Source organism: Phyllobates terribilis, unplaced genomic scaffold (assembly GCF_046119375.1).
Source record: "Phyllobates terribilis strain yellow unplaced genomic scaffold, ASM4611937v1 Scaffold_322__1_contigs__length_2175068, whole genome shotgun sequence".
Lineage (NCBI taxonomy): Eukaryota > Metazoa > Chordata > Amphibia > Anura > Dendrobatidae > Phyllobates > Phyllobates terribilis.
The window spans coordinates 196198-268286 of record NW_027363082.1 but is presented as its reverse complement, the minus strand read 5'-3'; positions in this window follow the sequence as shown (position 1 = coordinate 268286).

Here is a 72089-nt window from a genome sequence, read left to right as displayed (position 1 = left end):
GGTATCGAGGGTCATCGATTCACGCTTTAATCGCCGGTCCCTTCAGTACCTGGTTCATTGGAAGGGGTATGGTCCTGAGGAGAGGATGTGGGTTCCTGCGTCGGATATTAACGCAGACCGATTAGTTCGGGCCTTCCACACGACTCACCCGGATAAACCTGGCCCTGAGGGTCCGGAGGCCCCTAGTAGAAGGAGGGGTACTGTCACGGGTGTGTCGCCACGAAGATCCTCACGATTACACAGCCTGACTTCTCGCAGCTGAGTTTTTGGTGCTTTGTGTTTTTCGGCAGTGAGGGAGTTAACTCTCTCTCTGTGCTAGACAAGGTCCAGCCTCGCCCAGCTGCAATCAATGCTGCTGTAGTGGGACTCCTTCAAATGCCTGCCGGTCTGTTAGGGAAGTGTCGGTGAAAGCATTTCATGCAGACTAACAGAGCGGATCGTGGTATTTGGAGTTTCAGAGCTAAGTGTATTTGGAGTGTTTTTTTCCCTTCCTCACTTTAACATTTATCTCCTTTCCCGTTGGTGTTCCCTCTGTTGTAGTTGTGTAGTTTTTGTATGCAAGGTGGTTTTGGTTTTACCGTTGTACTGTCTCGTTCGTCTAAGTACTGAGTGTGGGCATATTATTACCTGTCCCCTTTTGTTGTGATCAGGGGTCCTTCTCAGGACTAGATTACTTAGGTGCAGGGATCCTCAGGAGGTAGGGGTTACGCTGGCGGCCTGGACCTCTGTACCTTTAACAGTACTTCCAGGTAGAGGGATTAGTCAGGGCCCCAGCTTAGGGTCAGCTTAGGCCCCCTACCTCCAGTACACAGAGACAGTGTGACAAAGAAAGGTGAAGGTCGCAGTGGAATAAAAAGACAATATCAATGTCCCTTGGAAGAGTGGTGGAGTTCGCAGTGGAATAAAAAGACAATATCAATGCCCCTTGGTAGAGTGGTGGAGGTCGCAGTGGAATAAAAAGACAATATTAATGCCCCGTGGAAGGGACGTGGAGGTCACAGTAGCTTATCAAGACGCTTTTAATGCCCCTTGGGAGAGTGGTGGAGGTCGCAGTGGAATAAAAAGACAATATCAATGCCCCGTAAAAGAGACGTGGAGGTTACAGTAGGTTAACAAGACGGTTTTAATGCCCCTTGGAAGGGCTGTGGAGTTCAGAGTGGTTTAACAAGATGGTTTTAATGCCCCTTGATAGAGATGTGAAGGTCTCAGTAGCTTAACAAGATGGTTTTAATGCCCCTTGGAACAGTGGAGGAGGTTACAGTGGAATAAAAAGACAATATCAATGCCCCTTGGAAGAGTGGTGGAGGTCGCAGTGGAATAAAAAGACAATGTCAATGCCCCGTGAAAGAGACGTGGAGGACACAGTAGCTTAACAAGATGGTTTTAATGCCCCTTGGAAGAGTGGTGGAGGTCTAAGTGGAATAAAAAGACAATAACAATGCCCTGTAAGAGACATGGAGGTCACAGTAGCTTAACAAGACGGTTTAAATGCCCATTGGAAGAGCTGTGGAGTTCAGAGTGGTTTAACAAGACAGTTTTAATGCCCCTTGATAGAGATGTGGAGGTCTCAGTAGCTTAACAAGATGGTTTTAATGCTCCTTGGAACAGTGGAGGAGGTTACAGTGGAATAAAAAGACAATATCAATGCCCTTTGGAAGAGTGGTGGAGGTCGTAGTGGAATAAAAAGACAATATCAGTTCCCCCTGTGGAATAGACGTGGAGGTCACAATAGCAAAACAAGACAGTTTTAATGCTACTAGGAAGAGTGGTGGAGGTCGCTGTGGAATAAAAAGACAACATCAATGCCCCGTGGAAGAGACATGGAGGTCACATTAGCTTTACAAGACTGTTTTAATGCCCCTTGGAAGAGTGCTGGAGGTTACAGAGGAATAAAAAGACAAAATCACTGCCCCGTGGAAGAGACGTTGAGGTCACAGTAGCTTATCAAGACGGTTTTAATGCTACATGGAAGAGTGGTGGAGATCACTGTGGAATAAAAAGACAATATCAATGCCCCGTGGAAGAGACGTGGAGGTGACAGTAGCTTAACAATACGGTATTAATGCCCCTTGGAAGAGCTGTGGAGTTCAGAGTGGTTTTTCAAGATGGTTTTAATGCCCCTTGGAAGAGACACGGTGGTCACATTAGCTTTACAAGACGGTTTTAATGCCCCTTGGAAGAGTGGAGGAGGTCGCATTGGAATAAAAAGACAGTATCAATGCCCCATTGAATAGACGTGGAGGTCACAGTAGCTTAACAAGACGGTTCTAATGCCCCTTGGAAGAGCTGTGGAGATCACAGTGGTTTAACAAGACGGATTTAATGCCCCTTGGATGAGACTTGGAGGCCACAGTAGCTTAACAATTTAGTTCTAATGCCCTTTGGAAAGGTGGTGAAGGTTACATTGGAATAAAAAGACAATATCAATGCCCCGTGGAAGAGACGTGGAGGTCACAGTAGCTTAGCAAGACAGTTTAATGCCCCTTGGAAGAGTGTTGGAGGTTAAAGTGGAATAAAAAGACAATATCAATGCCTTTTGGAAGAGTGGTGGATGTCGCAGTGGAATAAAAAGACAATATCATTGCCATGTGGAAGAAACGTGGAAGTCACATTAGCTTAAAAAGATGGTTTTATTGCCCCTTGGAAGAGTGCTGGAGGTCGCAGGCAATAAAAAGACAATATCAATGCCCCTTGGATGAACCGTGGAGGTCAAAGTAGCTTAACAATACGGTTTTATTTCCCCTTGGAAGAGTGGTGGAGGTTACAGTGGAAATTAAAGACAATATCAATGCCCCGTGGTAGAGATGTGGAGATCACAGTAGCTTAACAAGATGGTTTTAATGCCGCTTGCTAGAGTGGTGGAGTTTGGAGTGGAATAAAAATACAACATCAATGCCCCTTGGAAGAGTCGTGGAGGTCGCAGTGGAATAAAAAGACAATATCAATGCCCCTTGGAGGAGTGGTGGAGGTCGCAGTGGAATAAAAAGACGATATCAATGCCACTTGGAAGAGACGTGGAGGTCACATTAGCTTAACAAGATGGTTTAAATGCCCCTTGTAAGAGTGGTGGATTTTGCAGTGGAATAAAAAGACAATGTTAATGCCCTGTAGAAGAGACGTGGAAGTCACAGTAGCTTAACAAGAAAGTTTTAATGCCCCTTCGAAGAGCTGTGGAGTTCAGAGTGGTTTAACAAGAAGGTTTGAATGCCCCTTTGAAGAGACATGGAGGTCACAGTAGCTGAAAAACACGGTATTAATGCCACTTGGAGGAGTGGGCGAGATTACAGTGAAATAAAAAGACAATATCATTGCCCCGTGGAAGAGACGTGGAGGTCACAGTAGCTTAACAAAATGGTTTTAAAGCCTCTTGGAAGAGTGGTGAAGGTTGCAGTGGAATAAAAAGACAATATCAATAGCCCTTGGAAGAGTGTTGGGGGTCGCAGGGAAGAAATAGACAAAATCAATGCCCCATGGAAGAGACGTGGAGGTCAAATTAGCTTAACAATACGGTTCTATTGCCCCTTGGAAGAGTGGTGGAGGTTACAGTGGAAAAAATAGACACTATCAATGATCCGTGGAGAGACGTGGAGGTCACAGTAGCTTAACAAGACAGTTTTAATGCCCCTTGGAAGAGTGGTGGAGGTCGCAGTGGAATAAAAAGATGATATCAATGGTTCTTGGAAGAGACGTGGAGGACACAGTAGCTTAACAAGATAGTTTTAATGCCCCTTGAAAGAGTGGTGGAGATCGCAGTGGAATAAAAAGACAATATCAATCCCCCTTGGAAGAGTGGTGGAGGTCGCAGTGGAATAAAAATACAATATCAATGCTCCGTGGAATAGACGTGGATGTCACAGTAGCTTAACAAGACGGTTTTAATGCCCCTTGGAAGAACTGTGGAGTTGAGAGTGGTTTAACAAGATGGTTTTAATGCCCCTTGGATGAGACGTGGAGACCACAGTAGCTTAACAACGAGGTTCTCATGCCCCTTGGAAAGGTGATGAAGGTTAAAGTGGAATAAAAAGACAATATCAATGCCCTGTGGAAGAGACGTGGAGGTCACTGTAGCTTAACAAGACGGTTTTAATGCCCCTTGGAAGAGTGTTGGAGGTCGCAGTGGAATAAAAAGACGATATCAATGGCTCTTGGAAGAGACGTGGAGGACACAGTAGCTTAATTAGACAGTTTTAATGCCCCTTGGAAGAGTGGTAGATATCGCACTTGAATAAAAAGACAATATCAATGCCCCTTGGAAGAGTGGTGGAGGTCGCAGTGGAATAAAAAGACAATATCAATGCCCCATGGAATAGACGTGGAGGTCACAGTACCTTAACAAGACGTTTTTAATGCCCCTTGGATGAGCTGTGGAGTTCAGAGTGGTTTAACAAGATGGTTTTTATGCCCCTTGGATGAGACATGGAGGCCACAGTAGCTTAACAAGGTGGTTCTAATGCCCCTTGCAAAGGTGGTGAAGGTTAAAGTGGAATAGAAAGACAATATCAATGCCCCGTGGAAGAGACGTGGAGGTCACAGTAGCTTAACAAGACAGTTTTAATGCCCCTTGGAAGAGTGGTGGATGTCGCAGTGGAATATAAAGACAATATCAATGCCCCGAGGAACAAACGTGGAGGTCACAATACCTTAAAAAGACGGTTTTATTGCCCCTTGGAAGAGTGGTGGAGGTCGCAGGGAATAAAACGACAATATCAATGCCCCTTGGAAGAGACGTGGAGCTCAAAGTAGCTTAACAATATGGTTATATTGCCCTTTGGAAGAGTGGTAAAGGTTACAATGGAATTTAAAGACAATATTAATGCCGCGTGGAAGAGACATGGAGGTCACAGTAGCATAACAAGATGGTTTTAATGCCTTTTGGAAGAGTTGTGGAGTTTGCAGTGGAATAAAAACACATTATCAAGGCCCTTTGGAAGAGTGGTGGAGGTCGCAGTGGAAAAAAAAGACAATATAAATGCCCCTTGGTAGAGTGGTGGAGCTCACAGTGGAATAAAATGACGATATCAATGCCCCTTGCAAGAGACGTGGAGGTCACAGTAGCTTAACAAGACAGTTTAAATTCCCCTTGGAAGAGTGGTGGAGTTCACAGTGGTTTACCAAGACGGTTTGAATGCCCCTTGGAAGAGACGTGGAGGTCACAGTATCTTAAAATGACGGTTTTAATGCCCCTTGGAAGAGTGGTAGAGGTCGCAGTGGAATAAAAAGACAATATCAATGCCGCTTGGAAGAATGGTGGAGGTCGCAGTGGAATAAAAGACAATATCAATGCCTCGGGGAAGAGACGTGGAGGTCAAAGAAGCATAACAAGATGGTTTTAATGCCCCTTGTAAGAGTAGTGGAAGTCGCAGTGGATTAAAAAGACATCAATTCCCCGTGGAAGAGACGTGGAGGTCATTTTAGCTTTACAAGATGGTTTTAATGCCCCTTGGAAGAATGGTGGAGTTCGCAGTGTAATAAAAAGACAATATCACGGCCCCTTGGAAGAGTGGTGGAGGTCGCAATGGAATAAAAAAAAATAAATGAATGCCCCTTGGATGAGACGTGGAGGTCACAGTAGCTTAACAAGACAGTTTAAATACCCCTTGGAAGAGTGTTGGAGTTTGAAACAAGACGGTTTAAATGCCCCTTGGAAGAGTGTTGGAGTTCGAAGTGGAATAAAAAGACAATATTAATGCCCCGTAGAAGAAACGTGGAGGTGACAGTAGCTTAATAAGTCAGTTTTACTCCCCCTTGGAAGAGCTGAGGAGTTCAGAGTGGTTTAACAAGACGGTTTGAAAGCCCCTTGGAAGAGACGTGGAGGTCACAGTAGCTTAAAAAAACGGTATTAATGCCCCTTGGAAGAGTGGTGGAGGTTACAGTGAAATAAAAAGACAATATCAATGCCCCGTCGAAGAGAAGTGGAGGTCACAGTAGCTTAACAAAATGTTTTTTTTGCCCCTTGGAAGAGTGCTGGAGGTTGCAGTGGAATAAAAAGAAAATATCAATGCCCTTTGGAGAGTGGTGGAGGTTGCAGTGGAATAAAAAGACGATATCAATGCCCCGTGGAAGAGACGTGGAGGTCACAGTAACTTAACAAGACGGTTTTAATGCCCTTTGAAGGAGTGGTGGAGTTCGCAGTTTAATAAAACGACAATATCAAGGCCCCTTGGAGGAGTGGTGGAGGTTGCAGTGGAATAAAAAGACAATATCAATACCCCGTGGAAGATTGCTGGAGGTCGCAGTGGAATAAAAAGACAATATCAATGCCCCTTGGAAGAGACGTGGAGGTCACAGTAGCTTAACAAGACGGTTTTAATGCCCCTTGGAAGAGTGTTGGAGGTCGCAGTGGAATAAAAAGACGATATCAATGGCTCTTGGAAGAGACGTGGAGGACACAGTAGCTTAATTAGACAGTTTTAATGCCCCTTGGAAGAGTGGTAGATATCGCACTTGAATAAAAAGACAATATCAATGCCCCTTGGAAGAGTGGTGGAGGTCGCAGTGGAATAAAAAGACAATATCAATGCCCCATGGAATAGACGTGGAGGTCACAGTACCTTAACAAGACGTTTTTAATGCCCCTTGGATGAGCTGTGGAGTTCAGAGAGGTTTAACAAGATGGTTTTTATGCCCCTTGGATGAGACATGGAGGCCACAGTAGCTTAACAAGGTGGTTCTAATGCCCCTTGGAAAGGTGGTGAAGGTTAAAGTGGAATAGAAAGACAATATCAATGCCCCGTGGAAGAGACGTGGAGGTCACAGTAGCTAAACAAGACGGTTTAAATGCCCTTTGGAAGAGTGTTGGAGTTTGAAGTGGAATAAAAAGACAATATTAATGCCCCGTAGAAGAAACGTGGAGGTCACAGTAGCTTAACAAGTCAGATTTACTCCCCCTTGGAAGAGCTGTGGAGTTCAGAGTGGTTTAACAAGACGGTTTGAAAGCCCCTTGGAAGAGACGTGGAGGTTACAGTAGCTTAAAAAAACGGTATTAATGCCCCTTGGAAGAGTGGTGGAGGTTACAGTGAAATAAAAAGACAATATCAATGCCCCGTGGAAGAGACGTTGAGGTCACAGTAACTTAACAAGACGGTTTTAATGCCCGTTGGAGGAGTGGTGGAGTTCGCAGTTTAATAAAACAACAATATCAAGGCCCCTTGGAAGAGTGCTAGAGGTTGCAGTGGAATAAAAAGACAATATCAATACCCCTTGGAAGATTGCTGGAGGTCGCAGTGGAATAAAAAGACAATATCAATGCCCCTTCGAAGAGACGTGGAGGTCACAGTAGCTTAACAAGACGGTTTAAATGTCTCTTGGAAAAGTGGTGGAGTTCAGAGTGGTTTTACAAGATGGTTTTATTGACCCTTGGAAGAGACGTGGAGGCCACATTAGCTTTACAAGATGGTTTTAATGCCCCTTGGAAAAGTGATGGAGGTTACAGTGGAATAAAAAGACAAAATCAATGCCCCGTGGAAGAGACGTGGATTTCACAGCAGCTTAACAGGACGATTTTAATACTACTTGGAAGAGTGGTGGAGGTCGCTGTGGAATAAAAAGACAATTTCAATGCCCCTTGGAAGAGACGTGGAGGTCACACTACCTTAACAGTACAGTTTTAATGCCCCTTGGAAGAGCTGTGGAGTTCAGATTGATTTTACAAGATGGTTTTAATGCCTTTTGGAAGAGACGTGGTGGTCACATTAGCATTACAAGATGGTTTTACTGCACCTTAGAAGAGTGGTGGAGGTTACAGTGGAATAAAAAGACAATATCAATGCCCCGGGGAAGAGACGTGGAGATCTAAATAGCTTAAAAAGACAGTTGTAATGCCCCTTAAAAGAGTGGTGGAGTTTGCAGTGGAATAAAAATACAATATCAATGCCCGGTGCAAGAGACGTGGAGGTCACAGTAGCTTAACAAGTTGGTTTTAATGGCCCTTAGAAAAGGGGTGGAGGTCGCAGTGGAATAAAAAGACAATATCAATGTTCCTTGGAAGAGTGGTGGAGGTCGCATTCGAATAAAAAGACAAAATCAATGCCCCTTGGAAAAGACGTGGAGGTCACAGTAGCTTAACAAGACGGTTTTAATGCCCCTTGGAAGAGTAGTGGAGGTCGCTGTGGAATAAAAATACAATATCAATGCCCCGTGGAAAAGACGTGTAGGTCACAGTAGTTTAACAAAGCGGTTTTAATGCCCCTTGGAAGAGTGGTGGAGGTCACAGTGGAATAAAAAAACAATATCAATGTCCCGTGTAAGAGACGTGGAGGTCACAGTAGCTTAACAAGATGGTTTTAATGGCCCTTAGAAAAGTTGTGGCGGTTGCAGTGGAATAAAAAGACAATAATAATGCCCCTTGGATGAGTGGTGGAGGTCGTATTGGACTAAAAAGACAATATCAATTCCCCGTAGAAGAGACATGGAGGTCACAGAAACTTAACAAAATGGTTTTCATGCCCCGTGGAAGAGTGGTGGAGGTAGCAGTGGAATAAAAAGACAAAATCAATGCCCCGTGGAAGAGACGTGGAGGTTACAGTAGCTTAACAAGATGGTTTTAATGCACCTTGGAAGAGCTGTGGAGTACAGAGCGGTTTAACAAGATGGTTTTAAAGCCCTTTGGAAGAGACGTGGAGGTAGCAGTAGCTTAACAAGACAGTTTTCATGCCTCTTGTAAGAGTGGTGGAGGTTACAGTGAAAAAAAAAGACAATATCAATGCCCTGTGGAAAAGACGTGGAGGCCACAGTAGCTTAACAAGACACTTTTTAATGCCCCTTGGCAGAGCTGTGGCATTCAGAGTGGTTTAACAAGAAGGATTTAATGCCCCTTTGAAGAGACGTGAAGATGACAGTAGCTTAACAAGACAGTTTTAATGCCCCTTGGAAGAGTGGTGGAGGTTACAGTGGAATGAAAAGACAATATGAATGCCCCGTGGAAGAGACTTGGAGGTCACAGTAGCTTAAAAAGATGGCTTTATTGCCCCTTGGTGGAGGTCGCAGAGTAATAAAAAGACAATATCAAAGTCCCTTGGAAGAGTAGTGGAGGTCGCAGTGGAATAAAAAAACAATAACAATGCCCCTTGGAAGAGTGGTGGAGGTTGCAGTGGAATAAAAAGACAATATCAATGCCCCGTAGAAGGGACGTGGAGGTCACAGTAGCGTAACAAGACTATTTTAATGCCCCTTGGAAGAGTGGTGGAGGTAGCAGTGGTATAAGAAGACAATATCAATACCCAGTGGAACAGCCATGAAGGTCTCAGTAGCATAACAAGACTGTTTTAATGCCCCTTGGAAGAACTGTGGAGTTCAGAGAGGTTTAACAAGACAGTTTTAATGCCACTTGGAAGAGACGTGGAGGTCACAGTAGCTTAACAAGACGGTTTTAGTGCCAATTGGAATCGTGGTGTAGGTTACATTGGAATAAAAAGACAATATCAATGCCCATTGGAAGAAATGTGGAGGTCACAGTAGCATAACAAGACAGTTTTAATGCCCCTTGGAAGAGCTGTGGAGTTCAGAGAGGTTTAACAAGGCGGTTTTAATGCCCCTTGGAAGAGACGTGGAAGTCACAGTAGCTTAACAAGATGGTTTTAATGCCCGTTGGAAGAGTTGTGGGGGTCGCAGTGGAATAAAAAGACAATATCAATGTTACTTGGAAGAGTGATGTTGGTTGCAGTGGAATAAAAAGACAATATCAATGCCCCGTGGAAGAGACGTGGGGGTAATAGTAGCTTAACAAGACAGTTTTAATGCCGCTTGGAAGATGGGTGGAGGTCGCAGTGGAATAAGAAGACAATATCAATGCCCCTTGGAAAAGACGTGGAGGTCACAGTAGCTTAACAAGACGGTTTTAATGCCCCTTGGAAGAGTCGTGGAGGTCGCTGTGGAATAAAAATACAATATCAATGCCCCGTGGAAGAGACGTGGAGGTCACAGTAGTTTAACAAAGCGGTTTTAATGCCCCTTGGAAGAGTGGTGGATGTCGCAGTGGAATAAAAAAACAATATCAATGCCCCGTGTAAGAGACGTGGAGGTCACAGTAGCTTAACAAGATGGTTTTAATGGCCCTTAGAAAAGTTGTGGCGGTTGCAGTGGAATAAAAAGACAATATCAATGCCCCTTGGAAGAGTGGTGGAGATCGTATTGGACTAAAAAGACAATATCAATTCCCCGTAGAAGAGACATGGAGGTCACAGAAATTTAACAAAATGGTTTTCATGCCCCGTGGAAGAGTGGTGGAGGTAGCAGTGGAATAAAAAGACAAAATCAATGCCCCGTGGAAGAGACGTGGAGGTCAGAGTCGCTTAACAAGACGGTTTTAATGCCCATTGGAAGAGTAGTGGGGGTCGCTGTGGAATAAAAAGACAATATCAATGCCCCGTGGAAGAGACGTGGAGGTCACAGTAGCTTAACAAGATGGTTTTAATGCCCCTTGGAAAAGCTGTGGAGCACAGAGTGGTTTAACAAGATGGTTTTAATGCCCCTTGGAAGAGACGTGGAGGTAGCAGTAGCTTAACAAGACAGTTTTAATGCCTCTTGGAAGAGTGGTGGAGGTTACAGTGAAAAAAAAAGACAATATCAATGCCCTGTGGAAAAGACATGGAGGCCACAGTAGCTTAACAAGACACTTTTTAATGCCCCTTGGCAGAGCTGTGGCATTCAGAGTGGTTTAACAAGAAGGATTTAATGCCCCTTGGAAGAGACGTGAAGATGACAGTAGCTTAACAAGACAGTTTTAATGCCCTTTGGAAGAGTGGTGGAGGATACAGTGGAATAAAAAGACAATATCAATGCCCCGTAGAAGGGACGTGGAGGTCACAGTATCTTAACAAGGCTATTTTAAAGCCCCTTGGAAGAGTGGTGGACGTCGCAGTGGTATAAGAAGACAATATCAATACCCAGTGGAACAGACATGAAGGTCACAGTAGCATAACAAGACTGTTTTAATGCCCCTTGGAAGAACTGTGTAGTTCAGAGAGGTTTAACAAGACAGTTTTAATGCCCCTTGGAAGAGGCATGGAGGTCACAGTAGCTTAACAAGACGGTTTTAGTGCCAATTGGAATCGTGGTGTAGGTTACATTGGAATAAAAAGACAATATCAATGCCCAGTGGAAGAAACGTGGAGGTCACAGTAGCTTTATAAGACTGTTTTAATGCCCCTTGGAAGAGCTGTGGAGTTGAGAGAGGTTTAACAAGACGGTTTTAATGCCCCTTGGAAGAGACGTGGAAGTCACAGTAGCTTAACAAGACGGTTTTAATGCCCGTTGGAAGAGCTGTGGGGGTCGCAGTGGAATAAAAAGACAATATCAATGTTCCTTGGAAGAGTGATGTTGGTCGCAGTGGAATAAAAAGACAATATCAATGCCCCGTGGAAGAGACGTGGAGGTAATAGTAGCTTAACAAGACTGTTTTAATGCCACTTGGAAGATTGGTGGAGGTCGCAGTGGAATAAAAAGACAATATCAATGCCCTGTGGAAGAGACATTGTGGTCACAGTAGCTTAACAATACAGGTTTAGTGCCCCTTAGAAGAGTGGTGGAGGTTGCAGTGGAGTAAAAAGAGAATATCAATGCCCCGTGCAAGAGACGTGAACGTAGAAGTAGCTTAACAAGATGGTTTTAATGCCCCTTGGAAGAGTGGTGGAGGTCGCAGTGGAATAAAAAGCCAATATTAATGCCCCGTGGAAGAGACGTGGAGGTCAAAGTAGCTTAACAAGATGGTTTTAATATACCTTGGAAGAGCTGTGAAGTTCAGAGTGGTTTATAAAGACGGTATTAATGATCCTTGGATGAGACGTGGCGGTCACAGTAGCTTAAAAAGAGAGTTTTAATGCCCATTGGAAAAGTGGTGGAGGTTACAGTGGAAGAAAAAGACAATTTCAATGCCCCGTGGAAGAGATGTCGAGGTCACAGTAGCTTAACAACACAGTTTTAATGCCCCTTGGAAGAGTGGTGGAGATCGCATTGGATTAAAAAGTCAATATAAATGCCCCGTGGAATATACGTGGAGGTCACAGTAGCTTAACAAGACGGTTTTAATGCCCCTTGGAAGAGCTGTGGAGTTCAGATTGGTTTAACAAGACGGTTTTAATTCCCCTTGGATGAGACGGGGAGGCCACAGTAGCTTAACAAGGCAGTTCTAATGCACGTTGGAAAGGTGGTGAAGGTTACATTGGAATAAAAAGATAATATCAACGCCCCGTGGAAGAGATGTGGCGGTCACAGTAGCTTATCAAGACAGTTTTAATGCCCCTTGGAAGAGTGTTGGAGGTTGCAGTGGAATAAAAAGACAATATCAATGCACCTTGGAAGAGTGGTGGATGTCGCATTGGAATAAAAAGAAAATATCTCTGCCCCGTGGAAGAAACGTGGAGGTCACAGTTGCTTAAAAAGAAAATTTTATTGCCCCTTGGAAGAGTGGTGTAGGTCGCAGGGAATAAAAAGACAATATCAGTGCCCCGTAGAAGAGACGTGGAGGTCACAGTAGCTTAACAAGACGGTTTTAATGCCCCTTGGAAGAGTGGTGGAGGTCGCAGTGGAATAAAAAGACAATATCAATGCCCCGTGGAAGAGACGTGGAGGTCACAGTAGCTTAACAAGTCGGTTTTAATGCACCTTCGAAGAGTGGTGGTGGTCGCAGTGGAATAAAAAGACAATATCAATGCCCCTTGGAAGAGTGGTGGAGGTCGCAGTGGAATAAAAAGACAATATCAACGCCCCGTGGAAGAGACGTGGAGGTCACAGTAGCTTATCAAAATGGTTTTAATGTCCCTTCGAAGAGTAGTGGTGGTCGCAGTGGAATAAAAAGACAATATCAATGCCCCTTGGAAGAGACGTGGAGGTCACAGTAGCTTTACAAGATGGTTTTTATGCCCCTTGGAAGAGTGGTGGAGGTTACAGTGTAATAAAAAGACAATATCAATGCCCCGTGGAAGAGACGTGGAGATCACAGTAGCTTAACAAAACGGTTTCAATGCCCCTTGGAAGAGTGGTGGAGATCGCAGTGGAATATAAAGATAATATCAATGCCCCTTGGAAGAGTGGTGGAGATCACAGTGGAAAAAAGACAATATCAATGCCCCGTGGAAGAGACGTGGAGATCACAGTAGCTTAACAAAACGGTTTCAATGCCCCTTGGAAGAGTGGTGGAGATCGCAGTGGAATATAAAGATAATATCAATGCCCCTTGGAAGAGTGGTGGAGATCACAGTGGAAAAAAGACAATATCAATGCCCCGTGGAAGAGATGTCGTCGTCACAGCAGCTTAACAATACAGTTTTAATACCCTTTTGAAGAGTGATGGAGGTCGCAGTGGAATAAAAAGACAATATCAATGCCCCGTGGAAGAGACCTGGATGTCACAGTAGCTTAACAAGACGGTTTTAATGCCCCTTCGAAGAGTTATGGTGGTCGCAGTGGAATAAAAAGACAATATCAATGCCCCTTGGAAGAGTGGTGGAGGTCGCAGTGGAATAAAATGACAATATCAATGCCCCGTGGAAGAGACGTAGAGGTCACAGTAGCTTAAGAAGATGGTTTTAATGCCCATTGGAAAAGTGGTGGAGGTAGCAGTGGAATAAAAAGACAAAATCAATGCCCCTTGGATGAGACGTGGGGGCCACAGTAGCTTAACAAGGCGGTTCTAATGCCCCTTGGAAGAGTGGTGGAGGTCGCAGTGGAATAAAAATACAATATCAATGCCCCGTGGAAGAGACGTGGAGGTCACAGTAGCTTAACAAGACGGTTTTAATGCCCCTTCGAAGAGTGGTGGTGATCGCAGTGTAATAAAAAGACAATATCAATGCCCCTTGGAAGAGTGGTGGAGGTAGCAGTGGAATAAAAAGACAATATCTATGCCCCGTGGAAGAGACATGGAGGTCACAGTAGCTTTACAAAACAGTTTTAATGCCCCTTGGAAGAGTGGTGGAGGTTACAGTGGAATAAAAAGACAATATCAATTCCCTGTGGAAGAGAAGTGTAGATCACAGTAGCTTAACAAAATGGTTTTAATGCCCCTTCGAAGAGTAGTGGTGGTCGCAGTGGAATAAAAAGACAATATCATTGCCCCTTGGAAGAGACGTGGAGGTCACAGTAGCTTTACAAGATGGTTTTAATGCCCCTTGGAAGAGTGGTGGAGGTTACAGTGTAATAAAAAGACAATATCAATGCCCCGTGGAAGAGACGTGGAGATCACAGTAGCTTAACAAGACGGTTTCAATGCCCCTTGGAAGAGTGGTGGAGATCGCAGTGGAATATAAAGATAATATGAATGCCCCTTGGAAGAGTGGTGGAGATCACAGTGGAAAAAAGACAATATCAATGCCCCGTGGAAGAGATGTCGTGGTCACAGCAGCTTAACAATACAGTTTTAATACCCCTTTGAAGAGTGATGGAGGTCGCAGTGGAATAAAAAGACAATATCAATGCCCCGTGGAAGAGACCTGGATGTCACAGTAGCTTAACAAGACGGTTTTAATGCCCCTTCGAAGAGTTATGGTGGTCGCAGTGGAATAAAAAGACAATATCAATGCACCTTGGAAGAGTGGTGGAGGTCGCAGTGGAATAAAATGACAATATCAATGCCCCGTGGAAGAGACGTAGAGGTCACAGTAGCTTAAGAAGATGGTTTTAATGCCCATTGGAAAAGTGGTGGAGGTAGCAGTGGAATAAAAAGACAAAATCAATGCCCCTTGGATGAGACGTGGGGGCCACAGTAGCTTAACAAGGCGGTTCTAATGCCCCTTGGAAGAGTGGTGGAGGTCGCAGTGGAATAAAAATACAATATCAATGCCCCGTGGAAGAGACGTGGAGGTCACAGTAGCTTAACAAGACGGTTTTAATGCCCCTTCGAAGAGTGGTGGTGGTAGCAGTGGAATAAAAAGACAATATCAATACCCCTTGGAAGAGTGGTGGAGGTAGCAGTGGAATAAAAAGACAATATCTATGCCCCGTGGAAGAGACATGGAGGTCACAGTAGCTTTACAAAACAGTTTTAATGCCCCTTGGAAGAGTGGTGGAGGTTACAGTGGAATAAAAAGACAATATCAAGTCCCCGTGGAAGAGAAGTGTAGATCACAGTAGCTTAACAAAATGATTTCAATGTCCCTTGGAAGAGTGGTGGAGATCGCAGTGGAATATAAAGATAATATCAATGCCCCTTGGAAGACTGGTGGAGATCACAGTGGAAAAAAGACAATATCAATGCCCCGTGGAAGAGACGTGGTGGTCACAGCAACTTAACAATACTGTTTTAATGCCCCTTTGAAGAGTGATGGAGGTCGAAGTGGTATAAAAAGACATTATCATTGCCCCGTGGAAGAGACGTCGAGGTCAAAGTATCTTAATAACATGGCTTTACTGCCCATTGGAAGAGGTGTGGAATTCAGAGTGGTTTAACAAGATGGTGGTAATGCCCCTTGGAAGAGACATGGAGGTCACAGTAGCTTAACAAGACGGTTTTAATGTCCCTTGGATGAGTGGTGTAAGTCGCAGTGGAAAAAAAAGACAATATCAATGCCCAGTTGAAGAGACGTGGAGGTCACAGTAGCTTAACAAAACAGTTTTAATGCCCTTTGAAAGAGTGGTGGAGGTCGCAGTGGAATAAAAAGACAATATCAATGCCCCGTGGAAAAGACTTGGAGGGTCACAGCAGCTTAACAAGACGGTTTTAATGCCCCTTGGAAGAGTGGTGGAGGTTGCAGTGGAATAAAAAGACAATATTAATGCCCCGTGGAAGAGACATGGAGGTCACAGTAGCTTAACAAGACGGTTTTAATGCCCCTTGGAAATGTGGTGGAGTACAGAGTGGTTTAAAAAGAAAGTTTTAATGCCCCTTGGCAGAGAAGTGGAGGTCGCAGCAGCTAAACAAGATGGTTTTAATGCCCCTTGGAAGAGTGGTGGAGGTCGCAGTGGAATAAAAAGACAATATCAATGCCCCGTGGAAGAGACGTGGAGGTCACAGTAGCTTAACCAGACAAATTTAATGCCCCTTGGAAGAGTGGTGGAGGACGCAGTGGAATGAAAAGACAATATCAATATCCCGTTTAAGAGACATGGAGGTAACAGTAGCATAAAAAGACGGTTTTAATGCCCCTTGGAAGAGCTGTGGAGTTCAGAGAGGTTTAAAAAGATGGCTTTAATGTCCCTTGGAAGAGACATGGAGGTCACAGTAGCTTAACAAGACAGTTTTCGTGCCCCTTGGAAAAGTGGTGGAGGTTACATTGGAATAAAAAGACATTACCAGTGCCCCATGGAAGAGACATGGAGGTCACAGTAGCTTAACAAGACGGTTTTATTTCCAACTTGTAAGAGTGGTGGACGTCGCAGTGGAATAAAAATACAATATCATTGCCGCGTGGAAGAGACGTGGAGGTCACAGTAGATTATCAAGACGGATTTAATGCCCCTTGGCAGAACTGTGGAGTTCAGAGTGGTTTAACAAGACGGTTTTAATGCCCCTTGGAAAAGAGGTGAAGGTCACAGTAGCTTAACAAGACGGTTTTAATGCCCCTTGGAAGAGTGGTGGAGGTCTTAGTGGAATAAAAAGACATTATCAATGCCCCTTGGAAGATTGGTGGAGGTCACAGTGGAATAAAAAGACAATATCAATACCCCGTGGAAGAGACGTGGAGATCACAGTAGCTTAACAAGAAGGTTTAATGCCCCTTGGGAGAGTGGTGGAGGTTACAGTGGAATATAAAGACAATATCAATTCCCCGTAAAAGAGACGTGGAAGTCAAAGTAGCTTAATAAGACGGATTTAATGCCCCTTGGAAGAGCTGTGGAGTTCAGAGTGGTTTAACAAGACGGTTTTAATTCCCCTTGGAAGAGACGTGGAGGTCACAGTAGCTTAAGAGGAAAGGTTTAATGCCCCTTGGAAGAGTGGTGGAGGTTACAGTGGAATATAAAGACAATATTAATGCCCAGTGGAAGAGAAGAGGAGGTCACAGTAGCGTAACAAGACGATTTTAATGCCTCTTGGAAGAGTGGTGGTGGTTCGCAGTATAATAAAATGACAATATCAATGCCCCTTGGAAGAGTGGTGGAGGTCGTAGTGGAATAAAAAGACAATATCAATGCCCAGTGGAAGAGACGTGAAGGTCACAGTAGCTTAACAAGACGATTTTAATGCCCCTTGGAAGAGTGGTGGAGGTTACAGCGGAATAAAAAGACAATATCAATGCCCCGTGGAAGAGACGAGGAGGTCACAGTGGCTTAACAAGACAGTTTTATTGCCCCTTGGAAGAGTGGTTGTGATTGCAGTGGAATATAAAGACAATATCATTGCCGCGTGGAAGACACATGGAGGTCACAGTAGATTATCAAGACGGTTTTAATGCACCTTGGCAGAGCTGTGGAGTTCAGAGTGGTTTAACAAGACGATTTTAATGTCCCTTGGAAGAGATGTTAAGGTCACAGTAGCTTTACAAGACGATTTTAATGCCCCTTGGAAGAGTGGTGGAGGTTACAGTGGAATAAAAACACTACATCAATGCCCAGTAGAAGAGACGTGGAGGTCACAATAGGTTAACCAGATAATTTTAATGCCCCTTGGCAGAGGGCAGAGCTGTGGAGTTCAGAGTGGCTTAACAAGACGATTTTAATGCCCCTTGGAAGAGACATGAAGGTAACTGTAGCTTAACAAGACGGTTTTAATGCCCCTTGGAAGAGTGGTGGAGGTTACAATGGAATAAAAAGACAATATCAATGCCCCGTGGAATAGACGTGGAGGTCACAGTAGCTTAGCAAGATGTTTTTTTTGCCGCTTGGAAGAGTAGTGGAGGTCGCAATGGAAAAAAAAGAAAATATCAATCACCCTTTGAGGAGTGGTGGAGGTCGCAGTGGAATAAAAACACAATATCAATGTCCCGTTGAAGAGACGTGAAGGTCATAGTAGCGTAGCAAGACGGTTTTAAAGCCCTTTGGAAGAGTCGTGGAGGTTACAGTGGAATAAAAAGACAATATCAATGCCCCATGGAAGAGACGTGGAGGTCACAGTAGCTTAACAAGACTGTTTTAATGTACCTTGGAAGAGTGGTGGAGATCGCAGTGGAATATAAAGATAATATGAATGCCCCTTGGAAGAGTGGTGGAGATCACAATGGAAAAAAGACAATATCAATGCCCCGTGGAAGAAATGTGGTGGTCACAGCAGCTTAACAATACGGTTTTAATACCCCTTTGAAGAGTGATGGAGGTCGCAGTGGAATAAAAAGACAATGTCAATGCCCCGTGGAAGAGACGTGGATGTCACAGTAGCTTAACAAGACGGTTTTAATGCCCCTTCGATGAGTGGTGGTGGTCACAGTGGAATAAAAAGACAATATCAATGCCCCTTGGAAAAGTGGTGAAGGTCGCAGTGGAATAAAAAGACAATATCAATGCCCAGTGGAAGAGACGTGAAGGTCACATTAACTTAACAAGACGGTTTTAATGCCCCTTGGAAGAGTGGTGGAGGTTACAGCGGAATAAAAAGACAATATCAATGCCCCGAGGAAGAGACGCGGAGGTCACAGTGGCTTAACAAGACAGTTTTATTGCCCCTTTGAAGAGTGGTTGTGATCTCAGTGGAATAAAAAGAAAATATCATTGCCACGTAGAAGAGACATGGAGGTCACAGTAGATTATCAAGACGGTTTTAATGCACCTTGGCAGAGCTGTGGAGTTCAGAGTGGTTTAACAAGACGATTTTAATGTCCCTTGGAAGAGATGTGAAGGTCACAGTAGCTTTACAAGATGATTTTAATGCCCCTTGGAAGAGTGGTGGAGGTTACAGTGGAATAAAAACACTACATGAATGCGTAGTGGAAGAGACGTGGAGGTCACATTAGGTTAACCAGATAATTTTAATGCCCCTTGGCAGAGGACAGAGCTGTGGAGTTCAGAGTGGCTTAACAAGACGGTTTTAATGCCCCCTGGAAGAGACGTGAAGGTAACTGTAGCTTAACAAGACGGTTTTAATGCCCCTTGGAAAAGTGGTGGAGGTTACAATGGAATAAAAAGACAATATCAATGCCCCGTGGAATAGACGTGGAGGTCACAGAAGCTTAGCAAGATGTTTTTTTTGCCCCTTGGAAGAGTAGTGGAGGTCGCAATGGAAAAAAAGAAAATATCAATCACCCTTGGAGGAGTGGTGGAGGTCGCAGTGGAATTAAAAGACAATATCAATGCCAAGTGGAAGAGACGTGGAGGTCACAGTAGCTTTACAAGACGGTTTTAATGCCCCTTGGAAGAGTGGTGGAGGTTACAGTGGAATAAAAAGACAATATCAATGCCCCGTGGAAGAGACGTGGAGATCACAGTAGCTTAACAAGACGGTTTCAATGTCCCTTGGAAGAGTGGTGGAGATCGCAGTGGAATATAAAGATAATATCAATGCCCCTTGGAAGAGTGGTGGAGATCACAGTGGAAAAAAGACAATATCAATGCCCCGTGGAAGAGATGTGGTGGTCACAGCAGCTTAACAATACGGTTTTAATACCCCTTTGAAGAGTGATGGAGGTCGCAGTGGAATAAAAAGACAATATCAATGCCCCGTGGAAGAGACGTGGATGTCACAGTAGCTTAACAAGACCGTTTTAATGCCCCTTCGAAGAGTGGTGGTGGTCGCAGTGGAATAAAAAGACAATATCAATGCCCCTTGGAAGAGTGGTTGAGGTCGCAGTGGAATAAAATGTCAATATCAATGGCCCATGAAAGAGACGTAGAGGTCACAGTAGCTTAACAAGGCGGTTTTAATGCCCCTTGGAAGAGTGGTGGATGTAGCAGTGGAATAAAAAGACAATGTCAATGCCCATTGGAAAAGTGGTGGAGGTAGCAGTGGAATAAAAAGACAAAATCAATGCCCCTTGGATGAGACGTGGAGGCCACAGTAGCTTAACAAGGCGGTTTTAATGCCCCTTGGAAGAGTGGTGGAGGTCGCAGTGGAATAAAAAGACAATATCAATGCCCCGTGGAAGAGACGTGGAGGTCACAGTAGCTTAACAAGACGGTTTTAATGCCCCTTCGAAGAGTGGTGGTGGTCGCAGTGGAATAAAAATAAAATATCACTGCCACTTGGAAGAGTGGTGGATGTAGCAGTGGAATAAAAAGACAATATCAATGCCCCGTGGAAGAGACATGGAGGTCACAGTAGCTTTACAAAATGGTTTTAATGCCCCTTGGAAGAGTGGTGGAGGTTACAGTGGAATAAAAAGACAATATCAATGCCCCGTGGAAGAGACGTGGAGATCACAGTAGCTTAACAAGACGGTTTCAATGTCCCTTGGAAGAGTGGTGGAGATCGCAATGGAATATAAAGATAATATCAATGCCCCTTGGAAGAGTGGTGGAGATCACAGTGGAAAAAAGACAATATCAATGCCCCGTGGAAGAGACGTGGTGGTCACAGCACCTTAACAATATGGTTTTCATGCCCCTTTGAAGAGTGATGGAGGTCGAAGAGGAATAAAAAGACATTATCATTGCCCCGTGGAAGAGACGTCGAGGTCAAAGTAGCTTAATACCATGGTTTTACAGCCCCTTGGAAGAGCTGTGGAATTCAGAGTGGTTTAACAAGACGGTGTTAATGCCCCTTGGAGGAGACATGGATGTCACAGTAGGTTAACAAGACGGTTTTAATGCCCCTTGGAAGAGTGGTGGAGGTCGCAGTGGAAAAAAAAGACAATATCAATGCCCAGTTGAAGAGACGTGGAGGTCACAGTAGCTTAACAAAACAGTTTTAATGCCCTTTGAAAGAGTGGTGGAGGTCGCAGTGGAATAAAAAGACAATATCAATGCCCCGTGGAAAAGACTTGGAGGTCACAATAGCTTAACAAGACGGTTTTAATGCACCTTGGAAGAGAGGTGGAGGTTGCAGTGGAATAAAAAGACAATATTAATGCCCCGTGGAAAAGACGTGGAGGTCACAGTAGCTTAACAAGACGGTTGTAATACCCCTTGGAAATGTGGTGGAGTACAGAGTGGTTTAACAAGAAAGTTTTAATGCCCCTTCGCAGAGAAGTGGAGGTCACAGTAGCTTAACATGATGGTTTTAATGCCCCTTGGAAGAGTTGTGGAGGTCGCAGTGGAATAAAAAGACAATATCCATGCCCCGTGGAAGAGACGTGGAGGTCACAGTAACTTAACAAGACAAATTTAATGCCGCTTGGAAGAGTGGTGGAGGACGCAGTGGAATGAAAAGACAATATTAATTTCCCGTGGAAGAGACATGAAGGTAACAGTAGCATAATAAGACGGTTTTAATGCCCCTTGGAAGAGCTGTTGTGTTCAGAGAGGTTTAAAAAGATGGTTTTAATGTCCCTTGGAAGAGACATGGAGGTCACAGTAGCTTAACAAGATGGTTTTTCTGCCCCTTGGAAAAGTGGTGGAGGTTACATTGGAATAAAAAGACATTATCAGTGCCCCATGGAAGAGACATGGAGGTCACAGGAGCTTAAAAAGACGGTTTTATTTCCAACTTGTAAGAGTGGTGGACGTAGCAGTGGAATAAAAATACAATATCATTGCCGCGTGGAAGAGACGTGGAGGTCACAGAAGATTATCAAGACGGATTTAATGCCCCTTGGCAGAACTGTGGAGTTCAGAGTGGTTTAACAAGACGGTTTTAATGCCCCTTGGAAAAGAGGTGAAGGTCACAGTAGCTTAACAAGATGGTTTTAATGCCCCTTGGAAGAGTGGTGGAGGTCTTAGTGGAAGAAAAAGACATTATCAATGCCCCTTGGAAGATTGGTGGAGGTCACAGTGGAATAAAAAGACAATATCAATACCCTGTGGAAGAGACGTGGAGATCACAGTAGCTTAACAAGATGGTTTTAATGCCCCTTGGAAGAGCTGTGGAGTACAGAGTGATTTAACAAGATGGTTTTAATGCCCCTTGGAAGAGTGGTGGAGGTTACAGTGGAATATAAAGACAATATCAATTCCCCGTAAAAGAGACGTGGAGGTCAAAGTAGCTTAATAAGAAGGTTTTAATGCCCCTTGGAAGAGCTGTGGAGTTCAGAGTGGTTTAGCAAGACGGTTTTAATTCCCCCTGGAAGAGACGTGGAGGTCACAGTAGTTTAACAAGAAGGTTTAATGCCCCTTGGAAGAGTGGTGGAGGTTACAGTGGAATATAAAGACAATATTAATGCCCAGTGGAAGAGAAGAGGAGGTCACAGTAGCGTAACAAGACGATTTTAATGCCTCTTGGAAGAGTGGTGGTGGTTCGCAGTATAATAAAATGACAATATCAATGCCGCTTGGAAGAGTGATGGAGGTCGCAGTGGAATAAAAAGACAATATCAATGCCCAGTGGATGAGACGTGAAGGTCACAGTAGCTTAACAAGATGGTTTTAATTCCCCTTGGAAGAGGGGTGGAGGTTACAGCGGAATAAAAAGACAATATCAATGCCCCGTGGAAGAGACGTGGAGGTCACAGTGGCTTAACAAGACAGTTTTATTGCACCTTGGAAGAGTGGTTGTGATCGCAGTGGAATAAAAAGACAATATCATTGCCGTGTGGAAGAGACATTCAGGTCACAGTAGATTATCAAGACGGTTTTAATGCACCTTGGCAGAGCTGTGGAGTTCAGAGTGGTTTAACAAGATGATTTTAATGTCCCTTGGAAGAGATGTGAAGGTCATAGTAGCTTTACAAGACGATTTTAATGCCCCTTGGAAGAGTGGTGGAGGTTACAGTGGAATAAAAACACTATATCAATGCCCAGTGGAAGAGGCGTGGAGGTCACATTAGGTTAACCAGATAATTTTAATGCCCCTTGGCAGAGGGCAGAGCTGTGGTGTTCAGAGTGGCTTAACAAGACGGTTTTAATGCCCCTTGGAAGAGACGTGAAGGTAACTGTAGCTTAACAAGACGGTTTTAATGCCCCTTGGAAGAGTGGTGGAGGATACAATGGAATAAAAAGACAATATCAATGACCCGTGGAATAGACGTGGAGGTCACAGTAGCTTAGCAAGATGTTTTTTTTGCCCCTTGGAAGAGTAGTGGAGGTCGCAATGGAAAAAAAAAGAAACTATCAATCACCCTTGGAGGAGTGGTGGAGGTCGCAGTGGAATAAAAACACAATATCAGTGCCCCGTGGAAGAGACGTGAAGGTCATGGTAGTGTAACAAGACGGTTTTAAAGCCCTTTGGAAGAGTCGTGGAGTTTACAGTGGAATAAGAAGACAATATCAATGCCCCGTTGAAGAGAGGTTGAGGTCACAGTAGCTTAACAAGACGGTTTTATTGCCCACTTGTAAGAGTGGTGGAAGTCACAGTTAAATAAAAAGACAATATCATTGCCGCGTGGAAGAGAGGTGGAGGTCACAGTAGATTATCAAGACGGTTTTAATGCCCCTTGGCAGAACTGTGGAGTTCGGAGTGGTTTAACAAGACGGTTTTAATGCCCCTTGGAAGAAATGTGAAATTCACAGTAGCTTAACAAGATGGTTTTAATGCCCCTTGGAAGAGTGGTGGAGGTTACAGTGGAATAAAAAGACAATATCAATGCCCCGTGGAAGAGACGTGGAGATCACAGTAGCTTAAAAAGATGATATTAATGCCCCTTGTAAGAGCTGTGGAGTTTAGAGTGGTTTAACAAGATGGTTTAAATGCCCCTTGGAAGACACGTGGATGTCACAGTAGTTAAAAAGATGATTTTAATACTCCTTGGAAGAGTGGTGAAGGTCTCAGTGGATTAAAAAGACAATATCAATGCCCCGTAGAAGAGACGTGGAGGGCACAGTATCTTAACAAGATGGTTTTAATGCCCCTTGGAAGAGCTGTGGAGTACAGAGTGGTTTAACAATATGGTTTTAATGCCCCTTGGAAGAGTGGTGGAGGTCGTAGTGTAATAAAAAGACAATATCAATGTCCCTTGGAAGACTGGTGGAGGTTGCAGTGGAATAAAAAGACAATATCAATATCCCGTGGAAGAGATGTGGAGATCACAGTAGATTAACAAGACAGTTTTATTGCCCCTTGGAAGAGTGGTGGAAGTCGCAGTGGAAGAAAAAGACAATATCAATGCCCCGTGGAAGGGACGTGGAGGTCAAAGTAGCTTAATAAGACGGTTTTAAAGCCCCTTGGAAGAGCTCTGGAGTTCAAAGTGGTGTAACAAGATGGTTTTAATGCCCCTTGGAAGAGACGTGGTGGTCACTGTAGCCTAATAAGACGGTTTTAATGCCCCTTGTAAGAGCAGTGGAGTTCAGAGTGGTTAAATAAGACAGTTTAAATGCCCCTTGGAAGAGACGTGGATGTCACAGTAGCTTAAAAAGATGATTTTAATACTGCTTGGAACAGTGGTGAAGGTCTCAGTGGAATAAAAAGACAATATCAATGCCCCGTGGAAGAGACATGGAGGGCACAGTATCTTAACAAGACGGTTTTAATGCCCCTTGGAAGAGCTGTGGAGAACAGAGTGGTTTAACAAGACGGTTTTAATGCCCCTTGGAAGAGTGGTGGAGGTCGTAGTGTAATAAAAAGACAATATCAATGTCCCTTGGAAGACTGGTGGAGGTTGCAGTGGAATAAAAAGACAATATCAATATCCCGTGGAAGAGATGTGGAGATCACAGTAGATTAACAAGACAGTTTTATTGCCCCTTGGAAGAGTGGTGGAAGTCGCAGTGGAATAAAAAGACAATATCAATGCCCCGTGGAAGGGACGTGGAGGTCAAAGTAGCTTAATAAGACAGTTTTAATGCCCCTAGGAAGAGCTTTGGAGTTCAGAGTAGTGTAACAAGACGGTTTTAATGCCCCTTGGAAGAGACGTGGAGGTCACAGTAGCCTAACAAGACGGCTTTAATGCCCCTTGTAAGAGCAGTGGAGTTTAGAGTGGTTTAACAAGACGGTTTAAATGTCCCTTGGAAGGGACGTGGAGGGCACAGTATCTTAACAAGACGGTTTTAATGCCCCTTGGAAGAAAGGTGAAAGTCACAGTAGCTTAACAAGATGGTTTTAATGCCCCTTGGAAGAGTGGTGCAGGTTACAGTGGAATAAAAAGACAATATCAATGTCCCCGTGGAAGAGACGTGGAGAACACAGTAGCTTAAAAAGATGATTTTAATACTCCTTGGAAGAGTGGTGAAGGTCTCAGTGGAATAAAAAGACAATATCAATGCCCTGTGGAAGAGACGTGGAGGGCACAGTATCTTAACAAGACGGTTTTAATGCCCCTTGTAAGAGCTGTGGAGTTCAGAGTGGTTTAAAAAGATGGTTTAAATGCCCCTTGGAAGAGACGTGGATGTCACAGTAGTTAAAAAGATGATTTTAATACTCCTTGGAAGAGTGGTGAAGGTCTCAGTGGATTAAAAAGACAATATCAATGCCCCGTAGAAGAGACGTGGAGGGCACAGTATCTTAACAAGATGGTTTTAATGCCCCTTGGAAGAGCTGTGGAGTACAGAGTGGTTTAACTAGATGGTTTTAATGCCCCTTGGAAGTGTGGTGGAGGTCGTAGTGGAATAAAAAGACAATATCAATGCCCCTTGGAAGACTGGTGGAGGTTGCAGTGGAATAAAAAGACAATATCAATATCCCGTGGAAGAGATGTGGAGATCACAGTAGATTAACAAGACAGTTTTAATGCCCCTTGGAAGAGTGGTGGAAGTCGCAGTGGAAGAAAAAGACAATATCAATGCCCCGTGGAAGGGACGTGGAGGTCAAAGTAGCTTAATAAGACGGTTTTAAAGCCCCTTGGAAGAGCTCTGGAGTTCAAAGTGGTGTAACAAGATGGTTTTAATGCCCCTTGGAAGAGATGTGGAGGTCACTGTAGCCTAATAAGACGGTTTTAATGCCCCTTGTAAGAGCAGTGGAGTTCAGAGTGGTTAAACAAGACAGTTTAGATGCCCCTTGGAAGAGACGTGGATGTCACAGTAGCTTAAAAAGATGATTTTAATACTCCTTGGAACAGTGGTGAAGGTCTCAGTGGAATAAAAAGACAATATCAATGCCCCGTGGAAGAGACATGGAGGGCACAGTATCTTAACAAGACGGTTTTAATGCCCCTTGGAAGAGCTGTGGAGAACAGAGTCGTTTAACAAGACGGTTTTAATGCCCCTTGGAAGAGTGGTGGAGGTCGTAGTGGAATAAAAAGACAATATCAATGCCTCTTGGAAGACTGGTGGAGGTTGCAGTGGAAAAAAATGACAATATCAATGCCCCGTGGAAGAGACGTGGAGGTCACAGTAGCTTAGCAATATGGTTTCATTGCCCCTTGGAAGAGTGGTGAAGGTCGCAGTGTAATAAAAACACTACATCAATGCCCAGTGGAAGAGACGTGGAGGTCACATTAGGTTAACCAGATAATTTTAATGCCCCTTGGCAGAGAGCAGAGCTGTGGAGTTCAGAGTGGCTTAGCAAGACGGTTTAATGCCCCTTGGAAGAGACGTGAAGGTAACTGTAGCTTAACAAGACGGTTTTAATGCCCCTTGGAAGAGTGGTGGAGGATACAATGGAATAAAAAGACAATATCAATGCGCCGTGGAATAGACGTGGAGGTCACAGTAGCTTAGCAAGATGTTTTTTTTGCCCCTTGGAAGAGTAGTGGAGGTCGCAATGGAAAAAAAAGAAAACATCAATCGCCCTTGGAGGAGTGGTGGAGGGCGCAGTGGAATAAAAACACAATATCAATGCCCCGTTGAAGAGACGTGAAGGTCATAGTAGCGTAACAAGACGGTTTTAAAGTCCTTTGGAAGAGTGGTGGAGTTCGCAGTGGAATAAAAAGACAATATCAATGCCCCGTGCAAGAGACGTGGAGGTCACAGTAGCTTAACAAGATAGTTTTAATGGCCCTTAGAAAAGTGGTGGACGTTGCAGTGGAATAAAAAGACAATATCAATGCCACTTGGAAGAGTGGTGGAGGTCGTATTGGACTAAAAAGACAATATCAATTCCCCGTGAAAGAGACATGGCGGTCACAGAAGCTTAACAAAATGGTTTTCATGCCCCTTGGAAGAGTGGTGGAGGTAGCAGTGGAATAAAAAGACAAAATCAATGCCCTGTGGAAGAGACGTTTAGGTCAGAGTAGCTTAACAAGACGGTTTTAATGCCCATTGGAAGAGTAGTGGGGGTCGCTGTGGAAAAAAAAGACAATATTAATGCCCCGTGGAAGAGAAGTGGAGTTCACAGTATCTTAACAAGATGGTTTTAATGCCCCTTGGAAGAGCTGTGGAGTACAGAGTGGTTTAACAAGATGGTTGTAATGCCCCTTGGAAGAGACGTGGAGGTAGCAGTAGCTTAACAAGACAGTTTTAATGCCTCTTGGAAGAGTGTTGGAGGCTACAGTGAAAAAAAAAAGACAATATCAATGCCCTGTGGAAGAGACATGGAGGCCACAGTAGCTTAACAAGACACTTTTTAATGCCCCTTGGCAGAGCTGTGTCATTCAGAGTGGTTTAACAAGAAGGATTTAATGCCCCTTGGAAGAGACGTGAAGATCACAGTAGCTTAAAAAGACAGTTTTAATGCCCCTTGGAAGAGTGGTGGAGGTTACAGTGGAATAAAAAGACAATATGAATGCCCCGTGGAAGAGACATAGAGGTCACAGTAGCTTAACAAGACGATTTTCATGACCCCTTGGAAGAGTAGTGGAGGTCGCAATGGAAAAAAAAGAAAACATCATTCGCCCTTGGAGGAGTGGTGGAGGGCGCAGTGGAATAAAAACACAATATCAATGCCCCGTGGAAGAGACGTGAAGGTCATAGTAGCGTAACAAGACGGTTTTAAAGCCCTTTGGAAGAGTGGTGGAGTTCGCAGTGGAATAAAAAGACAATATCAATGCCCCGTGCAAGAGACGTGGAGGTCACAGTAGTTTAACAAGATAGTTTTAATGGCCCTTAGAAAAGTTGTGGAGGTTGCAGTGGAATAAAAAGACAATATCAATGCCACTTGGAAGAGTGGTGGAGGTCGTATTGGACTAAAAAGACAATATCAATTCCCCGTGAAAGAGACATGGAGGTCACAGAAGCTTAACAAAATGGTTTTCATGCCCCTTGGAAGAGTGGTGGAGGTAGCAGTGGAATAAAAAGACAAAATCAATGCCCTGTGGAAGAGACGTTTAGGTCAGAGTAGCTTAACAAGACGGTTTTAATGCCCCTTGGAAGAGTGGTGGAGGTTACAGTGGAATAAAAAGACAATATGAATGCCCCGTGGAAGAGACATAGAGGTCACAGTAGCTTAACAAGACGATTTTCATGCCCCTTCGAAGAGTGGTGGTGGTCGAAGTGGAATAAAAAGTCAATATCAATTCCCCTTGGAAGAGTGGTGTAGGTCGCAGTGGGATAAAAAGACAATATCAATGCCCCGTGGAAGAGACGTAGAGGTCACAGTAGTTAAGAAGATGGTTTTAATGCCCATTGGAAAAGTGGTGGAGGTAGCAGTGGAATAAAAAGACAAAATCAATGCCCCTTGGATGAGACGTGGAGGCCACAGTAGCTTAACAAGATGGTTCTAATGACCCTTGGAAGAGAGGTGGAGGTCGCAGTGGAATAAAAAGAAAATATCAATGCCCCGTGGAAGAGACGTGGAGGTCACAGTAGCTTAACAAAACGGTTTTAATGCCCCTTCGAAGAGTGGTGGTGGTCGCAGTGGAATAAAAAGACAATATCAATGCCCCTTGGAAAAGTGGTGGAGGTCGCAGTGGAATTAAAAGACATTATCAATGCCAAGTGGAAGAGACGTGGAGGTCACAGTAGCTTTACAAGACGGTTTTAATGCCCCTTGTAAGAGTGGTGGAGGTTACAGTGGAATAAAAAGACAATATCAATGCCCCGTGGAAGAGACGTGGAGATCACAGTAGCTTAACAAGACGGTTTCAATGTCCCTTGGAAGAGTGGTGGAGATCGCAGTGGAATATAAAGATAATATCAATGCCCCTTGGAAGAGTGGTGGAGATCACAGTGGAAAAAAGACAATATCAATGCCCCGTGGAAGAGACGTGGATGTCACAGTAGCTTAACAAGACCGTTTTAATGCCCCTTTGAAGAGTGGTGGTGGTCGCAGTGGAATAAAAAGACAATATCAATGCCCCTTGGAAGGGTGGTGGAGGTCGCAGTGGAATAAAATGTCAATATCAATGGCACATGGAAGAGACGTAGAGGTCACAGTAGCTTAAGAAGATGGTTTTAATGCCCATTGGAAAAGTGATGGAGGTAGCAGTGGAATAAAAAGACAAAATCAATGCCCCTTGGATGAGACGTGGAGGCCACAGTAGCTTAACAAGGCGGTTTTAATGCCCCTTGGAAGAGTGGTGGAGGTCGCAGTGGAATAAAAAGACAATATCAATGCCCCGTGGAAGAGACGTGGAGGTCACAGTAGCTTAACAAGACGGTTTTAATGCCCCTTCGAAGAGTGGTGGTGGTCGCAGTGGAATAAAAAGAAAATATCAATGCCACTTGGAAGAGTGGTGGATGTAGCAGTGGAATAAAAAGACAATATCAATGCCCCGTGGAAGAGACATGGAGGTCACAGTAGCTTTACAAAATGGTTTTAATGCCCCTTGGAAGAGTGGTGGAGGTTACAGTGGAATAAAAAGACAATATCAATGCCCCGTGGAAGAGACGTGGAGATCACAGTAGCTTAACAAGACGGTTTCAATGTCCCTTGGAAGAGTGGTGGAGATTGAAATGGAATATAAAGATAATATCAATGCCCCTTGGAAGAGTGGTGGAGATCACAGTGGAAAAAAGACAATATCAATGCCCCGTGGAAGAGACGTGGTGGTCACAGCACCTTAACAATACGGTTTTAATGCCCCTTTGAAGAGTGATGGAGGTCGAAGAGGAATAAAAAGACATTATCATTGCCCCGTGGAAGAGACATCGAGGTCAAAGTAGCTTAATAACATGGTTTTACAGCCCGTTGGAAGAGCTGTGGAATTCAGAGTGGTTTAACAAGACGGTGTTAATGCCCCTTGGAGGAGACATGGATGTCACAGTAGGTTAACAAGACGGTTTTAATGCCCCTTGGAAGAGTGGTGGAGGTCGCAGTGGAAAAAAAAGACAATATCAATGCTCAGTTGAAGAGACGTGGAGGTCACAGTAGCTTAACAAAACAGTTTTAATGCCCTTTGAAAGAGTGGTGGAGGTCGCAGTGGAATAAAAAGACAATATCAATGCCCCGTGGAAAAGACTTGGAGGTCACAATAGCTTAACAAGACGGTTTTAATGCCCCTTGGGAGAGTGGTGGAGGTTGCAGTGGAATAAAAAGACAATATTAATGCCCCGTGGAAAAGACGTGGAGGTCACAGTAGCTTAACAAGACGGTTGTAATGCCCCTTGGAAATGTGGTGGAGTACAGAGTGGTTTAACAAGAAAGTTTTAATGCCCCTTCGCAGAGAAGTGGAGGTCACAGTAGCTTAACATGATGGTTTTAATGCCCCTTGGAAGAGTTGTGGAGGTCACAGTGGAATAAAAAGACAATATCCATGCCCCGTGGAAGAGACGTGGAGGTCACAGTAACTTAACAAGACAAATTTAATGCCGCTTGGAAGAGTGGTGGAGGACGCAGTGGAATGAAAAGACAATATCAATTTCCCGTGGAAGAGACATGAAGGTAACAGTAGCATAATAAGACGGTTTTAATGCCCCTTGGAAGAGCTGTTGTGTTCAGAGAGGTTTAAAAAGATGGTTTTAATGTCCCTTGGAAGAGACATGGAGGTCACAGTAGCTTAACAAGACGGTTTTTCTGCCCCTTGGAAAAGTGGTGGAGGTTACATTGGAATAAAAAGACATTATCAGTGCCCCATGGAAGAGACATGGAGGTCACAGGAGCTTAAAAAGACGGATTTATTTCCACCTTGTAAGAGTGGTGGACGTAGCAGTGGAATAAAAATACAATATCATTGCCGCGTGGAAGAGACGTGGAGGTCACAGTAGATTATCAAGACGGATTTAATGCCCCTTGGCAGAACTGTGGAGTTCAGAGTGGTTTAACAAGACGGTTTTAATGCCCCTTGGAAAAGAGGTGAAGGTCACAGTAGCTTAACAAGATGGTTTTAATGCCCCTTGGAAGAGTGGTGGAGGTCTTAGTGGAATAAAAAGACATTATCAATGCCCCTTGGAAGATTGGTGGAGGTCACAGTGAAATAAAAAGACAATATCAATACCCCGTGGAAGAGACGTGGAGATCACAGTAGCTTAACAAGAAGGTTTAATGCCCCTTGGAAGAGTGGTGGAGGTTACAGTGGAATATAAAGACAATATCAATTCCCCGTAAAAGAGACGTGGAGGTCAAAGTAGCTTAATAAGAAGGTTTTAATGCCCCTTGGAAGAGCTGTGGAGTTCAGAGTGGTTTAACAAGACGGTTTTAATTCCCCTTGGAAGAGACGTGGAGGTCACAGTAGCTTAACAAGAAGGTTTAATGCCCCTTGGAAGAGTGGTGGAGGTTACAGTGGAATATAAAGACAATATTAATGCCCAGTGGAAGAGAAGAGGAGGTCACAGTAGCGTAACAAGACGATTTTAATGCCTCTTGGAAGAGTGATGGTGGTTCGCAGTATAATAAAATGACAATATCAATGCCCCTTGGAAGAGTGATGGAGGTCGCAGTGGAATAAAAAGACAATATCAATGCCCAGTGGATGAGACGTGAAGGTCACCGTAGCTTAACAAGACGGTTTTAATTCCCCTTGGAAGAGTGGTGGAGGTTACAGCGGAATAAAAAGACAATATCAATGCCCCGTGGAAGAGACGTGGAGGTCACAGTGGCTTAACAAGACAGTTTTATTGCACCTTGGAAGAGTGGTTGTGATCGCAGTGGAATAAAAAGACAATATCATTGCCGTGTGGAAGAGACATTCAGGTCACAGTAGATTATCAAGACGGTTTTAATGCACCTTGGCAGAGCTGTGGAGTTCAGAGTGGTTTAACAAGACGATTTTAATGTCCCTTGGAAGAGATGTGAAGGTCATATTAGCTTTACAAGACGATTTTAATGCCCCTTGGAAGAGTGGTGGAGGTTACAGTGGAATAAAAACACTATATCAATGCCCAGTGGAAGAGGCGTGGTGGTCACATTAGGTTAACCAGATAATTTTAATGCCCCTTGGCAGAGGGCAGAGCTGTGGTGTTCAGAGTGGCTTAACAAGACGGTTTTAATGCCCCTTGGAAGAGATGTGAAGGTAACTGTAGCTTAACAAGACGGTTTTAATGCCCCTTGGAAGAGTGGTGGAGGATACAATGGAATAAAAAGACAATATCAATGCCCTGTGGAATAGACGTGGAGGTCACAGTAGCTTAGCAAGATGTTTTTTTTGCCCCTTGGAAGAGTAGTGGAGGTCGCAATGGAAAAAAAAGAAACTAGCAATCACCCTTGGAGGAGTAGTGGAGGTCGCAGTGGAATAAAAACACAGTATCAATGCCCCGTGAAAGAGACGTGAAGGTCATGGTAGCGTAACAAGACGGTTTTAAAGCCCTTTGGAAGAGTCGTGGAGTTTACAGTGGAATAAGAAGACAATATCAATGCCCCGTGGAAGAGACGTGGAGGTCACAGTAGCTTAACAAGACGGTTTTATTGCCCACTTGTAAGAGTGGTGGAAGTCACAGTTAAATAAAAAGACAATATCATTGCCGCGTGGAAGAGAGGTGGAGGTCACAGTAGATTATCAAGACGGTTTTAATGCCCCTTGGCAGAACTGTGGAGTTCGGAGTGGTTTAACAAGACGGTTTTAATGCCCCTTGGAAGAAATGTGAAAGTCACAGTAGCTTAACAAGATGGTTTTAATGCCCCTTGGAAGAGTGGTGGAGGTTACAGTGGAATAAAAAGACAATATCAATGCCCCGTGGAAGAGACGTGGAGATCACAGTAGCTTAAAAAGATGATATTAATGCCCCTTGTAAGAGCTGTGGAGTTCAGAGTGGTTTAACAAGACGGTTTAAATGCCCCGTGGAAGAGACGTGGAGGACACAGTATCTTAACAAGATGGTTTTAATGCCCCTTGGAAGAGCTGTGGAGTACAGAGTGGTTTAACAAGATGGTTTTAATGCCCGTTGGAAGAGTGGTGAAGGTCGTAGTGGAATAAAAAGACAATATCAATGTCCCTTGGAAGACTGGTGGAGGTTGCAGTGGAATAAAAAGACAATATCAATATCCCGTGGAAGAGATGTGGAGATCACAGTAGATTAACAAGACAGTTTTAATGCCCCTTGGAAGAGTGGTGGAAGTCGCAGTGGAATAAAAAGACAATATCAATGCCCCGTGGAAGAGACGTGGAGGTCACAGTAGCTTAACCAAACAGTTTTAATGCCCTTTGGAAGAGTGGTGGTGGTCGCAGTGGAATAAAAAGACAATATCAGTGGCCCGGAAAAGAGACGTGGAGGTCACAGTAGCTTAACAAGATGGTTTTAATGCCCCTTGCAAGAGCTGTGGAGTTCAGAGAGGTCTAAAAAGATGGTTTTAATGTCCCTTAGAAGAGATGTGGAGGTCACAGAAGCTTAACAAGACGGTTTTTGTGCCCCTTGGAAAAGTGGTGGAGGTTACATTGGAGTAAAAAGACATTATCAGTGCCCCGTGGGAGAGACGTGGAGGTCACAGTAGCTTAACAAGACAGTTTTAATGTCTCTTGGAAGAGTGGTGAACGTCGCAGTGCAATAAAAGACAATATAAATGCCCCGAGGAAGAGACGTAGAGGTCACAGTAGCTTAACAAGACAATTTTAATGCCACTTGGAAGAGTGGTGGAGGTCGCAGTGGAATAGAAAAACAATATCAATGCCCCTTGGAAATGTGGTGGAGTTCGCAGTGGAATAAAAAGACAATATCAATGCCCCGTGGAAGAGACGTGGAGGTCAGAGAAGCTTAACAAGATGGTGTTAATGACCCTTGGAAGAGTGGTGGAGGTCGCAGTGTAATAAAAAGACAATATCAATGGCCCGTAAAAGAGACGTGGAGGTCACAGTAGCTTAACAAGATGGTTTTAATGCCCCTTGGAAGAGCTGTGGAGTTCAGAGAGGTCTAAAAAGATGGTTTTAATGTCCCTTGGAAGAGATGTGGAGGTCACAGTAGCTTAAAAAGACGGTTTTTGTGTCCCTTGGAAAAGAGGTGGAGGTTACATTGGAATACAAAGACATTATCAGTGCCCCGTGGGAGAGACGTGGAGGTCACAGTAGCTTAACAAGACTGTTTTAATGCCTTTTGGAAGAGTGGTGAAGGTCGCAGTGCAATAAAAGACAATATCAATGCCCCGTGGAAAAAACGTAGAGGTCACAGTAGCTTAACAAGATGGTTTTAATGCCCCTTGGAATAGTGGTGGAGGTCGCAGTGGAATAAAAAGACAATATCAATGCCCCGTGGAAGAGACTTGGAGATCACAGTAGCTTAACAAGATGGTTTTAATGCCCCTTGGAATAGTGGTGGAGGTCGCAGTGGAATAAAAAAACAATATCAATGCCCCTTGGAAATGTGGTGGAGTTCGCAGTGAAATAAAAAGACAATATCAATGCCCTGTGGAAGAATGGTGGAGATCACAGTGGAAAAAAAACAATATCAATGCCCCGTGGAAGAGATTTGGTGGTCACAGCAGCTTAACAATACGGTTTTAATGCCCCTTTGAAGAGGGATGGAGGTCGCAGTGGAATAAAAAGACAATTTCATTGCCCCGTGGAAGAGATGTTGAGGTCACAGTGCCTTTACAAGAAGGCTTTAATGTCCATTGGAAGAGTGGTGGAGGATATAGTGGAATAAAAAGAAAATATCAATGCCCCGTGGAAGAGACGTGGAGGTCACAGGAGCTTAACAATACAGTTTTAATGTCCCTTTGAAGAGCGATGGAGGTCGCAGTGGAATAAAAAGACAATTTCATTGCCCGGTGGAAGAGATGTTGAGGTCACAGTACCTTTACAAGACGGTTTTAATGTCCATTGGAAGAGTGATGGAGGATATAGTGGAATAAAAAGAAAATATCAATGCCCAGTGGAAGAGACGTGGAGGTCACAGGAGCTTAACAATACAGTTTTAATGCCCCTTGGAAGAGTGGTGGAGGTTGCAGTGGAATAAAAAGAAAATATCAATGCCCGTGGAAGAGACGTGGAGGTCAGAGTAGCTTAACAAGACGGTTTTAATGCCCCTTGGAACAGTGGTGGAGGTCGCAGTGGAATAAAAAGAAAATATAAATGCCCAATGGAAGAGACGTGGAGGACACAGTAGCTTAACAATGCGGTTTTAATGCCCATTGGAAGAGTGGTGGAGGTCGCTGTGGAATAAAAAGACAATATCAATGCCCAGTGGAAGAGACGTGGAGGTCACAGTAGCTTAACAAGATGGTTTTAATGCCCCTTGGAAGAGTGGTGGAGGTTACAGTGGAATATAAAGACAATATCAATGCCCAGTGTAAGAGACGTGGAGGTCACATTAGCGTGACAAGACGGTTTTAATGCCCCTTGGAAAAGAGGTGGAGGTACGCAGTGGAATAAAAAGACAATATCAATGCCCCGTGGAATAGACGTGGAGGTCACATTAGGTTAACCAGATGGTTTTTATGCCCCTTGGCAGAGCTGTGGAGTTCAGAGTGGTTTAACAAGACAGATTTAATGCCCCTTGGAAGAGACGTGAAGGTCATTGTAGCTTAACAAGATGGTTTTAATGCCCCTTGGAAGAGTGGTGGAGGTTACAGTGGAATATAAAGACAATATCAATGCCCAGTGTAAGAGACGTGGAGGTCACATTAGCGTGACAAGACGGTTTTAATGCCCCTTGGAAAAGAGGTGGAGGTACGCAGTGGAATAAAAAGACAATATCAATGCCCCGTGGAATAGACGTGGAGGTCACATTAGGTTAACCAGATGGTTTTTATGCCCCTTGGCAGAGCTGTGGAGTTCAGAGTGGTTTAACAAGACAGATTTAATGCCCCTTGGAAGAGACGTGAAGGTCATTGTAGCTTAACAAGACGGTTTTAATGCCCCTTGGAAAAGTGGTGGAGGTTACAGTGGAATATAAAGACAATATCAATGCCTTGTGGAAGAGACGTGGAGGTCACAGTAGCTTAACAAGACGGTTTTATTGCCCCTTGTTAGAGTGGTGGAGGTTGAAGTGGAAAAAAAAGAAAATATCAATGCCCCTTGGAGGAGTGGTGGAGGTCGCAGTGGAATAAAAAGACAATATCAATGCCCTGTGAAAGAGACGTGGAGGTCACAGTAGCTTAACAAGATGACTTTAATGCCCCTTGGAAGAGCTGTGAAGTTCAGAGAGGTCTAAAAAGATGGTTTTAATGTCCCTTGGAAGAGATGTGGAGGTCACAGTAGCTTAACAAGACGGTTTTTGTGCCCCTTGGAAAAGTGGTGGAGGTTACATTGGAAGAAAAAGACATTATCAGTGCCCCGTGGAGAGACGTGGAGGTCACAGTAGCTTAATAAGACTGTTTTAATGCCTCTTGGAAGAGTGGTGAAGGTGGCAGTGCAATAAAAGACAATATCAATGCCCCGTGGAAAAGACGTAGAGGTCACAGTAGCTTAACAAGATGGTTTTAATGCCCCTTGGAATAGTGGTGGAGGTCACAGTGGAATAAAAAGACAATATCAATGCCCCGTGGAAGAGACTTGGAGATAACATTAGCTAAACAAGACAATTTAAATGCCCCTTGGAATAGTGGTGGAGGTCGCAGTGGAATAAAAAAACAATATCAATGCCCCTTGGAAATGTGGTGGAGTTCACAGTGGAATAAAAAGACAATATCAATGCCCCGTGGAAGAGACATGGAGGTCAGAGAAGCTTAACAAGACGGTTTTAATGCCCACTGGAAGAGTGGTGGAGGTCGTAGTGGAATAAAAAGACAATATCAATGCCCCGTGGAAGGGACTTGGAGATCACAGTAGATTAACAAGACGGTTTCAATGCCCCTTGGAAGAGTCATGGAGGTCGCATTGAAATAAAAAGACAATATCAAAGCCACTTGGAAGAATGGTGGAGGTCGCAATGGAATAAAATGACAATATCAATGCCCCCGTGGAAGAGACGTGGAGGTCAAAGGAGTTTAACAATACAGTTTTAATGCCCCTTTGAAGAGAGATGGAGGTCGCAGTGGAATAAAAAGACAATTTCATTGCCCCGTGGAAGAGACGTTGAGGTCACAGTATCTTTACAAGACGGTTTTAATGTCCATTGGAAGAGTGGTGGAGGATATAGTGGAATAAAAAGAAAATATCAATGCACAGTGGAAGAGACGTGGAGGTCACAGGAGCTTAACAATACAGTTTTAATGCCCCTTGGAAGAGTGGTGGAGGTTGCAGTGGAATAAAAAGAAAATATCAATGCCCGTGGAAGAGACGTGGAGGTCAGAGTAGCTTAACAAGATGGTTTTAATGCCCCTTGGAACAGTGGTGGAGGTCGCAGTGGAATAAAAAGAAAATATAAATGCCCAGTGGAAGAGACGTGGAGGACACAGTAGCTTAACAATGCGGTTTTAATGCCCATTGGAAGAGTGGTGGAGGTCGCTGTGGAATAAAAAGACAATATCAATGCCCGGTGCAAGAGACGTGGAGGTCACAGTAGCTTAACAAGATGGTTTTAATGCCCCTTGGAAGAGTGGTGGAGGTCACTGTGGAATAAAAAGACAATATTAATGCCCCGTGGAAGAGATGTGGAGGACACAGTAGCTTAAAATGCGTTTTTAATGCCCCTTGAAAGATCTGTGGAGTTCAGAGTGCTTTAACAAGATGGTTTTAAAGCCCTTTGGAAGAGACATGGAGGTCACAGTAGCTTAAAAAGACGGTTTTAATGCCCCTTGGAAGTGTGGTGGAGGTCGCTGTGGAATAAAACGACAATATCAATGCCCCGTGGAAGAGTGGTGGAGGTCACAGTGGAATAAAATGACAATATCATTGCCCCGTGGAAGAGACGTGGAGGTCAAAGTAGCTTAGCAAGATGGTTTTAATGCCCCTTGGAAGTGTGGTGGAGGTCGCAGTGGAATAAATCGACAATATCAATGCCCCGTGGAAGAGCGGTGGAGGTCGTAGTGGCATAAAATGACAATATCAATGCCCCGTGGAAGAGACGTGGAGGTCACAGTAGCTTAACAAGACAGTTTTATTGCCCCTTAGAAGAGTGGTGGAGGTTGCAGTGGAATAAAAAGACATTATCATTGCCCGTGGAAGAGACCTTGAGGTCATAGTAACTTAACAAGACGGTTTTAATGCCCCTAGGAAGAGTGGTGGAGGTCGCAGTGGAATAAAGAGACAATATCAATGCCCCGTGGAAGAGACGTGGAAGTCACAGTAGCTTAACAAGATGGTTTTAATGCCCCTTGGAAGAGTGGTGGAGGTCGCAGTGGAATAAAAAGACAAAATAAATGCCCCGTGGAAGAAACGTGGAGGTCACAGTAGCTTAACAAGACTGTTTAAATGCCCCTTGAAAGAGTGGTGGAGGTTGCAGTGGAATAAAAAAATATATATATCAATGCCCGTGGAAGAGACATGGAGGTCACAGTAACTTAGCAATAATGTTTTAATGCCCATTGGAAGAGCTGTGGAGTTCAGAGTGGTTTAACAGTTCTTTTTTAATGCCCCTTGGAATAGACGTGGAGGTCACAGTAACTTAACAAGATGGTTTTAATGCCCCTTGGAAGAGTGGTGGAGGTTACAGTGGAATAAAAAGACAATATGAATGTCCCCGTGGAAGAGACGTGGCGGTCAGAGTAGCTTAACAAGACGGTTTTAATGCCCCTTGGAACAGTGGTGGAGGTCGCAGTGGAATAAAAAGACATTATCAATGCCCAGTGGAAGAGACGTGGAGGACACAGTAGCTTAACAATGTGGTTTTAATGCCCATTGGAAGTGTGATGGAGGTCGCAGTGGAATAAAAAGACAATATCAATGCCGCGTAGAAGAGAAGTGTAGGTCACAGTAGCTTAACAAGACGGTTTAAATGCCCCTTGAAAGAGTAGTGGAGGTTGCAGTGGAATAAAAAAAATATATGAATGCCCGTGGAAGAGACATGGATGTCACAGTAACTTAACAAGACTATTTTAATGCCCATTGGAAGAGCTGTGGAGTTCAGAGTGGTTTAACAATTCAGTTTTAATGTCCCTTGGAAGAGTGGTGGAGGTTACAGTGGAATAAAAAGACAATATCAATGTCTCCGTGGAAGAGACATGGAGGTCAGAGCAGCTTAACAAGATGGTTTTAATGCCCCTTGGAAGAGTGGTGGAGATTGCAGTGGAATAAAAAGACAATATCAATGCCCCTTGGAAGAGTGGTGGAGGTCGTAGTGGAATAAAAAGACAATATCAATGTCCCCATGGAAGAGACCTGGAGGTCAGAGTAGCTTAACAAGACGGTTTTAATGCCTCTTGGAACAGTGGTGGAGGTCGCAGTGGAATAAAAAGAAAACATAAATGCCCAGTGGAAGAGACGTGGAGGACACAGTAGCTTAACAATGCGGTTTTAATGCCCATTGGAAGAGTGGTGGAGGTTGCTGTGGAATAAAAAGACAATATCAGTGCCCTGTGGAAGAGATGTGGAGGTCACAGTAGCTTAACAAGATGGATTTAATGCCCCTTGGAAGAGTGGTGGAGGTCGCTGTGGAATAAAAAGACAATATTAATGCCCCGTGGAAGAGATGTGGAGGACACAGTAGCTTAAAATGCGGTTCTAATGCCCCGTGGAAGATCTGTGGAGTTCAGAGTGCTTTAACAAGTTGGTTTTAATGCCCTTTGGAAGAGACGTGGAGATCAGAGTAGCTTAAAAAGACGGTTTTAATGCCCCTTGGAAAAGTGGTGGAGGTTACAGTGGAATAAAAAGACAATATCAATGCCCCTTGGAAGAGTGGTGGAGGTCGCAGTGGAATAAAATGACAATATCAATGCACCGTGGAAGAGACGTGGTGGTCACAGCAGCTTAACAAGACGGTTTTATTGCCCCTTGGAAGAGTGGTGGCTGTCGCAGTGGAATAAAAAGACAATATCATTGCCCGTGGAAGAGACCTTGAGGTCATAGTAGCTTAACAAGACGGTTTTAATGCCCCTTGCAAGAGTGGTGGAGGTCGCAGTGGAATAAAAAGACAATATCAATGCTCCGGGGAAGAGACATGGAGATCACAGTTGCTTAACAAGACGGTTTTAATGCCCCTTGGAAGAGCTGTGGAGTTCAGAGTGGTTCAACAAGACGGTTTTAATTCCCCTTGAAAGAGACGTGGAGGTCACAGTAGCTTAAAAAGACGGTTTTAATGCGCCTTGGTAGAGTGCTGGAGGTTACAGTGGAATAAAAAGACAATATCAATGCCCCATGGAAGAGACTTGGAGATCACAGTAGCTTTACAAGACGGTTTTAATGCCCCTTGGAAGAGCGGTGGAGGTCGCAGTGGAATACAAAGACAATATAAATTCCCCTTGGAAGAGTGGTGGAGGTCGCAGTGGAATTAAAAGACAAAATCAATGCCCCTTGGAAGAGTGGTGGAGGTCGCAGTTTATTAAAAAGACAATATCAATGCCCAGTGGAAGAGACGTGGAGGTCACAGTCGTTTAACAAACAGATTTAATGCCCTGTGGAAGAGTGGTGGTGGTCGCAGTGGAATAAAAAATAATATCAATGCCCCTTGGAAGAGTGGTGGAGGTCGCAGTGGAATAAAGAGACAATATCAATGCCCTGTGGAAGAGACGTGGATGTCACAGTAGCTTAAGAAGATGGTTTTAATGCCTCTTGGAAGAGTGGTGGAGGTCGCAGTGGAATAAAAAGACAAAATAAATGCCCCGTGGAAGAAACGTGGAGGTCACTGAAGCTTAACAAGATGGTTTTAATGCCCCTTGGAAGAGTGGTGGAGGGCGCAGTTTGCAATTGAGATTACTCTTTTCTTCAGAGCACCCGAATAGACCAGTGAGCGATCCCTCTCTTTTTTCTATTAATCATTTTTGGGATCCCGCTCCTGGAGCATTGCAGCAGGTACGTGTTCACACTATTAGAAGTTTGACAGCCTTTTTTCTGACCATGTGTCCCTCCCATTCAGTCACAGGTGGTTTTAACTAGCTCTACCAGCCCATACATTGTAGGTTAAAAGCCCAAGCAGAGACATATTGTCCATACAGGCTTACAGCCCAAGAGTGGCATATCCAGTGGTAGCGTAGCGTAGTTTCCCATCATACGAAGGTGACCTTGTCGTGGTTGATGGACACACATAAATTGGCCAAATTATGCGCAAAAAACCTTCATTTTTCAAAGTGACATTAGTCTAGATACAATATTTCTTATATATTCATGTATGGAGTGCCGAAGTTCTTTTTGCAATTGAGATTACTCTTTTCTTCGGAGCACCCGAATAGACCAGTGAGCGACCCCTCTCTTTTTTCTATTAATCATTTTTGGGATCCCGCTCCTGGAGCATTGCAGCAGGTACGTGTTCACACTATTAGAAGTTTGACAGCCTTTTTTCTGACCATGTGTCCCTCCCATTCAGTCACAGGTGGTTTTAACTAGCTCTACCAGCCCATACATTGTAGGTTAAAAGCCCAAGCAGAGACATATTGTCCATACAGGCTTACAGCCCAAGAGTGGCATATCCAGTGGTAGCGTAGCGTAGTTTCCCATCATACGAAGGTGACCTTGTCGTGGTTGATGGGCACACATAAATTGGCCAAATTATGCGCAAAAAACCTTCATTTTTCAAAGTGACATTAGTCTAGATACAATATTTCTTATATATTCATGTATGGAGTGCCGAAGTTCTTTTTGCAATTGAGATTACTCTTTTCTTCAGAGCACCCGAATAGACCAGTGAGCGACCCCTCTCTTTTTTCTATTAATCATTCTTGGGATCCCGCTCCTGGAGCATTGCAGCAGGTACGTGTTCACACTATTAGAAGTTTGACAGCCTTTTTTCTGACCATGTGTCCCTCCCATTCAGTCACAGGTGGTTTTAACTAGCTCTACCAGCCCATACATTGTAGATTAAAAGCCCAAGCAGAGACATATTGTCCATACAGGCTTACAGCCCAAGAGTGGCATATCCAGTGGTAGCGTAGCGTAGTTTCCCATCATACGAAGGTGACCTTGTCGTGGTTGATGGGCACACATAAATTGGCCAAATTATGCGCAAAAAACCTTCATTTTTCAAAGTGACATTAGTCTAGATACAATATTTCTTATATATTCATGTATGGAGTGCCGAAGTTCTTTTTGCAATTGAGATTACTCTTTTCTTCAGAGCACCCGAATAGACCAGTGAGCGACCCCTCTCTTTTTTCTATTAATCATTTTTGGGATCCCGCTCCTGGAGCATTGCAGCAGGTACGTGTTCACACTATTAGAAGTTTGACAGCCTTTTTTCTGACCATGTGTCCCTCCCATTCAGTCACAGGTGGTTTTAACTAGCTCTACCAGCCCATACATTGTAGGTTAAAAGCCCAAGCAGAGACATATTGTCCATACAGGCTTACAGCCCAAGAGTGGCATATCCAGTGGTAGCGTAGCGTAGTTTCCCATCATACGAAGGTGACCTTGTCGTGGTTGATGGGCACACATAAATTGGCCAAATTATGCGCAAAAAACCTTCATTTTTCAAAGTGACATTAGTCTAGATACAATATATCTTATATATTCATGTATGGAGTGCTGAAGTTCTTTTTGCAATTGAATTTTTTCTCAGTAATGCTGAAAATTAATGTTAATACGCAGTTTGAGTGTACAGCGGGGCGGGGGGAGGGGCAGGGGATGGATCTCTGCAGGAATAATGAAGATCTCCATTTTTTTTTCTCTTTCCCGCATTTACAGTAGGGAGGTGCAATCTGTCAGCCTATCAGCAGAGCACACATTGATCGAACTGCTTTTTTTCACACAAGCAAGGGCATGTGTCATTGGCAGTGTATGTCACATGTCCTTGCCCTATAAGACCCAGCCATTTTCCCCGTCGCCACCATTTTCTCACTGCTGCAGCTGCGTGTTAGACGGCACAGCTGTTGCTGTGTGCGCTAAACCTTGTTAATTTCAAGCCAATTTTCGCACAAATCTACAGATAGCTTGGGAGTAGGGAATAGTTTTGATTGCAGTCCTTTTAAGGACTAGGTTACAGCATTTCCTACGACTTTTATCAGGCAGGTCTGTGCTCTTAAATAGATAGGTTGGGAGTAAAGACTAATTGTAATTGCAGTCCTTTTCAGGACTAAGTTACATCAGTTCCTATCAGTTTTTGCCAGTCAGGTGTGTGCCAGTACTGTGCAAGTTTTTTTCACAGCATTTTGCTAAATCTAGCAAAGCAAATCCTTTCTGGCCTATTGCAGAGTGTGTTAGTCAGTGGAGTAGCCTATCTGTGTTGCAAGCTACACCACCTGTGTATAGAATACCAATTTTTTTAATGCACCTAGTGAAGTAAAACCTTTTGGGCATAGCATCATTCTATTAGTCCATCTATACTAACCTCCACCAGGTTGCAAATTCAATATAATTTTTTTCTGCATCTAGCTCTGAAAAAATATTTGGGCTTCTAGCACTGTGTGGGACTTGGTCTATTAGTCCATCTTTACTAACCTCCACCAGGTTGCAAATTAAAAATATTTTTTATCTGCATCTAGCTCTGAAAAAATATTTGGGCTTCTAGCAGTGTGTGGGACTTAGTCTATTAGTCCATCTATACTGACCTCCATCAGGTTGCAAATTCAATATAATTTTTTTCTGCATCTAGCTCTGAAAAAATATTTGGGCTTCTAGCAGTGTGTGGGAGTTGTTCTATTAGTCCATCTATACTGACCTCCATCAGGTTGCAAATTGAATATAATTTTTATCTGCATCTAGCTCTGAAAAAATATTTGGGCTTCTAGCAGTTTGTGGGACTTGGTCTATTAGTCCATCTATACTGACCTCCACCAGCTTGCAAATTAAATATAATTTTTATCTGCATCTAGCTCTGAAAAAATATTTGGGCTTCTAGCAGTGTGTGGGACTTGGTCTATTAGTCCATCTATACTGACCTCCATCAGGGTGCAAATTCAATATAATTTTTTTCTGCATCTAGCTTTGAAAAAATATTTCGGCATCTAGCAGTGTGTGGGACTTAGTCTATTAGTCCATCTATACTGACCTCCATCAGGGTGCAAATTCAATATAATTTTTTTCTGCATCTAGCTCTGAAAAAATATTTCAGATTCTAGCAGTGTGTGGGACTTGTTCTATTAGTGTTAGAACTCTCCTGTTAGGTTTTTTCTAGTTTGCTGGTGACATGACCATTTTTGCCTATTTAATCCGGCTCCACCCTCCTGGCCTTGCTGGACTTCATTGTAATTTCTACTCTTGAGCTAGCTTGGTACTCTGTTACCTTTCTCTGTCAGTTTTGCTAGGTCTTCGGACCTCTATGTTCTATGTTGTTTGTTTGTCCTATTTCTGCTACAATTTCTGCTAGGAGGTGTCCATCTTTCTCCCAGTCCCTAGTTCTTGTAGGGATCCCTTCCCTCACATCTATAGGTCTTGGTTCAGACTAGCCGAGGACTTTAGCGGGTCTGATCGCAGGATCAGGTTCCCCGTTACATCGTAGGGATCCAGCTTAGTTCTATTGTAGGGACAGATCTCCTGTCTTTCCTTAGTGCTTGTAGCAGATCATAACAGTAAGTCCAGCCCAAAAAAATTTCTCTAAGGAAAGGCCCCCAGTTTCCATCATGGTCTCGGTTCAGGATTTGGCTCAACGCCTGCAGGGACTCTCTCTGGAGGTGGCCGAGCTCCAACAACACATGAGTAGCTGCCTTGGAGCACATTTTGTAGAGCCAAAGGTACGTCTGCCTGATCTATTTTTTGGTGAACAACAAGATTTTTTTACTTTAAAAATGCTTGTTTATTGTATTTTCGTTTAAGACCCAGATCCTCTGGTGATGAATCACAGCGCATAGGGTTCATAATGTCACTTTTGCGCAAAGAACCTCAGGGATGGGCCTTTTCTATCCAACTTAGTGATCCGTGCTTTAGATCAGTGGATAGTTTTTTTTCTGCTTTGGGGTTGTTGTATGATGATCCTGATCGTGTCTCATCTGCTGAGTCTGAATTAAGACGTTTGAGACAGGGATCAGGTAATGTGGAAAATTATTGTACTCACTTCCGTCGGTGGTCTGCTCAGGTGGAGTGGAACGATTCAGCTTTGAAAAGCTCATTTCTTGCGGGGCTAGGTGAAAGGGTTAAGGATCTGCTGATTGCTTATCCTTCACCTGGAAACTTGCAGGAGGCAATGCAATTAGCTATACGGGTGGACAGGAGACTGCGTGCTAGGGTTAATAAGAGTAAATCCTCTGCCATGTCAGCTCCGAGTCTTGAGAGGGTCTGTACTGACATTGGTGAGCCGATGGAGATTGGGGCGATGTCACCCCGCTCTCAGGAAAAAGACCGCAGATTTTCTGAAGGTTTGTGCTTTTATTGCGGAAAATCTGATCATTTCATTAAGAACTGTGTGCTTCGTATGAACAAAGAAAAAAAAAAAGGTCAGTTACGCTCGTATAGCCTGTTTAAATACTAAGGGTGTACTTCTTTCTGCTACTATCACTGCTCAAGAAGAATTAATTGAATTTCGGGTATTTGTGGATTGTGGTTCTACTCTGAATGTGATTGATGGGGGATTCCTGGAAAAACTTAAATTAAAACCCAAACCTTTGTCATCCCCTATTGCTGTGGTTTCTGTCGATGGCTCTCCCTTAAAGAGTGTTACTCACAAGGTCTGTGAATTTCCCCTCACTATTAATGGTATTCACCAAGAGAATTTGGATTTGGTAGTATTAAATAATTTGCCTTCTCCAGTAGTGTTGGGGTTACCCTGGTTAAAATTGCACAATCCTGTACTGGATTGGTCTACCAATGAAATTAAGTCCTGGAGCCCTAAGTGTTATGACAAGTGTTGTAACGGGCGCATTGCTGCTGTGGATAAAGGGGAATTACCTGTACCTATTCAGGATTTTTGGAAAGTTTTTTCTGAGAAGGAATTGCAAATTTTGCCTCCCCATAGAGACTATGATTGTACCATTGAATTTGTCCCTGGAGCGACTCTTCCTAAAAGTCGTTTATTTAATCTTACTATTCCTGAGAGAAAGGCTTTGGAGGAATACATACAGACAAGCTTGGCCACCGGTCACATTAGGCCTTCCAAGTCTCCTGTGGCTGTTGGATTTTTTTTTGTTAAAAAAAAAGGACGACGGTTTACTTCCTTGTCTGGACTTTCGTGAGATTAATAAAATTACTGTACGCAATCCCTACCCACTGCCATTGATTCCTGATTTGTTTAACCAGTTAGTGGGGGCCAAGTGGTTCTCTAAAATTGATCTCCGGGGGGCATACAATTTGTTGCGCATGAAGGAGGGTGATGACTGGAAGACTGCTTTTAACACTCCTGTGGGTCATTTTGAGAATCTGGTTATGCCTTTTGGTCTTACCAATGCTCCAGCATTTTTTCAGAATCTTATTAATGACATCCTTAGACCTTTGATCAGCAAAAATGTGGTTGTGTATTTGGATGACATTTTGATTTATTCGCCGGATCTGGAGTCTCATTGGCAGAGCGTACGTGAGGTTTTACAGTTATTAATGGACAATTCGCTTTTTGCTAAGCTAGAGAAATGTGAGTTTGCTGTACAGAGAATTAGTTTTTTGGGCTACATTATCTCCAGTGAAGGTTTTGAGATGAATCCGGTTAAAGTTCAAGCTGTGCAGGAATGGCCTAGGCCTATTGGTTTGAAATCGATACAGAGGTTTTTGGGTTTCGCCAATTATTACAGAAAATTCATAAAAAAAATTTCTATTATTGTCAAACCACTGACTGATCTCACCAGGAAAGGTGCTAATGCGGTTCAGTGGACTTCTGAGGCCATTGAAGCTTTTGTGTTTCTAAAGGAGAGGTTCACCTCTGCTCCCATCCTTATGCAGCCTGATTTGACTAAGCCGTTTTTGGTTGAGGTTGATGCTTCTTCTGTGGGGGTCGATGCGGTGTTGTCTCAGGAAAACAAGGATGGAGTACATCCCTGTGCCTTTTTTTCAAAAAAATTTTCTGAGACTGAACTTAATTACGATATTGGTAATCGGGAATTGCTGGCGATTAAACTCGCATTTGAACACTGGCGTCATCTCTTGGAAGGTGCTGAATTTCCCATTCAGGTTTTCACTGATCATAAAAATCTGATCTATCTTGATGCTGCCAAGCGCTTGAATGCCCGTCAGGCTAGGTGGGCACTTTTTTTCTCGCGGTTTAATTTTTCCATTACTTACAACCCGGGTACCAAGAATGTTAAAGCTGATGCTTTGTCTCGCAGCTTTTCTCCCATGGTCGGTGCTGAGGAGGAGGAGGAGAGCATTTTACAAGAAGGTGTTGTGATTGCTGCTTTGGACTCCGTTTTGGAGGATGAGATTCTTAAAGCTCAGGAGAATGCCCCATCTAACACTCCCCATGGGAGGTTGTTTGTGCCTAGACCTTTAGGAGAGATTTGTTTGTTGAGTGTCATGAGTCTCGGTTGGCAGGTCATCCAGGAATTTCTGAAACCAAGAGACTTGTGGGTCGCAGTTTTTCGTGGCCTGGATGGCAGAAGGAAGTCATTAAGTGGGTGCGTCAATGTTCTGTGTGTGCTAGATCTAAGTCTTCGCATGCTCCTGCTGCGGGGCTGCTTTGCCCTCTGGAGGTTCCTAGTGCACCTTGGACACATCTGGCTATGATCTTTATTACTGACCTTCCCCCCTCTGAGGGTTTCACTGTCATCTGGGTGGTCATGGACCGTTTTAGCAAGATGTGTCACTTGGTTCCCTTCATCAAACTGCCCTGCGCTAAGACACTCGCTAAGGCCTTTGTCAAGGAAATTGTCAGACTACATGGCGTTCCTACTGACATTGTTTCTGATAGGGGACCTCAGTTCGTGGCTCGTTTTTGGCGTGCCTTTTGTGACAGGTTGGGAGTTCATTTGTCGTTTTCATCCGGATATCATCCTGAGTCCAATGGCCAGACAGAAAGGAAGAACCAGGATGTTGAGCAGTTCTTGCGTTGTTTTGTGGCAGACAATTAAGAGGGGTGGTCTGAGTTTCTTCCGCTTGCTGAATTTGCTCTTAACAACCATACATCCTCTTCTGCTGGGTGTTCGCCTTTTTTTTGTTGTTCTGGGAGACATCCGTCTTTTGGGTCATTCTCCAAATTGGTATCGGCTGTGCCTGAGGAGGAGAGTTTTTCTGGTGATTTGGAGAGAGTTTGGACGGATGTGCATAGTAATCTTCAGGAGGCTAACAAAAAATCTAAGAGGTACTTTGATAGGAAATGGCAAGAGGTTTTGTTTGCTGTTGGTGACATGGTTTGGTTGTCCTCTAAGAATCTGCGATTGAGAATTCCTTCTAAAAAATTGGGTCCCAAGTTCGTAGGGCCCTTTAAGGTGCTTCAGATAGTTAACCAATCTGCTGTTAGGTTGGAGGTTCCTACCTCCTGGAAGATTAATCCGGTATTTCATGTTTCTCTGTTGAAAAGAGCTGATGTATCGGATGGTGATGCCTCTGCCACTGTTCCTCCGGTGGTGGAGGACGGGGAATATGAAATTTCCCGCATCCTAAATTCTAGATGGTATAGAGGGAGTTTGCAGTATCTCGTCGCTTGGAAGGGTTTCGGACCCGAGGATAACTCATGGGTGAGGGCGGATGATGTTTCTGCTTCCAGACTTGTCAGAGCGTTTCATAGGAGGTTTCCTGATAAGCCCGGGCCTAGGGGATCCGGGGGATCCTCTTAGAAGAGGGGGTACTGTTAGAACTCTCCTGTTAGTTTTTTTTTAGTTTGCTAGTCACATGACCATTTTTGCCTATTTAATCCGGCTCCGCCCTCCTGGCCTTGCTGGACTTCATTGTAATTTCTACTCTTGAGCTAGCTTGGTACTCTGTTACCTTTCTCTGTCAGTTTTGCTAGGTCTTCGGACCTCTATGTTCTGTGTTGTTTGTTTGTCCTATTTCTGCTACAATTTCTGCTAGGAGGTGTCCATCTTTCTCCCAGTCTCTAGTTCTTGTAGGGATCCCTTCCCTCACATCTATAGATCTTCGTTCAGACTGGCCGAGGACTTTAGCGGGTCTGATCACAGGATCAGGTTCCCCGTTACATCGTAGGGATCCAGCTTAGTTCCATTGTAGGGACAGATCTCCTGTCTTTCCTTAGTGCTTGTAGCAGATCATAACAATTAGTCCATCTATACTGACCTCCATCAGGGTGCAAATTCAATATAATTTTTTTCTGCATCTAGCTCTGAAAAAATATTTTGGCTTCTAGCAGTGTGTGGGACTTGGTCTATTAGTCCATCTATACTAACCTCCACCAGGTTGCAAATTAAAAATAATTTTTTTCTGCATCTAGCTCTGAAAAAATATTTGGGCTTCTAGCAGTGTGTGGGACTTGGTCTATTAGTCCATCTATACTAACCTCCACCAGGTTGCAAATTAAAAATAATTTTTTTCTGCATCTAGCTCTGAAAAAATATTTCGGCTTCTAGCAGTGTGTGGTACTCATTGTATTAGGCCATCTATACTGACCTCCACCAGCTTTGAAATTAATAATAATTTTTAGCTGCATCTAGCCCTGAAAATAATTTTTCTTCCCAATAGTGGTAGCAATAGAAATATGGGGCGCGCCTGGCTAACAAAAATATACGCTTCATAACAAAAAACACCAGCCTAGAGCATTGCATTAATAAGATGGCCTCATCGTCTCTCCCAGTACTAGGCCTACTTCGCTGGCTAGCATTCCTGTGCCTAAAATACAATGTATGGGTCCACGCTAGCCACTATGCTGAGGGGTGTAAAGCTGCTGCTAATGCTTTATAACAATTCAATTGGCAGATTTTCACAGAGCTCTTCCCCAACGCCCACCCATTGGGCAGCAGTTGCCCACCCTCCCTATGGGATCTAGTGGCTAATAGTTGATGCCATTAATCAGAGCGTCAGTTGCCCCGTCGACGTGGCAAGCATACGGTAAGGCATGGGAAGAGTGGACACGACTAGTAGCAGGCAGACGGGTTGACCAATGTGAACAAGCCAGATCACAAGTCACCATAGAGTTTCTCCACCAGCTAATGATGAGGGGCATATCAGGGGCGTCAGCGCAGCGGTGTCTGACCGGAGTAGCATTTCACTTCCAACTACTGAATTGGGGAGATGTGACAAAGATTCATCATCAGACAATCCATAAAAGGGTGGAAAAGGCGTCAGCCAAGTCAGGAGTGTAGACGTCCCGTCCCGTGTCACTAAAACTGATTTCTCACATCATATCCCTAACACCATTAACATGACACTCACAATTTGAAGCAACACTACTGTCTACTGCATTTGTGATCGCCTTCTTCGGGGCGCTATGCATAAGCGAATTAGTCCCTCAATCCAAAATTACCACCAGTGGAGGCTTATTACACCAGGACGTAGTCATAGCCAATAATGCAATACGTCTACGCATACGCCAATCGAAAACGGTTCCAGCGGGCAGGGGTACTTGGGTACTTCTACAACCCACAAACGGTACACTGAGTCGGGTAACAATAGTAAAAACATATATAACCATCAGATCACAAAGTAATTTATTCCTATCACACATTGATGGAACGCCATTATCAAAATACCAGTTTCAAGCTATATTTAATAAATGCATAACATCGGCAGGGAACTACCCCAAAGATTATGGCACACACTCATTCCGCATAGGCGCGGCCACGGAAGCAGCAAGAGCAGGACTGTCAGAAACGGAAGTTCAGAGGATAGGGATATGGCGATCCACGTGTTTGGCGAGATACATAAGACCGGACTTGTTATCCTAACGTGGTTTGTTTCTTTTACAGGTGACGCTAAGCCAACAGTGTGGGTGATAGGCCACTCGTATATATATTTGGCAGAAAAAACGGCGAAAGTCCGCCCAGGCGGGAGGAAATTAGAGTTTCATAACACATATTTCAACTGGAGAGGTATTAGAGGCCTGCTATGGCCACAGGTACTAATGGAGGTAATCAAGGTAGGGAGAGAGGCAAGAGGTCTGGTCATCTTAGTTATACAGGCCCGGGGAAACAACCTAGGTCATCACAAGAGCGCATAACTAATGGCAATAATGAAAGTAGACACTGAGCGCTTCAGAGAATTTTTCACAAAACTAGCTATAGTATGGTCAGAGATTGTGCCGATAGCGGTATGGCAAGGTGCGCAAGACATCACGGCCATCGAACGGACAAGGCGGGTAATAAATATTCGGATGGCAAAATTTAGAAGAGACAGAGACAATGTAGTGATACGACACCGACAACTGGAGGTAGATAAAGCAGGTCTCATACGGCCCGATGGTGTTCACTTAATGGATATTGGACTGGACATATTCCTGTCAGGACTAAAGGACGGAGTGGAACAAGCGTTAGGAGTGATAGGTGGGGGTCAGAGTCCTGCATACGAGTACGCAGGATCCTCCGTGGCCTGGAAATAGAAAGGACAAGTTGGAGAGTTACACTTGTTGGCCAACTTGCTGGAGTGGAGACCCAGGGCATGCTGCAACAAGCTGAATTATTTTAGAAATAAAATTCCTTTCTAATGGAATGAGTATAAAGAGTTAATAAAGCTGTGACCGATCCTCACCCATCCAGTTGTAAGAATTACATTATTGTATTGTCAAGGAAAGGGTGGTGGTAGGGGGCCTGAGCGTCTGGGTTTGTTTGGGGGTCCCCACAGTCTGCCTAGGCTAGATGCATTTAAAAATTCTTATTAGATACACAGGCGGTGCAGCTTGCTTCGCAGCTTGGCTACTACGCCCAAAGTATTGCCTAGGCTAGATGCAGTTAAAAATTCTACGCTGACTAGCAGACACTGAAGCTTTGGAGCAGACCTCTGAGTAAACAGCTCTTCAGACTCAACCATCTGTGTTACCCCAAGCCATAGTGTATGTAGTTTCTTACAGTTAAAAGGGGGGGGGGAGCGACCCAACTCACCTGGAATTGACGATGACAACGTCACGTAAGACACAGCAAGGGGACTCCAAAAAGAGTCTCCATTTTTTCACAAAATTGTGGCACAGACACCACTTAACCCTAGAACGCATACCTGGGGCCTCGCAGGCCCGCCCTGTTAGTTGTTTTCTATTTTCTGCAAGATTCTTTTAGTTAGAATTTTGAAACTCTAGGTATTCTTCATGTATATAGTTGTTTGTCATTTGACTTTGAGTTATTCCATGTTATTTGCACACGGGCCTAAAAGGTCCCAGGTACGTGAAAGTGTAGATTTTTATGGTCATGCGTTCTAGGGTTAAGTGGCATCAATTGCCCCACAGTTGCTTAAAACGGTTGGTGAGGTGATTTTACGAAATCCTCAAGCTTTTAGTCTCCCCAGGATGACACAGGGGTAGAAAAGTCCTTGCGAATCCATGATTTGTTCATCTTTATGAACGTGAGTCTGTCTACATTATCAGTGGAGAGCCGCGTGCGCTTATCTGTCAGCATACCACCAGCAGCACTGAACACACGCTCAGAGAGAACGCTGGCTATGGGGCATGACAAGGTCTCCAAGGCGTGAGTGGCGAGCTCTGGCCATTTTTCCAGATTGGAATCCCAAAATGAGCAAGGGTCCAGTGACACAGTCATGGCTTCAATGTTTACTTGGAGATACTCCTGTACCATCCTCTCTAGGCATTGACTATGTGTCAGACTTCTTGTCTCCTGTGTCCTTGCAAAGGATGGTCTAAAAAAGTGGTGAAACGATTCCACAAAATTGCTGTTACCAGCAGATACTGTGTTACTGTTACAGTTTGAGTGATGAAGACTCGACAGTCCAACGGTTGGCAAGTTAGAACTGTGAGATTCACTACGTGCACCACTGGTGTTTTGTGGAAAAGCACATGTAAGATTCTGCAACAGCGTCTGCAGATACTCCTGCATGCGTAAATCCCTTTTTATGGCAGGAATTATTTCGGCAAATTTACTTTTGGGATCTAAGAGTGTGGCAACCCAGTAGTCAGGATTACTTCGAATTCTGACAATCCAAGGGTCATTTTGCAGGTAGTGCAGCAAGAAGGCACTCATGTGTCTTGCGTATCCAGGAGAACCAAGTCCTTGTTGTGTTGGTAGCGAGGTAAGAATCATGCTTCCTTCCTCTACCCTCTCCACCCAACCTCGCACAACAGAAATGTGATCAAGGTCTCCCTCATCTGATGAGTCTTCCATGCCCATCGCTAGTTCGTCCTCCACTTCTTCCTCGGCTCCTGCACCTTCCTCAACAGTTTGGCTGCTACCATGTGCCCTGGTTAATCCCTCTCTCCCACCCTCCCATGCCTGCCACCTTAGTGCTGCCGACCGTCTGGACCTTGGAGATGTTATCCCTTCCGCATACGACTCCTCCTCTACTTCCTCCACCTCCTCTTGTCCCACCACCTGACTCTGAATTCTGTTTAATGTGTGCTCCAGCATGTAAGTCACCGGAATAGTCATGCTGATAATGGCATCGTCGTCAGCACTAAACATCTTCGTCACCATTTCAAAACTGTGCAAAAGGGTGTGTGGCGCCCCTGAGGATTCAGTCGCCACAGAGTTACTGCATCTCACCCAGAGGTGTGGTATCTCACCCTCAGGTAAGGAAAGCGTATGGCTCGGGACCCTAACACCTGCATCCAACACATACCCGCAGTGGGGGTAGGGCGAGATTACTCCTAAGGGAGAGCAGAGTCCCAGGTCCCTAGCTTTTGGGACGGTCCTATGTAGTGGGTGCTTAGGGGAGCACATGACAGGGAGAGTATAAATAGGAAGCCATCTTAGAAAAAGCAAGCCAGTCAGAGGAGGAAAAGTGACAGGAGCAGAGGCTCTGCATGAGCTCTGCTCCGGAGGCGGGCCTAGCCTGGGAGGCCCAGGACTGAAGGAAAGAAGAGAGGAGTGGGAGCAAGAAGGCTCCAGGAACCAAAGGGACCCTAGGGGTATGGGCTGTGCAGAAGGCCACCCGTACTCCCGCTGCTACCAGGAGGTAGAGGGGTCAGGCCAGATAAGGGGAACCGGTCCCTCAACTAGCGGAGAAACAGCAAGGCTCAACTAGAAACCGGAGGCTGCAGCATTTCATGTACTGCAGGCCAAAGTCCACACCAGTCTCACTAAGAAGGTAGCCACATAGGACCCAGGGGACGGAACACACGTCGCCCGCCAAGGCCCGAGGATACCGGATAGAAGTGTCACTGGGTGTGAGGTGCAGGGAGAAGGCCAGAGAAAGGACACACAGAAGGGGCTCCTGCTAAGTACTCCAGAGCTATCTGGGGGTGGACTGAGCCCCTCACTGAGTACGCACAGCACGACGGGGGAGATTGCTCTGGTACCTGTAATCTGGACTGCAACAACTGTGAGTAAAGATCTTGGGACTGCATCACATGGACTCTGTGTTCATTACTGACTCCCTGCACTACAACCACCATCATCCACCCACACTGCCCTGAAGCTACACTCTTCCTGTGGGGAGTAATAATACCATTGCTGCAAAACCACCAGCTTCAGAGGACTGTTCCGCAGCGGCGGCCCCATTTGCCGCACTCCAGAGGTGGCGTAGTCGGACATTATAAAACCCATATATACAAATTACCCTTGGATTGACCGCCCTGGGTCACGGACCGGGTCACCGCCACAGTGACTACAACCCCCGGCGTCTACCGGCCCAGCTCCGGGTATCCCATGGCCCAGTGGGCGCGTCAACTTCATAGGTCCCTGATCTGAGACCACTCCTGCAGCGTGATTTGCCCCACCTCTGGATCTCATTGGCCCAGGCTATACGTCAGTACGTATTGCACCAGGGTTTGTCGGTGCTGCCACAGTCGCTGCAACATGTGCAGAGTTGAATTCCACCGTGTCGGCACATCGCATTTCAGCCGGTGAACTGGCAGGCCCAACGACTTTTGTAGAGATGTAAGTCGTAGAGCTGCGGGATGCGAATGGCGGAAGTGAGCACACAGCGACCGTGCTGTCTGCAGAAGGCCATCTAGTCCGGGATAGTGGGCTAAAAATTGATGGACAACCAGGTTCAACACGTGAGCCATACAAGGCACGTGTGTGACATTGCCCCGGCGAAGGGCCGCACCCAGGTTTGTAGCATTGTCGCACACAGCCTTCCCTGGTTGCAGGTCCAGTGGAGACAACCATTCATGAAACTGGGTCTCCAGAGCTGTCCACAACTCCTCAGCTGTGTGACTCACATTTCCCAGACATTTCAAAGTAAAAACCGCCTGATGACGTTGAGCCCTGCTGCCAGCATAGTAAAGGGGTGTGCAGCAGGGGCGGAACTACCGCCCGTGCAGCCGGTTCATTGAACGGGGGCCCCGAGGGAGAGGGGGCCCCTCCAGCAGGGCCGCCATCAGGGCATGACTGCCCTGACTCCAGTATGGGGCCCAGCCAGTAGGGGCCCCCTTGGGGGCCCCCCTCTTGTGCGTCTCTCTCCTCATGGGGCCCCCGGCCCCATGCTAAGAGCCGGGTCCGGGACATCTCAGCGCTGCGCTGCTGCGGCAGCGCTTTCATGATTCCCCTGACTTCCGGTCATGTGACGGCACCGTCACATGACCGGAAGTCAGGAGAACCTGGTGTCAGCGATTTGGACGAGCGCCAGGATTCTGCAGGGATCGCATGGGGGTAAGTATAGCAAGTTTTATTTTTTTTTAAATACAATTTACTAGGAGTGGGGGGAATGGGAGATGCACATGTGGTGGTGGGGGATGAGAGATGCACATGGGGGGGATGAGAGAGGGGCACATGTGGGGGATGAGAGAGGGGCACATGGGGGGGATGAGAGAGGGGCACATGGGGGGGAGGGGGATGAGGGATGTGCACATGAAGGGGTGAGTGCTGCACATGGGGGGATGAGAGCTGCACATGGGGGAATTGGGAGAAAATGAGCTGCACATGGTGGAATTGGGAGAAAATTAGCTGTACATGGGGGAATTGGGAGTAGGGGGATAACGAGCTGCACATAATGAATGTGGGGTGGGGGACAGTAAATGATAAATGATGATGGGGTGGGGAGAGCACGGACATGATATAATGAATTGCGGCAGGGGGTGCATGTAAATAATGAATGCGGGGAGCAGGAAGTATAGAGTAGGGGGCGTTGCGGATGCAGGAGTGTAACTGGTAACAAATTGGCGGAAAGAGTAGAGGTTCTAATTAAATTATATATTAAGTGCCTATTTAAAGTTAATGGGGGCACCGTGGTGGATTACAATTTATATTTGGAATGGTAGGTTGCATAATGACTAACCATATATTGATGGTGGATGCACGTCTGTATTCAGCTGCGTAATGTAGAAGTTGGGGAATGTGCTCTAGATAACTGTGTTATTTTATGCAGAGACGAGTCCTGGCTGGAAGACGTGATGGCGGTCTGTGCTGGATGAAGGAGAAAAGCGTAGCTGAAGGACTTCACCTAGAGACGTCACCAGTGAGTCAGTGTATTACATGTACACTTACACTATATACTATGTACCGGGCTCCTGTGTATAACGTCACTGGTGATCCCTGTATTACCTGTAGACTATATACAGAGCTCCTGTGTATAATGTCACTGGTGATCACTGTATTACCTGTACACTGACACTATATACAGAGCTCCTGTGTATAATGTCACTGGTGATCACTGTATTACCTGTACACTATACACTATATACAGAGCTCCTGTGTATAATGTCACTGGTGATCGCTGTATTACCTGTACACTATATACAGAGCTCCTGTGTATAATGTCACTGGTGATCACTGTATTACCTGTACACTGACACTATATACAGAGCTCCTGTGTATAATGTCACTGGTGATCACTGTATTACCTGTACACTGACACTATATACAGAGCTCCTGTGTATAATGTCACTGGTGATCACTGTATTACATGTACACTTACACTATATACTATGTACCGGGCTCCTGTGTATAATGTCACTGGTGATCACTAGATTACCTGGACACTTACATTATACATACCATGTATAGAGCTCCCGTGTATAATGACACTTATGGTAATATTAGTAATGTGGTGGTAATATTAGTAATGTGGTGGTAATATGTGGTCTGGTCATGGTGTGGCAGTTTTTCCCCCTTCTGTGTGGTATTATTCAGTCACTATGTTGTGGTAATATGTGGTCTGGTCATGGTGTGGCGGTATTCCCTGTATGTGGTATTATTGGTCATTTTAAAAAAAAAATGTATATGACACATTCCCTTAGAGAAAACTAAATAAAAATATATCTAAAAAGAGTATTGGATATTTTAAGAAAATTTTAATAGGTTAGAGTAGGGCCCGGCCAGAAGAGTCTACCTTATCGTGGTGGCGGCTTTAAAAATCTTTTGGCCAAAACAAAAGCTGATGGCTATGCATGTGGCACCGTCACATGGCCGAACGTCAGGAGAATGTGGTGGCAGCGACGTGGACGAGCGCCAGGATTCTGCAGGGATCGCATGGGGGTAAGTATAACAAGTTTTATTTGTTTTAAATACAATTAATTAACTAGGAGTGGGTGGGTGAGAGATGCACACGGGGGGGGGGGTGAGAGATGCACATGGGGGGGTGAGAGATGCACACGGGGGGGGTGAGAGATGCACACGGGGGGGGTGAGAGATGCACACGGGGGGGTGAGAGATGCACACGGGGGGTGAGAGATGCACATGGGGGGGTGAGAGATGCACATGGGGGGGATGAGAGATGCACGGGGGGGATGGGAGATGCACGGGGGGGTGAGCTGCACATGGGGGGGTTATGTTTACATAACTTTGTTGCCTTATGAAGCGCAGGGGGGGCCCCCCAAAAATTTCTTGCACAGGGGCCCACTACAGTCTGTGTCCGCCCCTGGTGTGCAGGATCCCTTCTGCGCAGTTAGAAAGCTTGTGGCATGACCAGACAGGCTTTGGGTGCAGGTGGAGGACCAAGAGGAGGTTGAGGAGGCAGAAGCAGTGGAGGAACTTTGAGATAAAGAGGATTTACGCACAACTCGTGGGGACGGCAAGACTTGGACAGCAGCCCCTTGTTCTGCTGTCACCATAGTTACCCAGTGCCCAGTCAGCGACATGTAACGCCCCTGTCCATGCCTACTCGTCCAAGTGTCTGTGGTGAAATGCACCCTGTCACACACAGAGTTTCTCAAAGAAGTGGTGATGTTGTGTGCGACATGCTGGTGGAACGCAGGCACACCTTTCTTTGAGAAGTAGTGCCGACTAGGCATCTGGTACTGGGGCACTGCGATGGACATAAGGTCTCGAAAATCCTCTGTGTCCACCAGGCGGAAAGGAAGCATTTCTGTAGCCAAGAGCTTGCAGATGGTAAAATTCAACCTCTTAGCTTTCTCATGGCTAGGAGGAAATGGTCTTTTACTTGTCCACATCTGAGGGATCGAGGGCTGGCTTTTGTGCTTAGACGGGGTTGAGAAGGGTGTCCCCGGCAAACTGCCGGTCTCTGAGGAAGATGCAGGCGGACATGTTAGGTTGCCTTGATCCAAAGGTGGTGCTCTCGATGTCGGAGTGCGCTCAACACCAGCAGGTGTTTCCACTTCTCAATGAACTGACGACCTGCCAATCACACTGGCTGTTGCGGGTAAAGAGGTGGCAGGTCTGCGTCCAAAAACATGTGTGACTGCTGTCCCCCCAGTCACAGAGGATGAAGAGGCTGCGGATGCACAAGATGGGGCAGACAGTGGTTGGCCCGGCCCGCTAGGCCGCATTGTAGCACGGTGAGCTTCCCACTGCAACTTATGCTTCATATCCATGTGACGGTACATGCATAAAGTACTCAAACTATGGATTTTTTGGCCTCCACTTAGCTTTTGGTGACAAATATTACAGATAACACGAGTTGGGTCATCCTTATCGATCTGAAAAAATGCCCAGGCTATACAAGGCTTAGAGCCCATGCGACCTGAAGAGCCACCACGACTTGTGGTCAGAGCCAGAGTTGTGGTTGAGGATGCAGTTGTTGACGTGCTTCCAGTACCCCGTCTCTGTCCAGGAAGGCGCAACCAAACCTCATCGTCAATAGCATCTGTGACGCCCCGCTGCGCTTGGTATCACAGATCCTAGAAGAGTGCATTGATGGAACCCTCCACAAGAGGCCCCCATAAACATTCACACATCTCCACCTTCCACCTCAGATCAACAGAGGGAGCCCGTTAGGGATATAAATAGGGAAGGTGGAGCTAGGCAGTTCATTTCCTCTGAAGAGTTCCTGCAGTAGAGAAGCCTAAGAGAGGTCAGTCTGCAGTGGAGCTCAGTCTAGTCTAGAGAACTCAGTTAATAGTTCAGCAGTGGAGCACGAGGCTCCTGCTAGCTAGATTCAGGGAGCCCAGATAGAGCTTAAGGTGTGCCGGCGCCATGAGATCGGTGAAGCGCGGCAAGCTGCCGTTAGTGTGTATAGCCTAGTGAGGGCCCAAGTAGGCCGAAGGCGAGTGGCGAGTTAGTACATAAGGGGCAGAGGAGCTTAACCAGCTCACCCCGAAGCATTTACCAGACACCGGATCCGAGCTTACCGGGATCTCTATGACCCAGTAAGGCATAACCGGACTCCCTGGAGAACTACAAGTCGCAAGATCGCTAAGGTGCTGATAAGTAACAGAGCCAGGAGACGCTTAGGCCTCGCATACTGGGAGCGTGAACTCCAAGAGAAGGCCCTACCACAAGGTCAGCCAGTGCAGGACAGAGACAAAGTTAGGCCTAGCTCCAGGCAGGTCAGAAACTTACTACGCAGAGGCAAGAAACAGGAGGCCCTACACCCGCTCATTGGGGAGGATCCTGATATGCACCCTTCACCCTACAGTGCTCCGGGATGTGCCTGAATTTCCACCAGTAAAAGGTACTGAAGTGACTACCGTGTCCGTTCCCGTTCTTGGTCTGACCCAGCTGGGTCTTGCCTGTCCTGCATTCCCCCTGCATACGCTGCCCTGAGACCTAGCTCCACCTGTGGGGAGCTATACCATTGAGCTGCCTTATTACGGGACTCAGTGGACTGCTGCAGCGCTGGTGCTTCTCACCAGATACCACAGGTGGCGTCACGAACTCTTATAAAATTAACAATTATCCACCCTTTTAAAGAGTGACCCCAGGGTACGGGCCAGGGAGCCGACCACCGCGACATCCCCAAGGCCAGGCAAAGGCCCGGGTACTGAGTCATCCCCATCCCCTGGGCTAGTCACATCCTCCTCCACCTCCTCTGCTGACCTCATCGACTGGCTGACTGTGGGTTGACAGTAAGTGGGATCTCCAACCTCGTCATCATCACCCTGTGTGTTCTCACACCCATCGTCCTCAGAGCCAACCTCTTCCTGCCCTGACCGAAAAGTCAAGTTGTCGCTCCAATCAGGTATTTGAGTCTCATCATCATCTTCCTCATTGTCTCCACCAACAGGAGTTACAGTTTGGGAACAAGGGTCTACATTATGCTCAGAACCTTCTTCATCTGGTCCTGGATCCGACTTATAAAGATTCTGGGCATCAGTGCAGATCATTTCCTCGTCTGGATTAACAGAAGCTCTGGAGTAGACCTCCGTTTCTCAGGCTATAGTATGAGTAAACAGCTGTGCAGACTCAACCATCTGTGTTACCCCATACTCAGAAGGGCAGCTGGAGACTTGGGAGCTGTGAGGAAGCAAGTGCGATTGGGGTGACACCTCTGAGGACTGGAGTATTTGTGATGTTGAAGTTGAGGTGGAGGAGAGCCCACTTGAAGGAGCACTTGATATCCGTTGAAGCACCTGCTGTTTTTGTGCCTCATCTGGAATTTGTAGCGATTGGCGTGGCTGTAAGAAAGGGATCTTATCACATTGTCCACAAAAAAAAGTCGACATCTTAGTTTGGCTGGAAGATGGACTTTCTTCTGCAGATGTTACTCCCCCCCCCCACTGCGGGGGGGCTCGACCCACCAGCGGACGGGCACCAGTATTGGGAGAGGGGGGGGCTGGCCGTCAGGGTCCACCGCGGCTCTGGCACGAACCCAGCGACACGGAGGTGGCACGGGCAGGAACGGACTGGCCGGGTCGGCTTCGCACTTCTTTGCTTTTAGAAGGGCATGGCATGCCTATATCTGTGTCTCTGCCTCCTTTTACTCCTCCACCTCTTTTCTTTTCACATGACTATATGTACTTGTCACTTTTCCATGTATTAGTTGTGTCTTCTGAGCAGTTTGTCAGGTTTTGGACACCTTTGAAGGTGTTTTCTATGTGTTTCTATGTGTTTTTGTTTGCCTGCCATTGGTTTTAATGGTGTTCATAGGTGTTCGACAAACAGTTCGACGAACAGTTGGGCGAACACACGGGTGTTCGACGAACCGAACCGAACTCGAACACTACGGGGGTGGCTCAACACTAGTCGCAGTGGAAGAAAAAGACAATATCAATGCGGCGTAGAAGAGAAGTGTAGGTCACAGTAGCTTAACAAGATGGTTTAAATGCCAATTGAAAGAGTGGTGGAGGTTGCAGTGAGTAAAATAAATATACCAATGCCCGTGGAAGAGACATGGAGGACACAGTAACTTAACAAGACTGTTTTAATGCCCCTTGGAATAGACGTGGAGGTCACAGTAACTTAACAAGATGGTTTTAATGCCCCTTGGAAGAGTGATGGAGGTTACAGTGGAATAAAAAGACAATATCAATGTCCCCGTGGAAGAGACGTGGAGGTCAGAGTAGCTTAACAAGATGGTTTTAATGCCCCTTGGAAGAGTCGTGGAGGTCGCAGTGGAATAAAAAGAAAATATAAATGCCCAATGGAAGAGACGTGGAGGACACAGTAGCTTAACAATGCGGTTTTAATGCCCATTGGAAGTGTGATGGAGGTCGAAGTGGAATAAAAAGACAATATCAATGCCCCTTGGAAGAGTGGTGGAAGTCGCAGTGGAAGAAAAAGACAATATCAATGCCCCGTGGAAGAGACGTGGAGGTCAGAGTAGCTTAACAAGACGGTTTTAATGCCCATTGGAACAGTGGTGGAGGTCCCAGTGGAATAAAAAGAAAATATAAATGACCAGTGGAAGAGACGTAGAGGATACAGTAGCTTAACAATGCGGTTTAAATGCCCATTGGAAGAGTGGTGGAGGTCGCTGTGGAATAAAAATACAATATCAATGCCCCGTGGAAGAGACGTGGAGGTCACAGGAGCTTAACAAGATGGTTTTAATGCCCCTTGGAAGAGTGGTGGAAGTCGCTGTGGAATAAAAAGACAATACTAATGCCCCGTGGAAGAGATGTGGAGGACACAGTAGCTTAAAATGCGGTTTTAATGCCCCTTGGAAGATCTGTGGAGTTCAGAGTGCTTTAACAAGATGGTTTTAATGCCCTTTGGAAGAGACGTGGAGGTCACAGTAGCTTAAAAAGACGGTTTTAATGCCCCTTGGAAAAGTGGTGGAGGTTACAGAGGAATAAAAGGACAATATCAATGCCCCTTGGAAGGGTGGTGGAGGTCGCAGTGGAATAAAAAGACAACATCGATGCCCCGTGGAGGAGACGTGGAGGTGACAGAAGCTTAGCAAGACGGTTTCAATGCCCCTTAAAAGTGTGGTGGAGGTCGCAGTGGAATAAAACGACAAAATCAATGCACCGTGGAAGAGTGGTGGAGGTTACAGTAACTTAACAAGACAGTTTTCATGCCCCTTGGAAGTGTGGTGGAGGTCGCAGTGGAATAAAACGACAATATCAATGCCCCGTAGAAGAGTGGTGGAGGTCGCAGTGGAATAAAAATACAATATCATTGCACCTGGGAAGACACGTGGAGATCACAGTATCTTAACAAGACGGTTTTAATGCACCTTAAAAATGAGGTGGAGGTCGCAGTGGAATAAAACGACAAAATCAATGCACCATGGAAGAGTGGTGGAGGTCACAGTAGCTTAACAAGACCGTTTTCATGATCCTTGGAAGTATGGTGGAGGTCGCAGTGGAATAAAACGACAATATCAATGCCCCATGGAAGAGTGGTGGAGGTCGCAGTGGAACAAAATGACAATATCAATGCCCCGTGGAAGAGACGTGGAGGTCACAGTAGCTTAACAAGACGGTTTTAATGCCCCATGGAAGTGTGGTGGAGGTCGCAGTGGAATAAATCGACAATATCAATGCCCCGTGGAAGAGTGGTGGAGGTCGCAGTGGCATAAAATGACAATATCAATGCCCCGTGGAAGAGACGTGGAGGTCACAGTAGCTTAACAAGACTGTTTTATTGCCCCTTGGAAGAGTGGTGGAGGTTGCAGTGGAATAAAAAGACAATATCATTGCCCGTGGAAGAGAACTTGAGGTCATAGTAGCTTAATAAGACGGTTGTAATGCCCCTTGGAAGAGTGGTGAAGGTCGCAGTGGAATAAAAAGACAATATCAATGCTCCAGGGAAGAGACGTGGAGATCACAACGGTTTTAATGCCCCTTGGAAGAGACGTGGAGGTCACAACAGCTTAAAAAGATGGTTTTAATGCCCCTTGGTAGAGGTTACAGTGGAATAAAAAGACAATATCAATGCCCCGTGGAAGAGACGTGGAGATCACAGTAGCTTAACAAGACGGTTTTAATGCCCCTTGGAAGAGCTGTGGAGTTCAGAGTGGTTCAACAAGACGGTTTTAATGCCCCTTGGAAGAGACGTGGAGATCACAGTAGGTTTACAAGACGGTTTTAATGCCCCTTGGAAGAGCGGTGGAGGTCGCAGTGGAATACAAAGACAATATCAATGCCCCTTGGAAGAGACGTGGAGGTCACAGTAGCTTAACATGATGGTTTTATTGCCCCTTGGAAGAATGGTGGAGGTCGCAGTTTATTAAAAAGACAATATCAATGCCCAGTGGAAGAGACGTGGAGGTCACAGGCGTTTAACAAGACAGATTTAATGCCCCTTGAAAAAGTGGTGGAGGTCGCAGTGGAATAAAAAATAATATCAATGCCCCTTGGAAGAGTGGTGGAGGTCGCAGTGGAATAAAAAGACAATATCAATGCCCCGTGGAAAAGACGCGGAGGTCACAGTAGCTTAACAATACAGTTTTAATGCCCCATGGAAGAGTGGTGGAGGTCGCAGTGAAATAAAAAGACAACATCAATGCCCCTTGGAAGAGACGTGAAAATCACAGTAGTTTAACAAGATGGTTTTAATGCCCCTTGGACGAGTGGTGGAAGTTACAGTGGAATAAAAACACAATATCAATGCCAGTAGAAGAGACGTGGAGGTCACAGTAGCTTATCAAGACGGTTTTAATGCCCCTTGGAATAGTGGTGGAGGTCGCAGTGGAATAAAAAGACAATATCAATGCCCCGTGGAAAAGATGTGGAGTTCACAGTAGCTTAACAAGACGGTTTTAATGCCCCTTGGAAGAGCTGTGGAGTTCAAAGTGGTTTAAAAAGACGGTTTTAATGTGCCTTGGAAGAGACGTAAAGTTGACAGTAGCTTAACAAGATGGTTTTATTGCCCCTTGGAAGTGTGGTGGGGTTGCAGTGGAATAAAACGACAATATCAATGCCCCGTGGAAGAGTGGTGGAGGTCACAGTGGAATAAAATGACAATATCAATGCCCAGTGAAAGAGACGTGGAGGTCACAGTAGCTTAACAAGACGGTTTTAATGCCCCTTGGAAGTGTGGTGGAGGTTGTAGTACAATATCAATGCCCCGTGGAAGAGTAGTGGAGGTCGCAGAGGAAAAAAATTACAATATCAATACGCGATGAAAGAGACGTGGAGGTCACAGTAGCTTAACAATGCGGTTTTAATGCCCCTAAGAAGAGTGATGGAGGTCGCAGTGGAATAGAAAGACAATATCAGTGCCCGTGGAAGAGAATTGGAGATCACAGTAGATTAACAAGACAGTTTTATTGCCCCTTGGAATAGCTGTGGAGTTCAGAGTGGTTCAACAAGACGGTTTTAATGCCCCTTGGAAGAGACGTGGAGGTCACAGTAGCTTAACAAGACGGTTTTAATGCCCCTTGGAAAAGTGGTGGAGGTTACAGTGGAATAAAAAGGCAATATCAATGCCCCGTGGAAGAAAAGTGGAGGTCACAGTAGCTTTACAAGATGGTTTTAATGCCCCTTGGAGGAGCGGTGGAGGTCGTAGTGGAATAAAAAGACAATATCAATGTCCAGTGGAAGAGACTTGGAGGATACAGCAGCTTAACAAGATGGTTTTAATGCCCCTTGTAAGAGTGTGGAGGTTGCAGTGGAATAAAAATACAATACCAATGACCCTTGGAAGAGTGGTGGAGGTCGTAGTGTTATAAAAAGACAATATAAATTTCCTGTGGAAGAGACGTGGTGGTCACAGTAGCTTAACAAGACAGTTTTAATGCCAATTGGACGAGTGGTGGAGGTTACAGTGGAATAAAAACACAATATCAATGCCGCGTAGAAGAGACGTGGGGGTCACAGTAGCTTAACAAGATGGTTTTAATGCCCCTTGGAAGAGCTGTGGAGTCCAAAGTCGTTTAACAAGATGGTTTTAATGCCTATTGGAAGAGAAATCGAGGTGACAGTATCTTACCAAGATGGTTTTAATGTTCCTTGGAAGGGTCGAGGAGGTTACAGTAGAATAAAAAGACAATATGAATGCCCCGTGGAAGAGACATGGAGGTCACAGTAGCTTAACAAAATGGTTTAATGCCCCTTGGAAGAGAGGTGGAGGTCGCAGTGGAATAAAAAGACAATATCAATGCCCCTTGGAAGAGTGGTGGACGTCGCAGTGGAGGAAAAAGACAACACCAATGCCCCGTGGAAGAGACGTGGAGGTCACAGTAGCTTAACAAGATGGTTTAAATGCCCTTTGGAAGAGTGGTGGAGGTCGCAGTGGAATAATAAGACAATATCAATGCCCCTTGGAAGAGTGGTGGACGTCGCAGTGGAGGAAAAAGACAACACCAATGCCCCGTGGAAGAGACGTGGAGGTCACAGTAGCTTAACAAGATTTTTTTAATGCTCCTTGGAAGTGTGGTGGAGGTTGCAGTGGAATAAAACGACAATATCAATGCCCCGTGGAAGAGTGGTGGAGGTCACAGTAGCATAATAAGACTTCTTTAATGCCACTTTGAAATGTGGTGGAGGTCGCAGTGGAATAAAACGACAATATCAATGCCCCGTGAAAGAGTGGAGGAGGTCACAGTGGAATAAAATGACAATATCAATGCCCCGTGAAAGAGACGTGGAGGTCACAGTAGCTTAACAAGACAGTTTTAATGCCCCTTGAAACTGTGGTGGAGGTTGTAGTGGAATAATAAGACAATATCAATACCCCGTGGAAGAGACATGGAGGTCACAGTAGCTTAACATGATGGTTTTATTGTCCCTTGGAAGAGTGGTGGAGGTTGCAGTGGAATAAAAAGATAATATCAATGCCCCTTGAAAGAGTGGTGAAGGTCGCAGTGGAATAAAAAGACAATATCAATGCCCCGTGGAAGAGACGTGGAGGTCACAGTAGCTTAACAAGACAGATTAAATGTCCCTTGGAAGACTGGTGGAGGTCGCAGTGGAATAAAAAGACAATATCAATGCCCCGTGGAAGAGACGTGGAGGTCACAGTAGCTTAACAAGATGGTTTTAATGCCCCTTGGAGGAGTGATGGAGGATACAGTGGAATAAACACCCAATATCAATGCCCGTGGAATATACGTGGAGGTCACAGTAGCTTAACCAGATGGTTTTAATGCTCCTTGGAAGTGTGGTGGAGGTTGCAGTGGATTAAAACGACAATATCAATGCCCCGTGGAAGAGTGGTGGAGGTCACAGTAGCATAATAAGAGTTCTTTAATGCCACTTTGAAATGTGGTGGAGGTCGCAGTGGAATAAAACGACAATATCAATGCCCCGTGAAAGAGTGGAGGAGGTCACAGTGGAATAAAATGACAATATCAATGCCCCATGAAAGTGACGTGGAGGTCACAGTAGCTTAACAAGACGGTTTTAATGCCCCTTGAAAGTGTGGTGGAGGTTGTAGTGGAATAAAACGACAATATCAATGCCCCGTGGAAGAGTAGTGGAGGTCGCAGTGGAATAAAATTACAATATCTATGCCCCATGGAAGAGACGTGGAGGTCACAGTAGCTTTACAAGACGGTTTTAATGCCCCTTGGAAGAGCGGTGGATGTTGCAGTGGAATAAAAAGACAATGTCAATGTCCACTGGAAGAGACTTGGAGGTTACAGCAGGGTAACAAGATGGTTTTAATGCCCCTTGAAAGAGTGTGGAGGTCGCAGTGGAATAAAAAGACAATACCAATGCCCATTGGCAGAGTGGTGGAGGTCGTAGTGGAATAAAAAGACAATATAAATTTCCTGTGGAAGAGACGAGGATTTCACAGTAGCTTAACAAGATGATTTTAATGCCCCTTGGAAGAACTGTGGAGTCCAAAGTCGTTTAACAAGATGGTTTTAATGCCCCTTGGAAGAGACGTGGAGATGACAGTAGATTAACAAGATGGTTTCAATGTTCCTTGGAAGACTGGGGGAGGTTACAGTAGAATAAAGAGACAATATGAATGCCCTGTGGAAGAGACGTGGAGGTCACAGTAGCTTAAAAAATGGTTTTAATGCCCCTTGGAACAGAGGTGGAGGATGCAGTGGAATAAAAAGACAATATCAATGCCCCTTGGAAGAGTGGTGGAGGTCGCAGTGGAAGAAAAAGACAACACCAATGCCCCGTGGAAGAGACGTGGAGGTCACAGTAGCTTAACAAGATGGTTTAAATGCCCCTTGGAAGAGTGGTGGAGGTCGCAGTGGAATAATAAGACAATATCAATACCCCGTGGAAGAGACGTGGAGGTCACAGTAGCTTAACTTGATGGTTTTATTGCCCCTTGGAAGAGTGGTGGAGGTTGCAGTGGAATAAAAAGATAATATCAATGCCCCTTGAAAGAGTGGTGGAGTTCGCAGTGGAATAAAAAGACAATATCAATGCCCCGTGGATGAGACGTGGAGGTCACAGTAGCTTAACAAGACAGATTAAAAATCCCTTGGAAGATTGGTGGAGGTCGCAGTGGAATAAAAAGACAATATCAATGCCACGTGGTAGAGACGTGGAGGTCACAGTAGCTTAACAAGACGGTTTTAATGCCCCTTGGATGAGTGGTGGAAGTTACAGTGGAATAAAAACCCAATATCAATGCCCCTTGGAATATACGTGGAGGTCACAGTAGCTTAACAAGATGGTTTTAATGCCCAATGGAAGAGTGGTGGAGGTAGCAGTGGAATAAAGAGACAATATCAATGCCCCGTGGAAGAGATGTGGAGGTCACAGTAGCTTAACAAGATGGTTTTAATGCCCCTTGGAAGAGTGGTGGAGGTCGCAGTGGAATAAAAAGAAAATATCATTGCCCCTTGGAGGAGTGGTGGAGGTCGCAGTGGAATAAAAAGACAAAGTCAATGCCCGGTGGAAGAGACTTGGAGGTCACAGTAGCTTAACAAGATGGTTTTAATGCCCCTTGGAACAGCTGTGGAGTTCAGAGTGGTTTAGCAAGACTTTTTTTAATGCCCCTTGGAAGAGACGTGGAGGACAAAGTAGCTTAACAAGACTGTTTTAATGCCCCTTGTCAGGGAGGTGGGGGTTACAGTAGAATAAAATAACAATATCAATTTCCCGTGGAAGAGACGTGGAGGTCACATTATCTCAACAAGACGGTTTTAATGCCCCTTGGAAGTGTGATGGAGGTCTCAGTGGAATAAAAAGATAATATCAATGACACTTGGAAGAGTAGTGGAGGTCGCAGTGGAAGAAAAAGACAATATCAATGCCGCGTAGAAGAGAAGTGTAGGTAACAGTAGCTTAACAAGACGGTTTAAATGCCACTTGAAAGAGTGATGGAGGTTGCAGTGGAATAAAAAAAATATATCAATGCTCGTGGAAGATTCATGGAGGTCACAGTAACTTAACAAGGCTGTTTCAATGCCCAATGGAAGAGCTGTGGAGTTCAGAGTGGTTTAACAAGACAGTTTTAATGCCACTTGGAAGAGACGTGGAGGTGACAGTAGCTTACCAAGAAGATTTTAATGCCCCTTGGTAGAGTGGTGGAGGTTACAGTGGAATGAAAAGACAATATCAATGCCCCTGGAAGAGACGTGGAGGTCACAGTAGCTTAACATGACGGTTTTAATGCCCCTTGGAAGTGTGGTGGAGGTCGCAGTGGAATAAAATGACAATATCAATGCCCCGGGGAAGAGACTTGAAGGTCACAGTATCTTAACAAAACGGTTTTAATACCCTTTGGTAGAGTGGTGGAGGTTACAGTGGAATAAAAAGGTAATATCAATGCCCCGTGGAAGAGACGTGGAGATCACATTAGCTTTACAAGACTGTTTTAATGCCCCTTGGAAGAGTGGTGGAGGTCGCAGTAGAATACAGAGACAATATCAATGGCCCTTGGAAGAGACGTGGAGGTCACAGTAGCTTAACATGATGGTTTTATTACCCCTTGGAAGAGTGGTGGAGGTCGCAGTGGAATTAAAAGACAAAATCAATGCCCCTTGGAAGAGTGGTGGAGGTCGCAGTTTATTAAAAAGACAATAACAATGCCCATGGGAAGAGACGTGGAGGTCACAGTCGTTTAACAAGACAGATTTAATGCCCTTTGGAAGAGTGGTGGAGGACGCAGTGGAATAAAAAATAATATCAATGCCCCTTGGAAGAGTGGTGGAGGTCGCAGTCGAATAAAAAAACAATATCAATGCCCCGTGGAAGAGACGGGGAGGTCACAGTAGCTTAACAAGACAGATTAAATGTCCCTGGGTAAAGTGGTGGAGGTCGCAGTGGAATAAAAAGACAATATCAATGCCCAGTGGAAGAGACGTGGAGGTCACAGTAGCTTAACAAAACGTTTTTTATGCCCCTTGGAAGAGTGGTGGAGATCGCAGTTTAATAAAAAGACAATATCAATGTCCCTTGGAAGAGTGGTGGAGGTCACAGTGGAATAAAAATACAATATCAATGCCCCGTAGAAAAGACGTGGAGGTCACAGTAGCTTAACAATACAGTTTTAAAGCCCCTTGGAACAGTGGTGGAGGTCGCAGTGGAATAAAAAGACAATATCAATGCCCCGTGGAAGAGACGTGAAGATCACAGTAGCTTTACAAGACGGTTTTAATGTCCCCTGGAAGAGAGTTGGAGGTCGCAGTGGAAAACAAAGACAATATCAATGCCCCTTGGAAGAGTGGTGGAGGTCACAGTGGAATAAAAAGACAATATCAATACCCCGTGGAAAAGACGTGGAGGTCACAGTAGCTTAACAATACAGTTTTAATGCCCCGTGGAACAGTGGTGGAGGTCTCAGTGGAATAAAAAGACAATATCAATGCCCCTTGGAAGAGACGTGGAAATCACAGCAGCTTAACAAGATGGTTTTAATGCTCCTTGGATGAGTGGTGGAAGTTACAGTGGAATAAAAACACAATAGCAATGCCAGTAGAAGAGACGTGGAGGTCACAGTAGCTTAACAAGACGGTTTTAATGCCCCTTGGAAGAGTGGTTGAGGTCGCAGTGGAATAAAAAGACAATATCAATGCCCAGTGGAAAAGACGTGGAGGTCACAGTAGCTTAACAAGACGGTTTTAATGCCCCTTGGAAGAGCTGTGGAGTTCAGAGTGGTTTAATAAGACGGTTTTAATGCCCCTTGGAAGAGACGTGAAGGTGACAGTAGCTTAACAAGATGGTTTTATTGCCCCTTGGAAGTGTGGTGGAGGTCGCAGTGGAATAAAAAGACAATATCAATGCCCCGTGGAAGAGACGTGAAGATCACAGTAGCTTTACAAGACGGTTTTAATGCCCCCTGGAAGAGAGGTGGAGGTCGCAGTGGAAAACAAAGACAATATCAATGCCCCTTGGAAGAGTGGTGGAGGTCACAGTGGAATAAAAAGACAATATCAATACCCCGTGGAAAAGACGTGGAGGTCACAGTAGCTTAACAATACAGTTTTAATGCCCCTTGGAACAGTGGTGGAGGTCTCAGTGGTATAAAAAGAGAATATCAATGCCCCTTGGAAGAGACGTGGAAATCACAGCAGCTTAACAAGATGGTTTTAATGCTCCTTGGATGAGTGGTGGAAGTTACAGTGGAATAAAAACACAATATCAATGCCAGTAGAAGAGACGTGGAGGTCACAGTAGCTTAACAAGACGGTTTTAATGCCCCTTGGAAGAGTGGTTGAGGTCGCAGTGGAATAAAAAGACAATATCAATGCCCAGTGGAAAAGACGTGGAGGTCACAGTAGCTTAACAAGACGGTTTTAATGCCCCTTGGAAGAGCTGTGGAGTTCAGAGTGGTTTAATAAGACGGTTTTAATGCCCCTTGGAAGAGACGTGAAGGTGACAGTAGCTTAACAAGATGGTTTTATTGCCCCTTGGAAGTGTGGTGGAGGTCGCAGTGGAATAAAAAGACAATATCAATGCCCCGTGGAAGAGTGGTGGAGATCACAGTAGCTTAACAAGACTTTTTTAATGCCCCTTTGAAATGTGGTGGAGGTCGCAGTGGAATAAAACGACAATATCAATGCGTCGTGAAAGAGTGGTGGAGGTCGCAGTGGAATAAAATGACAATATCAATGCCCCGTGAAAGAGACGTGGAGGTCACAGTTGCTTAACAAGACGGTTTTATTGCCCCTTGGAAAAGTGGTGGAGGTTACAGTGGATTAAAAAGACAATATCAATGCCCTGTGGAAGAGACGTGGAGATCACAGTAGCTTTACAAGACGGTTTTAATGCAACATGGAAGAGTGGTGGAGGTCACAGAGGAAAACAAAGACAATATCAATGCCCCTTGGAAGAGACGTGGAGGTCACAGTAGCTTAACATGATGGTTTTATTGCCCCTTTGAAGAGTGGTGGAGGTCGCAGGGAATAAAACGACAATATCAATGCCCCGTGAAAGAGTGGTGGAGGTCGCAGTGGAATAAAAAGCCAATATCAATGCCACGTGGAAGAGACGTGGAGGTCAAAGTAGCTTAACAAGACAGATTAAATGTCCCTGGGAAAAGTGGTGTAGGTAGCAGTGGAATAAAAAGACAATATCAATGTCCCGTGGAAGAGTAGTGGAGATCGCAGTTGATTAAAATTGCAGTATAAATGCCCCATGGAAGAGACGTGGAGGTCACAGTAGCTTAACAAGGCATTTTAATGTCCCTTGGAAGAGTGGTGGAGGTCGCAGTGGAATAAAAAGACAATATCAATGCCCGTGGAAGAGACGTTGAGGTCATAGTAGCTTAACAAGACACTTTTAATGCCCCTTGGTAGAGGGGTGGAGGTCGCATTGTAAAAAAAAGACAATATCAATGCTCCGTGGAAGAG